We start from the raw sequence: 59,577 nt of genomic DNA, 5'->3' as shown, positions 1-59,577 counted from the left end.
TTCATTTCTTAAATAATTGAAATGCGCTAGATTTTAGTTTCTCAGCACACCGTTTTCTCCAATATTATTTACAATTTTCTTTTTTATTGTTTCGCTCAACATGAATGTGAATTAATTTCATTTGGTGCACCTGCCAGCAGTACTATCTATCCGGGCAAACTATTCATTTATTTATTTATTTTATTTATTTATTTATTTAAGTGCAGCACGATTGATCGTTCCAGTCACGTAACAGCATAGTGGCTGTCATTGATCATTTTGGATGTTTTGGATGTGGACTCACGCTCTGTTGCTTACTAAGCTAGCGGCGGGGGACACGTTTGGACTACATTTCCCATCAGGTTTTGCGGCCTTTAGCAATCTTTTTTTTTTTTTTAGTGTGTGTGTGCGTGTGTTACGTGTACTACTTTCAACCAACGAAGAGGAGTTAGCTAGACTTGAGGACGGGCGGGCTCCGGGTTCATTAATAAAAAAAAAACTGGGTTGTCATGGCGGAGGCTGCAGCTTGTCCTGTTTTCCGTCTCGGAGGCTCACGCTATGACCAGGTAAGCCGTATATTTTTATCTTTCTTATCGGATTGTGACACTTGACTTCATCGTGAGGCAGAAAGAGGAGGAGGGGGTCTTCGGGTGGGCAAACAAGCATCTTCGTCTCACCCTCCCTTTCCCTCAGGATATGCTTCCCACTTTGCCCGCTTCTACATCTGTTGGCTTTTTCCCCCTCTCAAAACAATGTTGACACCCCCCCCCCCCGGCAGAAACACGCAATTGATTGGTAAATAATTACCCTTGTAATGCACATTGAACTTGTCACATTCATCGTGTGAAATGAAATGACTAAACTTCAGATGCAGTTCATTCACTGATTCTGTACCCAGCAATTTGTTGGGACGCCCAAAGCTGTCAAATCCTTAGATAAAGTAGGAGCTGGTGTCAAAGAAGTACATGTTGTCTTGACATGTGTTAAATATGTTTTGTGAACCAAAACACGCATGTCGCATATTATTTTCCCCCATCCAAATGAATGGAAATGCCATTAATCTGTTATAAACCCATGTTGTGCTCATTCTTGTGTGTCCGCCTTGGCCACCAAAAGACAATTTAAAATAAAAATGCCTGTACAAATGACGAGAAGTTGCTTAACTAAGTGACTAAATACGCAGCAGGTATATTAGTCTTATAAGAGAAGATAAAGAACATATTCTTCTAAGGGACAAACTGAAAGAAAAAGAAGAAAATGTTAAGTGGTTTCTCTTCATGTGTTATTGCACCTTTTTGTGGTCAAATATCTGTTTGGCTGTCTATGGCTTTTTGCATTAGGAGGTAGCATAGATGATGATGGCGACATACACATCAGGTATTTGTTTTATGTTTGGTTTGTAAACATGGTAAACTAGTAAACTGAGAGTGGCATTAAACAGCTTGATGCCTCGTTTGGAAAAAATCTTCACTATCTGTCGAAATGCAGCTCGTTGTTGAGTGAGTTAGGTTTGTTGAGTTAGACCTCATTTCTGAAAAATGTGCTCAAGTCTAAGCTAAAATAAATAAATAAGTGAAAATAAATGAATCCTAGCAATTGCTCGTAGCTTTAAAAAAAAAAAAGTCGAGTCACAAAATTGATGCGACATGACTTCTAAGTCCACATGTACAGTACATGTACTGTATGTTGATAAAGTGACCAGGGCATCAGGGAGGATGAGATGTTTACAGGACACATTCAAATTGGTGGACCCACTGGCATTTCCCTGTCAATGACCAACGCTCATGCGTGAACTCATAGAAAATGTTTTCCGCTCTGCTAAAGTGAGCACTGTGCACTCAGAGCACAGTGCGAGAATCTGACTGAATTTCTGAAAGTACCAAAAAAAAAAGTAGCCTTGACTGTGCTAACTGTCAGTTGTGAACTGAAAAGTCAAGCGAGATAAAAGGGATTACAAATGTTTTTCTTCATACAACTCCACATAAAGTCATAAAGTCAACATTGATAAAATGAATTACACCATTGATTGGGTGGCAATCCCACGACCATAGTGAGGCTATGCAGTAGAGAAAAATGGATAAACGGTTATTTGGGCATAAATGTAGGAACGCAAACTGTCTTGTCAAAAGTTCAAATGAAAACTAATGCAACGTAGATCACGTTAATGAAAACTCACCAAAACGAATCTGAAAAATAGTCCTGTTGATGTCATTGCCTCCAATTCAGTAAGAGTTGCGTTTTTCTCATTTGGCCAACACGTTCACATTTTGCAGTCAGATTGGCGCTGACACAACCACAAATTCTTCGGCCATTTGACAATATAGCTTCTACAATTAGCAGTAACAGTGCATAATAATAAGTAGTCATGTGGCTGTACCTGGCTGTTTGTCATCCCTACAAACCTAAAACTGTAAAGTTTATACAAATAAGATGGTGCTCATGAAATTAGGCATATGTGCTGACTTGAAATAGATCCCGGAGGCTGGACGATGTTGCTGCACGGGCCACTTCTGGACAGCGGGCCAAGAGCTTGACGTGTGCATTAGATTGATGAGCAGTTCATTGAATGACATTGAATGAATCCCATTACTCGATTTTTCATGGTCTCAAACTGATTGAAGAGCAGAAACATTTGCATTGGTCAGCTTCTTGAACGTCACCTTCACGTGTTAAATTCTCGCTTTTTCGCTGATTCAGCAGGAGTCTGTGGGAATTATTTACCTTCTGCTCCACTGTGCAAAGTACAAAGAAGACACTTCATTTGTCTGGTCTTATTCAATCAACAGAGAACAGTGCAGGTTGATTCAATATTTGTTGTGTGCCGAACGATTATTATCCATCCATTTTCTTACGTACTTATTATGGATAATGGGTTGGTCAATTAGCTGATTGTTATTGCCTCTTTTTTTGACTTGATTAATCATTTTCAAGAAGATACTCGAACAAAATGGAGTGTGCTATTTGGCTTGCAACCAGCAGAGGCATTGAGGCACTCAACTAGTTTGCTGTCTAAAAAAGGGAGACAATAACATCATGGTGGGAAGTTGAGTTACACCGATGAGTGTTTTGCTCAATACATCACTGGGATGGAAGCATGAGTTAAGAATATTTCGAGGGATTGGGTTGTGCGAGAGCTGGAGCCAATTCAGGTCAACTTAGGCTAGAAATGGGGTAAACCCTGGTCTTTTCACCAATCACGGAGCACATATAGACCAACAATCACACTCAGTTACACCTACGACAAGAACCTAACGTGCATGTTTTTGGAATGTGCGAGGAAGCCAGAGTACCCCAAACCAGAAAACCAGGCAAGTGTGGGAAGAACATGCAAAACTCCACACAGAAAGTCGGGGCTGAGCTTTAAACCTGAACCTCTCACCTGTGAGACAGACTTGCTAATCATTACATGGATGAGAATTTTCCGCCGATCGGCGGATTTCCGACTTTTTCAGACCAAAATGACCATTCTCGACATAAGCGCAAATCCGTTGAGAAAATTTCAGTGGGGTAGGGTATTGTGCGCTTGCCTCTCGGTGGTGGGCTGCAAGTTCAGCTTAGTGCTAGCACAAGCACGACTATCATAGGCCGTTCTAACTTGCTCTGTAGTGTAAATATTTTCATTTTGCGACATAAACATTAAAACTTGTTTGCGGCAGATTACTCGATTGAACAACAGAGTTATACAGTATAATGATCCAATCGTGTTAGTGGTTAATCAAGTTTCACCAGTGCCATGTACATGTGTTCTCGGTTCTCAGAAATTGCAGTGTGGGACTTCGATAGCGCGAACTGAGCGACGATGTGTTCCAAGTTTTACGATGGCGAAAGTGTTGGAAAAAAGGATGAAGATCGAGCGAGGGCAATTAACAAGGATGCTGGAATCAAAAACTGTTTTAGATGGGCATGGGTGGAAAATATCAGTGACATATGTAAATAATTGTATATAAACTATTCATTGAAATACTAAAAACTTTGAATTGATTAAATTGATAAAGCAGCCTACAGCACATATGTGGTAAGGTAATTTTTACTCATATTGTTCTAAAAACCTGTGCTTCATCTCTACACTATACTAATTCTATGAATAACTGACTGCATATCAAAAAGAAAATATAATGGTGTATCCATATTAAACAGTGAAAGAGATTGAAAATTCATTCTGAAGTTTGGCAAATGGTGAAACTTTTATATGTAATGTGCTTCAAATAAGTACAATAATTCACACATTGAAGAAATAAAACTTATATTTCAATTTTTGCTGTACTGGTAGAGCACCAAACAAGGGACATTTTTTTCCACAAATACATTTAAATTCAGTGTTGAAATTAATGGTTTTGGGGCTAACAAATTGCTAAAATCGCTGAGCTTCCGGGGGCTTCACTCCCTTGGTCCACGACAGGGCGCTGCCCCTGCACTCCGCTGAGGGCCTTCGGCCCCCACACCCCCAGCTACTTTTCAGACTTTTTTCTCATTTGGCATTCTCATCCCTGTCATTAGCAAGCCTTACTGCAAGAGATTCTATTGCATTTCTCACAAATATAAATATTGTGAAAAAAGTTTTGATGCGATCTTTTTCAGGCAAGACCTTATTTATCTTTCATTCACTTGTGTAATGTTATCATGTACAATGTACTTTGTATGTACAGTCCTGCTCAAACAACAATGAAGAGCTAAGGTAGCATTTTTTTTTTTAACATTCGTACATTCAAGTTTCTTTGTACGCATCAGGCACATTTTTTTACTTTCTCTCATGTCGCTGCTAAAAATGAGGCCACTCTTTGAATCAGCACGAGGTTTGTGTGCGCAGTGTGTTGCGCTACATCTGTGGAAGCCTTGTTGTGTTTGCCCCTGAGAGCTGGAACTCATGCATAATTAAAGTCGGCCACTCGGATGGAGCCCATCTCCTGCAACAGCAACATGGGAGGGCGAGACAGTGAAGGCATCATAGAGTGTTTAACTACACTTGAGGAGCATCCATGAAGGTCGTTGACCGTCATTTGCAGGAATGGTCATTAAAATGGTATAAAATAAGGTTTTTTACGCCCTACTTGCAGTGATGGATATCTTCCACGCCGTCTAATTGAAGCTTCCGTGTTTTTGTCCATCTGGTTTGCCAAACGGGCTCTTGGTGTGATTATAGCGCCTGTTCAGACTGCTGGCACTCACGCTTTGCAGTTGGCAAGAGCTGACTAGCTGACTGGGGACAGTGAAGGCACCACACACACAAAAAAAAAGGGGGGGGGGGGGCGGCGGGTGAAAGAAAATGGAGGTTCTAGCTCCCTTTTAAAAGCCCCCCATCTGCATGCAAATGCTGAGCTTAAGAAGCATATTTGTTTTCCAGTAATGTTTGGTAGAATTTGGAATTCTAAAGCTGTACAGAGTTTAGATGTCATGGCCCGTCGGAACGGGAGTAGGACCCAAATGCAGGACTCGGACGATGCAAGGTAGTGCGGGGAGATACGTTTATTATTCCGTCTAGGATCGAGCAGGCAGTCAGGTGCAGCAGCGGTAGTTGGGACGTCGGGCGAAGAGAGCAGGTGAGCGGACAGGCAGGAGTCAGTACACAGGAGAACAATCAAAGCAGGCAGAAGTAACGAAGGAGTCAGGCTTACAAGGTTGGTCGGCGAACAGGCGAAGGTCGGTACATACGGGTTGTCGATCAGGGATACTGGAGCACTCGAACGGTGTCACGATGCGGGGCTCAAGGATGGACCCAAATGCACGACTCCAGACAGTACAGAGGAAACCTTTATTCGGTCCGAGGTCTGAGATCAGGTAGACAGTCCAAACAATCCGTAGTACCAGTGCGAATGGGCTTACGAGGGTGGTCAATGAACAGGCGTGGGTCGGTGCATGGAGGTCAGAAGTCGAGAAAGCAGGAGTGCGGGAACGAGGCATGAAGAGCAACAATCTAGCAGAGTATTAGTCGTCCCCCGGGTCCTATATGTACTGGGTCTAACCAGTGTTCATGAGGGGCAGGTGTGCACCCTCAGATTAGACGGCCACGCCCAGCCCTGGCTGGAATCCAGGAGCATGACAGTACCCCCCCCTCAACGGCCGGCTCTGGACGGCCCAGGAGCATCAGGGTGAGCCGCATGAAAGTCCCTGATGAGGGAGCGGCCCACGACGAAGCGGGAGGGGATCCAAGAGCGCTCCTCTGGGCCATATCCCTCCCAATCCACCAGGTACTGGACCCCCCTTCCTCTGCGGCGGGAAGACAGCAACCGGCGCACCGTATACACCAACCCACCGTCGACCATGCGGGGGGGGGGCGGGGGGGACTTAAGCGGAGGAGCCAGCGACGACGTGCGATTCGGGCGAAGTCTGCTGACGTGGAACGTAGGGTGCACCCTCATCGACCTGGGCAGTTTCAACGAGACGGCGACCGGGTTAATAACCTTGGAAACCGGGAATGGGCCAATGAACCTGGGAGCAAGTTTGCGGGATTCCGTCCGCAGCGGGAGATCTTTGGTGGAGAGCCACACTCGCTGTCCCACTCTGAGCTCTGGTGCGGCCCTTCTCTTGCGGTCTGCTGCGGCCTTGTAGGCGCTGCTCATGCGCAGCAGTGTCCTCCGAGCTGCTTCCCAGGTCCGTTTGCAGCGTTGCACCACGGCCAGGGCTGACGGAACTGCGGAGTCTGTGACCAGTGGAGGAAACAGGGACGGAGGGTAGCCATGCACGACATGGAGTGGAGCCATACCTGTTGAAGCGGAGGGTAGAGAATTGTGGGCATACTCCACCCACTTGATGTGCTGGCTCCACGTGCTCTGGTCCCTGGATGCCAGACATCGAAGACCGGTCTCTAATTCCTGGTTAATCCTCTCAGTCTGGCCATTAGACTCTGGGTGATGACCCGATGTCCGACTTGCTGAAGCGCCGATGAGGTTGCAGAACTCCTTCCAGAAACGGGCGCTGAATTGCGGACCCCTGTCCGAAACGATGTCCTGGGGTAGGCCGTGGTAACGGACGACCTCGTCTAATACCAACTGGGCTGTCTGCTTGGCCGACGGGATCTTCGGAAGCGGCACGAAGTGGACCATCTTGGAGAAACGGTCCACTACGGACAGCACCACTGTGTTCCCTTGTGAAGGCGGCAGGCCGGTGACGAAGTCCAGCGCGATGTGTGACCACGGACGAAAGGGGATGGACAGGGGTTGCAACTCACCAACAGGCCGTAGGCGGGAAGTCTTATTGGCAGCACACACCGGGCAGGCGTTGACGAACTCCCTTACGTCCTTGCTGAGGTTAGGCCACCAGAACCCTTGTTCGACCACTGAACGTGTCTTCGCCATACCCGGGTGGCAGACCGTCTTGTTGGTATGGGCCCAGTTGATGACGTCTCCCCGCAGAGATGGGATGACGAAAAGGCGGCCCGACGGACAATCCGCGGGTGGCGGTGTCTCTCCCAGGGCCTCCTTCACCCGCGACTCGATCGCCCAGGTGAAACCGGACACGAAGCACCCCGCTGGCAGGATAGTAGCGGCGTCTGAATCCGTGCGCCCTCCCTCGTGGATCCGCGAGAGTGCATCCGGCTTGCCGTTTTTGGAGCCTGGGCGGAAAAACACCTTAAAGTGGAAGCGGGTGAAAAATAGGGCCCACCTGGCCTGACGGGCGTTCAACCTCTTCGCAGACTTCAATTATTCAAGGTTCTTATGGTCCGTGAAGACAACGAACGGTACTTGCGAGCCCTCCAGCCAGTGCCGCCACTCCTCCAACGCGCTCTTGACCGCTAGCAGTTCCCTATCTCCCACGTCGTAGTTCCTCTCTGCCGGGGTCAACTTTCTAGACAGGAACGCGCACGGGTGGATCCTTCCATCCCTGGGACTCCTCTGCGACAAGACTGCTCCGATTCCTGAATTCGATGCATCCACCTCCACCACAAACTGGTTATCTGGGTCCGGAATAATGAGAACGGGCGCAGTAGTGAAACTTGCCTTGAGCGTGCTGAAGGCCTCCTGGCAGGTCCCGGACCAGTCGAAGGTGGTATGTGGCGAGGTGAGCGAATGCAGAGGAGCGGCCACGGAACTGAAGTTCCTTATGAATTTCCTATAGAAATTGGCAAATCCCAAAAACCTCTGCACGTCCCGCCTGTTGGTGGGGGTAGGCCACCGCAGCACCGCGTCGACCTTCCCGGGATCCATCCGTATCTCTCCCTCAGCCAGGACGAAGCCCAGGAAGGACACGGATGCCCGATGGAACTCACACTTATCCATATTCACGTATAATTGGTGCTGCTGCAGACGCCGGAGCACCTCTCTGACTTTTTGAATGTGAGAGGTTAGGTCTGCTGAAAAGATGAGAATGTCATCCAGGTAAACAAAGACAGATCTGTTCAGGAACTCCCGAAGCACGTCATTAATGAAGTTCTGAAAGACGGCCGGAGCGTTTGTCAGTCCAAAGGGCATCACAAGATACTCATAGTGCCCTGTAGGGGTGTTGAACGCCGTCTTCCACTCATCCCCTTCCCGAATCCGCACCAGATGGTAAGCGCTGCGCAAGTCGAGATTGGTGAAGATCCGGGCTCCCTGGAGGAGTTCGAATGCTGTAGAGATAAGCGGCAAAGGGTACCTGTTCTTGACTGTGATGTCGTTCAGTCCTCGGTAGTCGATGCAGGGTCGCAACGTGGAGTCCTTCTTCTTGACAAAAAAAAAAACCCGCACCGGCTGGTGAGGATGAGGGGCGAATGAGTCCGGCTGCCAGCGAGTCCTCGATGTAGTCCCTCATGGCTTGATGCTCTGGTCCTGTTAAAGAGAACAGTTTCCCTCTGGGAGGAGAGGTGCCTGGCAGGAGTTCAATCGCGCAGTCGTATGACCGATGTGGCGGCAGAGACTTTGCCTTAGATTCAGAGAAGACCTCCCGTAGGTCATGGTAGCAGGAGGGCACTGCGGTCAGGTCCGGGGCGGTACTAGGTTCTGTTAGCTGAACCGGCGCGACTTGAATACCCCTGTCTCTCCGGACAGCGAAACAGCGACTGAGACAGTCCTCTCCCCAAGTCTTGATCTGACCCGTGGTACAATCTATGTGCGGATTATGTTCTTTGAGCCACGGGCTGCCCAAGATGATGTCGCTACTACGTGCGTCGAAGACATGAAAGCTAATACGCTCCAAGTGAGCGTCCGGAAAGCTCATACGTAGCGTCTGAGTGCGATGTGTAACCCGACAAAGGAACTTGCCGTTGGCGGCATAGGCGTGACGAAACCGTTGCGTGGGGAAGGTTGCTGCCCCCAGCTCCCCGACCACGCGGGGATTTATCAGGTTTGCTTCCGACCCAGAATCTATGAAAGCCGTCACAGTGCATGAACGGGAGTCCGTTCCCAAGGTGAGGTGAAGAAGGGACCTCCCTGACCCCGCCGCGGTGTACCGCACACTCACCGGAGTAGAGATCCTGATGTCAGAGTGCCCTGGTCGAGTCGGGCAGCGGGCGATCAAGTGTCCCAAACGCCCGCAGTAAAAACAGTGTCCCTCTCGTCGCCGACGTAAGCGCTCCTCCGCTGAGCCGCCAAGCCCCTCCACTTGCATGGATTCCGATGAAGCTGACAACACGGGTGGCCGAAGCGGAAACAACCGGACTGCGACTCTCCCTCTCCTCCTCCCTCAGGCCCTCCATCTGTCTCTGCACGGTGAGGCGCTGGTCCACCTTGAGGGCCAATGCGATGAGGGAGTTAAACTAAGGCGGAAGATCCATGGCCACGGAACTCAATGGCGTAGTCGGACACGCGGCGACGTCCCTGGCGAATTGTCATGAGCAAGGACGCCGCCTGGCGTTCCGGAGCCGCGTACTGGAACACCTGGGTGAGCGCGCAGACGAAGCTCGCCCATGAGCGGCAGGTCTCCGAGTTACGGCTCCACTCGGCGGTGGCCCATGCCTCCGCCCTCCCTGTCATGTGGGAAATGACGAAGGCGATCCGGGAGCGGTCCGTGGGAAAAGCGGACGCTTGCAGCTCAAAGTGGAGATCGCACTGCGCCAGGAAGGGCTTGACGTTACCGGAGTCGCCTGAGAACCACTCTGGTCGAGAGAGTGGAGTGATGGTGGCACGGGGAGGCACAGGAGCGGCCGCGCTAGCTTGGGAGGCTAGCCACGGTTCCAGCTGGGTGCAGAGCTCCTGGATCTGGTGAGTCATACCCTGGAGAGCAGCCTCTTGCTCACCCAGGCCTTTGCCCTGCACTTGCAGCGGACGGCGAATGGCTTCAGAGTCGGCTGGGTCCATGTTCTTGGCTAGATCGTTCTGTCACGGACGAGACTCGGGGGTGGACCCAAATGCACGACTCCAGAGACAGCAGACAGTACAGAGGAAACCTTTATTCGGTCCGAGGTCTGAGATCAGGTAGACAGTCCAAACAATCCGTAGTACCAGTACGAATGGGCTTACGAGGGTGGTCAATGAACAGGCGTGGGTCGGTGCACGGAGGTCAGAAGTCGAGAAAGCAGGAGTGCGGGAACGAGGCATGAAGAGCAACGATCTAGCAGAGTATTAGTCGTCCCCCGGGTCCTATATGTACTGGGTCTAACCAGTGTTCATGAGGCGCAGGTGTGCACCCTCAGATTAGACGGCCACGCCCAGCCCTGGCTGGAATCCAGGAGCATGACAAACGGGACATGAAGCTCAACGAACTGGCGCGGACCAGTCGTCATCGGGGTCATATAAATACACAGGCGAATCAGGCCGCATGAGGCGCAGATGTGCGCCTCCCAATCTGCGCAACCGCACTGGCACCCGCACAGCCCGGGCTGGAGCGGCAGGATCATGACATTAGAGGCTTTTGATTAAGTATTTTATTTTTAAGTGTTGCTACTGGATGAGTTGAACTGTGTCTGTGTTTCAGGGTTCCTTTCTCGGCCGGTTGAGACATTTTGTCGACATCATCGACCCAAGCACACTCTTTGTATCTGAGGTAAAGCTACGTTTTTGTTTTAACAATATAAGCTACCATTATAAATCCTACATGCCCACAGTTATTTTTTTTTTCTTGAACTCATAAAAGGAACACTTTTTATTTATTTTTTTTTATTAGCCTCCTAAGAATGTAAATAAAATATAATTACATCATCCATATTTTACAAAGCAGTAAAGAGCATGTATTGTTCAAAATAGCTTGGAAAACACATTTTCAACAACTGCTCATTCTTGCTTGTTTATAGTAGGGCTGCAACTAACAACTATTTTCATAATTGATTTCTGTAATCAAATTTTAAAAAATTAGTAAAAAATCCATCCATCATTTCATTCATTTCCTGAGCTGCTTATCCTCACGAGAGTCGCAAGAGTGCTGGATCCTATTGCAGTTATTATCGGGCAGGAGGCGGGGTACACAGGGATAATGTGAAGCTAAAACTTCCCAATAAATCAACGTATTGTTGCACATTTGAACAAAGCACCTTCTCCTTGTCATTTTATTGAATGCAGAAACAACTCAAAGAGAGCATCCGACTCCTGGATGACTTTAAACACGGAACACTTCCACAAGGAATCTCCAATCTTCAGGTGAGTCTTCACCGTGCAGAAGTGACACATTGTGAGCTTTTCATTGAAATAATAATTGTTCCTGTTGTTTACCTGCTTTGTGAAGCTGTGGAAAGCCCAAAAGATAAAACAGGTACGTCCTAAGTGGCAAAGTCCCAGAGACATTAATGTTGATGATGTCATCCTGTCAAAATGTCATCTCAGGCTATCATTCATCCCGACACAGGCGACAAGATCTTCATGCCGTTCCGAATGTCAGGTACGAGAAAATGAAGATCTTTCCAGAAGTCGTTCATATTGTTTTCCCTTTGTCTGCTCAGTGTTGTTTATTTTCTGGCCTGCACAGGTTACGTACCGTTCGGAACGCCCATTGTAAGTCATGTGTTGCTCTTTCTTTCATCATGGTCTTGGGCTATTTACCGATGTCATTTTCATGCACATTTTTGGGGACTTGGGAAGATAAACTTTGGACTTAACTTTCTTTCAAAATAAGCTCTTATCAGACTTTTATCTGCTTTAGGTCATCGGCCTTCTTCTGCCAAATCAGACACTGGTGTCCACCATTTTCTGGCAGGTAAACAAATGTGAATATCCTAAACATTGCATCTATCCATCTATCCATCCATCTATCTATCTGCCCGCCCGCCCGCCCAACATTTTAATGGACTAAGCCCCACAACACACAGTCACAGGACAGGGATAATGGTTACTAGTCGGGGACCCGGTAACCTTAATGGATGGGTTGTGGGCTTTCACTTTTCTTGTGGTTGGACTTGGCTTCATTCTCAATAAACATTAAAACAATTAAAAGATAAACAAAGAGAGTATTTAAAACTCCCCTGTTGCACTGGAAAACTGCTCCAGCAACGAAGGCATACAGATCCAGGTTCAATCAAAAACAACAAAAGCATTTGATCACAAGTCCTTCCTTTCCTCTAGTGGCTGAACCAGAGTCACAATGCTTGTGTCAACTACGCCAACCGCAATGCCTCAAAGGTAAACAACACAGTTGTGGTTTTGCACTCATGATACTTTTAGCAGGGAAATCCACGTAGTTGTTGTTATCCTTTTCAGCCAACGCCAACATCCAGATTCCTACAAGGTTATTTTGGAGCTGTAACCAGTGCTGTGTCTATTGCTGTGAGTCTCTGTTTTAGCATTAAAACCTTCATCTTTACTATTTAAAGACTACTTCAAATACAGTTTGCTCTTGGCAAATTCACCTATGCATGTTTTTCTCTGGAACCTATCATCAGGTATTTGCTGAAAAACAAAACATCTATTTGAGGTTTTTGTGGATGTCTGCCTCATAGTTCTGAAGACCTGGGTTCAAATCTGGCCTCGCCTGTGTGGAGTTTGCATGTTCTCACTGTGCCTGTGTGGGTTTTCTCTGGGTACTCCGGTTTCCTGCTACATCCCAAAAAAATGCATTGTAGGTGGATAGATGAATCTGAATCACCCATAGGTGTGAATGTCAGTACGAATGATTGTGTGTTTATATGTGCCCGGTGATTGGCTGGTGACCAGTTCAGGGTGTACCCCACCTCTTGCACAGAGTCAGCTGGTATAGGCTGTAGCACGTTTGTGACCCTAGTGAGGATAAATACTACCGAAAATGGATGGATGGATGTTGTGAATTGATTTTGAAATTGTATTAAAGTAGTTTTTTGAGATAATAGTTCAGCGATGCCAAGTATTCCTTCTGTCCATCCATTTTCTGAGCCGCTTATCCTCACGATTGTCGTGGGAGTGCCGGAGCCAATCCCAGTTGTCATCTGGCGGTGTACCGGTACACCCTAAATTGGTTCCCAGCCAATTGCAGGGCAGGAAACCGGAGTGCCCGGAGAAAACCCACACAGCCGAGGCAGGATTTGAACCCCAGCCCACAGACATGTGAAGCCAGCGCTCTACAGCTGCGCCACCAGGCCGCCCCAAGTGTTCCTATTACTCCCAAGTCAAAAATGTTCTTGGAGAGGAAAATGTGCATGCTAAGTTCACTGTAGCCATTGTTAAACTCATGTTAGAATTTAGGTGAAGCATGAGCACACTTGGAATGGCAGCAGAGAAAACGGGTATCAGAGACTGTAGAAACAGAATTATGGAAACAATCCCAGTCATTTGTTTAAACACACGGACATATGTGGTGCGTGTAACATACCAGCCTCTCTTTTTGTACACACACCAGGCTTGCAAAGACTTTCTATTTGGGTGACAAGAGTCAAAAAGAAAGAATTAGATGGACTCTAAGACAAAACACGTGTAATCATATGTAACCTACAGTTCATATTCGTAAGAGTTGTGGCTTTAGTTGGGGACGTGAGAGCAGAGAGGGGGAGTGCTAAAGTAAGGCTACATTTAAATCTTACTTGCAGTTTGTAAATTGCATACTCTACCCTGAAGGTAGGTCACTGATTGTGTAGTGGTACACACATCTGCCTTTGGTGCGGACAGCGTGGGATTGCTTCCCGCTTAGTGATGGTGTCCATATCTGCCCTGCGACTGACTGGCGACTAGTTCAGGGTGTGGTCCGCCTTTCGCCCAAAGCTAGCTGAGATCGGCTCCAGCTTTCCTACAACCCTTGTGAGGATAAGCGGCTTGGATAATGACATGACATGACCTTAAAGGTATTATTCGATATTTGGACCTTCACCTAAATCACGAAAATCATTTGTAATTGCCTATCGATGCCACAAACTGTGAGCAAAGAATTTTTTTCTCAGACAACTCTATGGTCTAAATAAATGTCTCCCATCAGTTCAATATAGGTGCTTTGCGCCAATGTGTCACCAGATTGCCCAAAACAATATTTTTATGTGGGACATGCCCATGGTCTCAACACAAAAACAGCAAATAAAATTGTGTTTCAGCAAACAATGGAGAATATGTTCCCCGTCCAAAAAATGCATCTGTGAAAAGATACATTTCCAAATGCCAAAGTATTCACAATATATATACTATGTATGCAATGTTGAGTGTCATGTGTATGAACAGTATTTGTTAATGTGTGGTAGGTGGGACTGAATGTGCTTCTTCAGAAGGCTAATAAACTGAGTCCTGCCACCAGGATGATAATACAGAGATTTGTCCCTTTTCCAGCAGTTGGTATGTTCTTAAAGCATCCGAATTAGTGTCAGTCACAGTAACAGTTGTCTTTTGCCCTGCGCAGTAGGTTACCCCTACATTTAGGACTTTATTCATTTGCATTATAGGTCACGTAACTCTATCATTTTCCAAATTGTATGCTCAGCCAGTGCAAACATTTGCAACGTGGTCCTGATGAGACACAACGAGCTCTCCGAAGGCATTGACGTACTTGACGCCAACGGGAACGTGGTGGGCTCCTCCAAAATTGCTGCCGCGCACGTGAGTGCCAATTTCAAACATTGCCAATGAAATGAATTATTTCCCGCTCATGTCACTCAGCTGCCATCTGCTCTCCTGACAGAGGGAATTAAAAGTGCGTATGAAACGAAGCGTGTGCACAATGCTGTCGTCCCGCAGGCCATCGCAGAGACGGCGTTCACACGTGTAGTCCTCCCCATGCCCATCTTTGTGCTGCCCCCAATCATAATGTCCTATCTAGAGAGGTTGGTATTGAAATAACTTCATTTTTCTTTTTAAATTACAACACAACATCCATCCATCCATTATCTACTGCTTTTCCGGGTCGAATCGCGGGAGAAGTATTTCAGCAGGGACACCCAGACTTCCTTTTCCCCAGCAACTTCTTCTAGCTCTTCCTGAGGAATCCTGAGGTGTTCCCAAGCCAGCCGAGAGACATAGTCTCTCCAGCGTGTTCTGGGTCGTCCTCGGGGTCTCTTTCCGATGGGACATGCCCAGAACACCTCACCAGCGAGGCGTCCAAGGAGGCATCCAAATCAGATGCCCCAGCCAACCTCATCTGGCTCCTCTCAATGCGGAGGAGTAGCGTTCGACACTGAGCCCCTCCCGGATGACCGAGCTTCTTACCCTATCTCCAAGAGAGAGCTCGGACACCGTGCGGAGGAAACTTATTTCGGCCGCTTGTATCCGGGATCTTGTTCTTTTGGTCACAACCCACAGCTCATGACCATAGGTGAGGGTAGTATCATAGATAGACAGGAAAATTGAGAGTTTCGCCTTTCGACTTAACTCCCTCTTTACCACAACGGACCGATACAAAGTCCACATCACTGCAGACGCTGCACCGATCCGTCTGTGGATCTCCCGCTCCATTTTTCCCTCACTCGTGAACAAGACCCCAAGATACTTGAACTCCTCCACTTGGGGGAGGATCTCATCCCCGACCTGGAGAGGGCACGCCACGCTTTTCCAACGTACAGGCCCCGAGCTGGGGGGCAATAAGTATACCCACACTTGCTCGGCGTCCCTCACCGCGGGCAACTCCAGAGTGGAATAGAGTCCAACCCCTCTAAAGAGGAGTTGTGCCAGAGCCCAAGCGGTGCGTAGAGGTGAGTCCGACTATATCTAGTCGAAACTTCTCAACCTCACGCACCAACTCGACATTCCATGTCCCTAGAGCTAGGTCCCCGCCTTTGGTCACCGCCCAGCTCACATTGCATCCGACCCCTATGGCCCCTCTCACAGGTGGTCAGCCCATGGGAAGGGGGACCCATGTTACCCTTTCGGGCTGCGCCCAGCCGAGCCCCATGGGTGCAGGCCTGGCCACCAGGCGCTCGCCTTCGAGCCCCACCTCCAGGCCTGGCTCCAGGGGGGCCCCGGTGGCCCGCGTCCAGGCAAGGGAGACCAAGATTCAATTTTTGTAGTCATCATAGGGGTTTTCGAGTCGTACTTTGTCTGGTCCTCACCACAACAGAACAAATAAAATAAAAATCACTAAATAATATGAATGAGAAAATCCCAACCTGAAAACTGTCACTTGTAATCTAAAAGATAATAAATAGCATATTTACAAAATATCAAACAATACATTAACTCTTTATAAAATGACAAATTAAGGCAAAATCGGCTTTTGGAAATCGTCTTATATACTGGATGTAAAAAGTCTACATTCGTGGTCAAATACCAGCATTTTTGTGATATAAAAGATCAGACCAAGATTAATCATCTAAAATGTTTTTTCCAGCATTATTTTGATCTAGAAGTTGTTCGACTAGATTGCTTTTTTTTTTTTTTTTTTCCAAAATATTTTAGATGAGGGAGCGGTACGGTGGATCAGATGGAAAGCATTGGCCTCACAATTCTGAGGTCCCGAGTTCAATTGACCCCTCCGTGGATATTGCGCAATCCGCGTCACTGACCAATCAGAGGCCAGAGATCTGCATAAACCAAAGCCCGTTTTTGCTCCCGCCATTTTCTCAGGCAATATTGCATGGTCCAGTATAGGTTTAGTTAGCGCTTTATCGCGTATTTGGGTTATTTAACAAAAAATATGGTTAAGAGGTGTAGTCACGGACTTTGTAATAGTGACGACAGGTATCCTGAAAGGCTAGTTGGTGGAGTTCGATTCGTACCCTTTCCAAAACCGAAGACCCAGTACGAAAAATGCCTTCGATGGATCAAACTTTGTGGAAGACCGCATCATCAACTAAATCCATTTAATATCAACCGGAACACATATGTTTGCACGAAGGTATGCCCTATATTTGATTTTCAATACATGTCTCGTATAAATGAATTCGAAGTCTTCGCTAGCATAACACTGCTGCGTGTGAACGATTGACACACTTATTCTTTGTTGAGCGATATTTAGCGATGATCGGACTGCACAAACGTATTGATTTCTTGCTGGCTCGCGGCCGAAGCTTAAGCAGACTGTGTTTGCACGAGGATATGCCATAAATTTGATTTTTAATACACGTCTCGTATAAATGAATGAGACGTTCTCCGCTAGCATAACACCGCTACGTGTGAACGATTGACACACTTACTCTTTGTTGAGCGATATTTAGCGATGATCGGACTGCACAAGCGTATGGATTTCTTGCTGGCTCGCAGCCGAAGCTTAACCAGACTGTGTTTGCACGAAGATATGCCCTAAATTTGATTTTTAATACACGTCGCGTATAAATTAATGAGACGTTCTCCGCTAGCATAACATTGCTACGTGTGAATGATTGAATGAAATCAGAAGCATGGCGTCTCTCTCAGTTCAGAATGTATTGTATTGTATTTGCCATCTTTACTGTTTGTCTTACGTCAGCGCACGTGGCGTGACATCACTTCAGGAGGCGTGGTTAAGTGCCCTGAACGGAGGGGTCAATTCTGGACCCGCCTATGTGCAGTTTTCATGTTCTCCCTGTGCCTGCGTGGGTATGCTCCGGGCGCTCCCGTTTCCTCCCAGATCCCAAAAACATGCAATATTAATTGGTCACGCTAAATTGCCCCTAGGTGTGATTCTGAGTCCAACCACTTCAGGGTGCACCCTACCTCCTGCCCTTTGATGGCTGAGATAGGCTCCAGCACTCCCGTGACCCTTGTGAGGATAAGCGGCTAAGAAAATGGATGGATGGATTTTAGAGGAGAGGTAAAAGTAAATAGTGTTTGCACAACAGTGTACACCCATTCCATTGTGAGCCGCTTATCCTCACTAGGGTCACAGGTGAGCTGACATCAGGCAGGAGGCAGGGTACACCCTGAATTGGTCTACAAAATTTGAATCTGAATTTGGTCTACAAATACACAACCAGGCATTCGCGTTCACGTTCACGCCTACAGATGGTGCACACCCTCTAACAGAAAAATTAATTGGATTAAAGGCAAATAGTCAAACTACTTGAAAATCAAAAGAATAATTGAATACATTGCTGATAAACATTTTTAAATTCATATTGAAACAAAACTGTACAAATACTATAATTTTAAAATGTTAGTTATAGTTATAGTAATAATAATAGCAAAGAAAGATAATCCATAATCCAACATTTTGAAAAAGTCACAAAATTGTGTACAAATGTAAGATTGAAAATGTTTTTTCATAAAAGAAAAATAAAAAAAAATGCCCTGTGTGGTAATGGTATTATAAATATAAATGAATTTCCACACTTCCATCATTGTTGTTGATGAATACCAAAATCATATGGCCTCTTCTAGGCAAATCCTTGGACACTCTACTAAATGGGTCCAAATTAGTTACACATTGCTTGTCATGTTGCAAAGATACGAAATGTATATGGGGATGAAAACCAGCATCTCTATCTCAACATGCCAGAACCTAACAAGGCATGTTTTAATGAGATGCTCAGTGGGAGCAGCAGCCTGAGGCCAACTACGAAATGTTCAAACTTGAAAATCTGGAATAGCAGCATATACTGTATGACAGCTGTGCACACAAAATACATGAGTGGATGGTAATTTTGTTTTTTTTTTCCTTATTTACACAAATAGCAGTGGTTCTCAAACTTTTAAAACCAAGTAACCCTTGAGTGTGGTAGAGGGTTCTTTCTTTCTTTTTTCTGATTTTCCATACATCCACTTCCTTCTACTTATCCCAGGTCGGGTTGTCGGGGCAGCCACTTCATCCAGCTGTTCTGAGATGGGGGTTGGGGGGGTGCCCGAGGTTTTTCCTGCACAGCTGGGAGATTTAGTCTCTTCAGCGTGTCCAGGGTCATCCCCAGGGCTTTCTCCCAGTATACGTGCCCTCTGAGCATCCTGACCAGATGCACAGGCCACCTCATCTGGCTCCTTTCAATGCAGAGGAGCAGCGGCTCAACTCTGAGGTCTTCCGGAATGACTGAGCTTCTCAACCTATCTCTAACGGAGACACATAGAGAAGGAATGGGCCACTTCTTTCGGTGAAAACCCACACGTCATGACCATAAATGTCCATGGGTAGAAACGTAGATTTAGCGTAAATAGCCTTTTGGTTCAGCGCTTTCTTAACCATAACGGATCGATTCAGAGTACGCATCAATGCACCAATCCATCTGTCGATTCCCAACGCCATTAATCCATCACTCGTGGATAAGAGCTTGAGATACTTGAACTTCTCCACTTGGAGCAGGATCTCGTCCCAAATCTGGAGAGAGCACGCCACCATTTTCCGACTGAGGACCATGCCTTGAGATTTGGAGGAAATTTAAAATCTCTTCATCTGAGTATCCAAGACATGTGGCCAAAGTTCTGTTGACACAACCACAAAGTTGATCATCAATCTGTGACCAAGGGTGTGCTGGTGCCAAGTCTTACACTCTTATGTGTGTAGATGATTATGGGCAATCTGTTACAAGCACAGAAGTCTAATAACTGAACACCACTGGTGGGGGGGGTCTTCCTAATCATGTCCTCCAGGTCTCAATGTCATTGCCCACATGAGTATTGAAGTACACCAGCAGAGCCAGTTATCCCTAGCAAATACTCCCAGAAGGGTTGGTATGCCCAGCTGCTGTTTTTGGACAGGCACAGATAACAGTCAGGCCCTGACAACCCTCCTGAAGGTGGAGGGAGCTCCACCATCTTGTCCACTGGTCTGAATCCCAACATGTAGGCACCTAGATTTGGGTCAATCATTATTCCTACTTCTGCTTGTCTCCTCACACTGGGGGCAACTCCAGAGTGGAAAAGCCCAACCTCTTTGAAGAAGACTTGTATCAGAGCCCAAGCTATGTGTCAAGGTGGGTTGGTAATTTCTCAACCTTGCACACCAGCTCAAGTTATTATCCTGACAGAGAGGTGACCATTCACATCCCGAGACCCAATTTCTGTCATTGGGGGTAAGATCGCCCATGTACCCGATTTTAGCTGCCACTCAGGCCACATTGCACCCATCTACCCCAGGCCCTCCCACAGATAATGTGCCCTTGGAAAGGGCCTCACCAAAGGGAATTTCAGGCTGTGACCAGCCAGGCATTATGAGTCCAGGCCCAGCCACCAGGTGCTCGTCATCTTGCCCCATATCTGGGACTGTCTCCAGATAAGCGCCTCGGTGATCTACGTACTGGCGCTGGAAAATTAGGTCTTTTGGTCGTTTTAAAAATTAACTCAATGTAATATTTTATTGGCACATAAACAATGACTAGAACTAATTTTTACCTTTCACTGTCCTACTAAGGTCTGTTATGAATGCCCTATGTCTGGAAATAGTGGACATTTATTTACTCAACTAAGAAATGGTGAGGGTTGGCTGCAATCATTATTGCATTATTGGTATATATTACATTTTTGGTCAACCTAAAGTTGTTCCATCGTTCACGGAGAAAGACACTGAACCCTGGTACAAATAGTAAAAAGCGGTGAGTAAGTAACTCCTTCCAAAAACATTTACGATTGCCTGCCGATGCCGCAAGATAGCATTGAAGCGCTACATAATAGTTTCTTGGCAAATGTTGGCTGGCGATGAATCCGACTAATACTTCGCAGTTTTGCTGCAAATGCTGGGTATAAATGAGCACAACAAATACACTTAGGGAAAGTAAACTGTTTATTGTGTTGGCTAGCCCGCAAGCTAATGCGCCAGTGAGGCAATGAGATAAAGACCTAAAAAGTGACTTAACACTGAAGGCAATGTCAACTTTTTACTAAACATTATACATTGATTACAATCGACTCATAGCACATAAAAATGCTCAATATAAACCTTATTCCTTCATCTGAATAAACAGGCCCAATCCAAATGGAATGTCATTTGGATTGACCAGGATGGACTAGTCCCATTACCACACTGATCAAAAGTAATTTTTTTCATGTAAACAGTGAATCAGAATGGTGCAAGCTGCACTCTGCCTCTGCATGCTTTGTCTTTACATCAATGCGGGGTGACATAATTTACACCAAACTATGACAGCTTCTAAATAGATTTCGTATGCTACAGAGATCTTGTTTTTAACAACTTTTACCTTGTTTTTGTCAAAGTGTATAAACAATCGCAACTAACTGAGCCTTCCACTGCTTTGTCAATAGATATTTATAAAATAAAACCTTTTTTGACTTTAGAAAATGTTTCAATGTCTTTGTGTCAATTAAAGGCCCAGAAATAGGGTATTAAAGTGTACATAATCTCCCAGATTTTAATACTACACTGACTTGGATTAAAATATATATGGTTCCTCATAAAGCCCTGCAATGAGCTGTGTTAATGAATAATACAACATTGTGAAGAATTGCACCTTGAGGTGGTTTCACACAAGAAGATGAAGCTGAGTACTTTGCAGCCCCCCCCACAGATCCCAAAATAACTGCAAGCTTCTGAAGGATCGATGTGCGCACGCAGACTCACTCACTGCCGTTTTCTATTTAAAAAAAATAAAAGTGTCTGCCTGTACGTTGCAGGCTGCGCTTCCTGCAGAAGAACCGCAGACTGATGCTGTCCATACACAGCCTTGTGTGTCTGTTTACGTTTGGCCTGTCGTTGCCTGTGGCCATCAGTCTCTTCCCCCAGATGTCACAGGTACATTCCGGGTGCTTTCATGATTCAAACTTGCAGGGCTTGAACTTCCAAGTCAAATGCACATCTGTCAAGAGCCCTCTAAGTTAATATAATGTCTCTTGCCCCCCCACCACCGCCACTCTGCTTGTAATTTGGATCTCACCTTCAAATTCTTTTTTTCCTCCTTCCTCGCAGATTGCGGTGTCTCGCTTGGAGCCTGAAATCGCCATGTCAACAGATTGCAACGTGGTGACCTACAACAAGGGTTTATGATGGAACATTAACTTAGAACATATGCATTGTTGAAAATAGGGCAGAAAAACAGTCTGTCAAGCCTATTAATACTTTAAACATGCAATAACAGTGTCTGCCACAAGAGAGCACTAAAAAAACCTAAAATTCTATTGGGGAAGATTTTTTTTTTAAAATTACGTTTCATTATGTGTGTATTATTTAATTTAATTAACGTTTTAATGTTTTCATAATTAAATACGTTACATCAGTATAAATTATGCAATTTTATCTAAATCATATTTAATGGAATTGCCATATGCAGTATGTGCAGGCAAAGCAGTTGTCATAATTTTTTAACTGGCTCTAAAGCAGCTAGAGCGTTTCGACCCTTTGAGTCAATTGATAATATTCCATCCATCCATTTTCCGTACCACTTATCCTTACTAGGCTCGTGGGTGTGCTGGAGCCTATCTGAAGCGGGGTACCCCCTGAACTGCCTGCCAGCCAATCACAGGGCACATATAAACAAAGATTCTTCAATTAACCTACCGTGGATGTTTCTGTGATGTGGGAGGAACCGTAGTGCCCGGAGAAGACCCACGCAGGCCAAAGGAGAACATGCAAACTCCACACAGGCGAGGCCGTATTTGAAACTGGATCCTCAGAACTGTTAGGCAGGTGTTAACCAGTCCGGGTATGCCGATTTCCTCCCAAACCCACAAAACATGCATGCTAGGTTAATTAACAGATTCTAAATTGCCTCTCGCCCAGACTCAGCTGATAAAGTCTCACGTGCGCCAGTGACCCTAGTGAGGATAAGTGGTACAGAAAAAAATGGATAGATGGATTTGCTAGGTTGTCTATCAATGGATGTATATTATCTTTGCAACATGAATTAATGTTTTTTGTATAGTATTATTGCAACGTAATATTGCTCTTTAGCTGTGAGAAGCACTGCAATAAATCATGTTGATCCACTGAAAATGTTCTTGACTATTTTGGATTAAAAAATATGTACATGATTTCCATCCACACACTTTATGAGCCGCTTACCCTCACAAGGCTCTAAATAAGAATATAGCACTCATTATAGTTCTTGAAATGCTGTCATTATTTTATTATTTCCATCCATTTTCTTTCGTCACTGACTTTAGCTACCCTTGACTGGATGACAGGTTTGGGTGCATATAGGCAAACATAGACAACCACTCATTCCTACTCATAGTCAAACTTAAGGAGCATTTATTATGTTCAAATTGTTTAACCTGCAACCTGGTGTAAACCTTCACAAGCACAAGTAGAACATACAAACACAACATAGGCTGACTGGGCCCATGATTCAACACCCTAACTTCTAAACTGTGAGGCAGATGTGCTAATCATTCATTAGTAGTAGTCGTAGTAGTGGTAATAGTTGTTGTTGAAATGCAGGTTAATATGTTGCTATATATGCTGACTATTCTTCCTTTTGTATTTTAATTATTACTAGTGCTCGTCTCATAAATATAAATATTGCTACTATTGGTACTGTTGTGGTTTGGATGATCAGTAGTTCTTGATGTTATGGGTATTGTATTAGAGGAATTATTTGTATGTATATAAAGTTGAATCTCGACAGAACCGACAAATCGGAGGTGCGATATTGCCAATTGTCCGTAACAGTGAAGCAGTTTTATTTGAGGCCATATGCTATATTATATTATTTTCTATTCATCCATTTCCTTAGCCGCTTATCCTCACGAGGGTCGCAGGGAGTGCTGGAGCCTGGACCAGCTTTCAACGGGCAGGAGGGTGGGGGTACACCCTGAACTAGTTCCCAGCCAATCGCAGGGCACATGGACACAAACAGTCACAATCACAACTAGGGGCAATTTAGATTGTCCAATTAATATTGAATGTTTTGGGAATGTGGGAGGAAACCGGAGTGCCCGGAGAAAACCCACGCAGGCACGGGGAGAACATGCATACTCCACACAGGCGGGAATTGAACCCAGGACCTCAGAACTGTGAGGCCAACGCTTTCCAGCTGCCCCACCATCCCACTCCTATATTATTATACAGTACAAGATCATTATTTTGTCAATACAGTACAAATTTACAATACTTTTTAAAAAAAATTTTTTATCGAGGTTCCGTCGTGTGTGTGTGTGTGTGTGTGTGTGTGTGTGTGTGGGTGTGTGTGTAAGTCGAAAACGAAACGCATTTTAGGGAACTTTTCTTCAAAAATTCAACCAATATTAAATTATATATATATATATATATATATTAATGTTACAACATTGTTTTAATTCCTATTTATAGTTATTATTGGCACTGTCAGTTGTACTATTTTTAAAATTAATTTATCTACACTCTTCAGTTGGTTTTTGTGACCTTTAGAGGGCGCAGCAGACTATGGGCATGCGTGTAGACGGGAGGTTAAAGTTCGTTGCCAAGATGGCGGCCCCCGCAGATGACATGTTTTGCTCCTGCCTAGATCCTCACAAAGTTGCCAGCGGCGTGGAAGTGCGATTTATCGACAACGTCAAGGTTGGTTAAGCTATGTTAAGATTTGGGATCTTTTTTTGTGGCTGAATATTTGGAGGAACGTGGTTGTCAGTCGAGAGAAAGAGTGCGAGGCATCATTTACAGCGTCCGTCCATCCATTGCCTCACGTTGTTCATCAGTTTGCCTGTTCTGTATTTTTGGGCTAACATAATCCTAAACATTTGTCAGGCCAAATGCAGAGTATCATTGCAAACGCATAAAAAAAATTTTATTTTAGTGGTAGGTGTTTGACACGTATTTAAAGTGTGCCACATCAGCAATCCTTAAAAATTCAATTTTACTGTTTTTATATCCAATAACCTCAGAAAAAAAGGCGCGCGGTTAAAGCGGATACTTCATGAAACATTTTGAGTGTGACGTAATTGTGCCGCATACTTTGGCAGAAAAGATTACCACTCCCATGTAATATTGGCACCGAAACCTAGACCTCTTAGCTTTTAATTGCAGAATGTTTTTGCCAGCAAAGCTTCTGTGCAGTGGCAATCAGTATTTTTGCCTTAAATACGATGTTCCGGACAAATCGGTCCCTAATCTGTCCGCCTGATTTGAGGGGATACTATAGATTCGATTGACAAAATTTATTATGAGCCTACTCACAACATTTAATGAAAACCTCCAAATTTCAAGAGGCATACAAGTAAGTGTTAATCATTCAGTTGTTGATTGGAAAACGTTCAGATGAGGGTGTCCCGATCTGATATTTGAAATCAGATATCAGGAAAAAACAAACAAAGAAAAACTAATAGCGGATTATATTGGACTGGATCTAAGATCACTGATATTTTCATATGTATACATAAATGGAGGCAGATGCACACTGAATATTTTACAAGCTCACAGATTTTGTGTGCCAGTGTGCTTTTGCATACCAAGCATTTTGGATTTTGTGGGGGGAACGATCTGTAAGGGTGTTGTTCATAAATGAATGAAACACTTTTTTTTTTAAATGAAGTTAAGAATGAAAAATACAACAACAACAAACGAATTGTACATTGCAAAAAAAAAAAAAACGCTACCAAGTCAGCACAGTTTAAAGTAAATGATTGGAGTGGATGATTATAGTAATGGTCCCTTGTTGCCAACTCCCTGGGTGGGACTTCTAATTGGAAAATTTGAAAGCTTTTGCATGGTTAGGTTATATACGTTTATACTGTATTTATCTGACACATTTGTGTAATGTTCCATGTCGTGTTCAACTCTTGACATAAAATAAATATTTAAATCAAAAGATTAAATCTAACAGGGAACATCTATCTATCCATCCACTTTCCTTGCTGCTTAACCTCACGAGGGTCACGGGGAGTGCCGCAGCCTATCCCAGCTGTCAACGAGCAGGAGGCAGCACACACCGTGAACTGGTTGCCTGCCAATCGCAGGGCACATGGAGACAAACACCAGTCGCACTCACAATCACACCAAGGGGCCATTTAGAGTCTCCAATTAATGTTGCATGTTTTTCGGATAAGGGAGGAAACCCACGCAAGCACGGGAGAACATGCAAACTCCACACAGGTGGGTCCGGAATTGAACCTGGGACCTCAGAACTGTGAGGCCAATGCTTTTCCAGCTGATCCATCGTGCAGCCAACAGGGAACATCTGTCCTCAGAAACATTTATGGCTTTACTGAGTCTAAAAGTTGTGCTTTAACATGTTTTTAAAGGGGAAAGGTCTGTTTGCCAAGAGAAGCATCAAGAAGGGGGAGGTCATTTTCATTGAACGCCCGCTTGTCTCTGCCCAGTTCCTGTGGAATGCTTTGTATCAATATAAAGGTAAGTCTCAATATGCATGGGTTTAAACATTTTGATGTCTCACTATTGGCCTTTGAATTGTGCTTTTTTAACAGCATGCGAGTATTGCTTACGAGCTCTGGAGACAGCGGAGGAAAATGCCCAGAGACTCGCAGGCAATCCAGCCTTCAGCCTTCCCTATCCGGAACTTTGTCCTGTCCGACCACAACTCCACCAAGTTTGCCCTCAGTGTCAGGTCAGTCCAGGAAGGAAGCCTTTGTAATTGTTTAAATTAAAAAAAAAAAAAAAAAAAAGGAGGAAATCATCGTAATGTTTGGTTTGGTTATCAATGCCTTGCATTGTTAGGTTGGGCCCCACAGCTTGTTGGTGGCTTCTGGAATCTAAGTGAGTCATGTCAGGAGCGGGCATGTCATCTTTACATGACAAACAAACAAAAAGTAGTAGTAGTAGTTTTGTCACTCCTCAAAGTTGGGTATTTCAACCCATTTCTAACTTCAGAAAACAGGTAGTCTGGTAATTTGGAGATGTTTTTCCTGTTGTTTTAGACATGGCAACATTAGCACTGTTGTATGGTCACAGGTAACTATAAAACATGCATTTTCAGGTATAACTTCAGTTTTTGCTCTCTCTCTCACTCTTTCTTTCTTTCTCTCACACACATGCCCACACACACACACACACACACACACACACACACACACACACACACACACACACACACACACAAACCTTTTTTCTATGTGTGATCAGCAAACATCTTCCTCATTCAGTCATTTGAATGGATTTTGGAGAGAATTTAAGACTTCTAAATGCACCTTAAGATTGTGAAAATACAGTACATTATGGAAGGGAAAAAAAACTTTGAGAGCAAAATCTGTGAATATGCGGGGCCACAAATGGGGAACCGTGAATGGGCGAGGGCACACTGTATACCTCATTCGCTAAACCCAGGCATGACTATATAACAGGAAGATTTGACCTCTAGGGTTTAGCTCCCCTTTATTGTAGATATCCAGTAGGGATGGCTCTTCTGAAAAGTATGTTCTTATATGTTTATGAATCTGTATAATATGATAGTATGGATCTTCCTTTCCCCCACTCTCTCCCACAACTGCAGGTGACGTACTGCAGTGCTGAGTGTCGCCAAGCTGCGGCAGATCAGTACCACCGAGCTCTCTGTCTTGGGCCGTCCCATGAAGACCCACACCACCCCATCAACAAACTAAAAGATGCATGGAGGTGATTATGATGTTTCCCATTCATATTTTAAAGACTAAATTGTGGATTCTATAATTATCATTCTGCTCTCCACAGGAGCATGCACTATCCTCCAGAGTCTTCCAGCATCATGCTTATGGCCAGAATGGTTGCTACTGTTAAACAAGTGAGTTGAATTTTATCTTTTTAGTTGTAATGTTGTCGCCACGTGCTTCTATGATGGAGTATCTTGCCTCTTTTACACAGAGATCTACATAACCCATTGAATGTTTCTTTGTGCTCCTCCACATGGTGGAACGGGATCCTTCTGTCAGATAATAACATGACATTAGAGCTAGCATCATGTATGATATATAAAATAGTGATCAGTGCTTTCTAAACGTCAGTGTGGGATAAGTACTGTAATTTCCCGTATAATACCCTGTGAAATATCAATGAATGAATATCCCGAAATCAACTCCAAAAAATGGGAAAACTTTTCTCCCCGTTTATAATCCACAGTACCAGTTTGCTGCTAGAGGCCCCATAGCTCGGTGGTTGGAGCATTGGTTTGGTAAAACCAGGGGTTCTTATTGTATCTCACTTGGGGCCTCTACTCCCTAAGAGGGGTTGGGTCAGGAAGGGCATCCGGCATAAAAACTGTGCCAAACAAATATGAGCATTCATTTGAGATCTTACGCTGTGGTGATCCCTAACTGGACAAGCTGAAAGAAACTTACTTTTACCAGTTTGCTGCAACCCATGCTCAATACATGAAGTATTATCCCAATATTAGATTTTTTAGAACTCTTCTCTTTCATATGTATGCTCTGACATAATTTAGATTAGGGTTTTGACACCTTTTCACTACTTATACTAGTGTTCTCATATTAGCATAGAACAAAAATGGCAATTGACTAAAATTGATACTTGAGGATAACGTGAGTATAACATTGAAATAGTACTGTTGAAAATTGTATAGTCTTACTGGATATGCTGCAACTGGGCGCCAGGTCCGCCCTGTCCTGCGATGAGATACAAAGGAGTTGCCTTGTAATCATGGTTGACAAGACGAATAGTGGCTTTGTAGTTGTGGTGCTTGTTTCCGATGAGGGTGTTCCCCACAGAATCTACAGCGTTGCATGAATCAAGTCGTTAGTTAATAGTTGGTCTATCGTCCACCCAAGCGTTTTTTTTTGTTTTTTTTTTGCCGGCCATTGTTGTGCTGCAAGTCTGGACATGCTAATAGCTACAGCAGGTCGCTAGGTTCTGAAGCAACACAGAGTAGCATGGAGGAGAGAGTTCTGTGTGAAACGTCTTAATTGTAGGCAACCCAGGGCTCTACAGTAATTTCTGCACTTATAGCATTGGTCCAACTAACTTTTTCAGTTGGTTGCACTTGCACATAATTTGGTAGCACCATTTTGTGAGGAGGTATAGCCTGAGCAGGGCATACCATATTTTCATATGAAGTAAAGGTTGGTAGTGACTTGAGATGTATTTGCAAAATATGTTTCTGTGAGCAAGTTGGTCAGTAACAAGCAGTAGCAGACACAACAGTCAAGTAAACTTAAAAAAAAAAAATCACAGAAACAATACTATTTTGGAATTATTTGTTCAACTCATGGGAGCAAGTATTTCTAGTGAGGGATCGTAAAAAAAAAAAAAAAAATTGAGTGCATATGCCACAAATTGGGTTGTAGTCTCAAGCCCTGCAATTGCAGAAGTGTTGCAGTGGAAATAAGTGGTAATTCACTAGATAAATAGTAAAGGATAACAGTAGTGGTGTTTTGCTGACGTAGCATACACAAAACCCAGAATTCCATCTGGAGAGATTATTGTTACAGATTATTGATCGTGATATGGTGGTCCCCGCTAGGACATCAGGCTTCTCGAGTGAGCAATAACAATTTACAGTATATCTGGTCTCTCTTGACTCTGACAATTGGCTGCCACAAAAATTCCCCCAGTCCCCAAGATTGAGAGCCCCTGCTTTCTGCTAACAAGTTGCGTTTTTTTCTTTGCGGTCTAGGCCAAAGACAAAGCACACTGGCGGAAGCTCTTCTCCCACTTCTGTAGTCGCACAGCCAACGAGGAAGATGAGCTGGCACACAAGCTCCTTGGGGAGAAGTTCAGGGTAAATATTACACATCTGGGGAAAAGGGAAAATGTGGAAATATCCAGCATCAAACACCTAACTAATTCTTTACCAATATAATTATCTATATGCATTTTTTTTTAGAATCAGCTGACGGTACTACAGAGTCTTTTCAAAGAGGCGCTGTATGATGATCAGCTGAGTCAGGTAATCTCAAATATTTACATTTGAATGTCATTATAAAGATCAAAATGCTTGTTTTGAGACCAAAGTCCAGTCTCAATATGTTCAGTTTTATTTTTCATATGTTTCATTAACATAGTTCTGTGTTTAATGAGCAGATTTCTGACCCTCTATGTAACTTAATAGTCCCTCCCAAAATAATAAAAAAAAATGTTCCTATTTGAGCTGGAGTCAGGATCCACTCGATATTCCATCAACCATCCATCCATTTTCTGAGCCGTTTATCCTCACAAGGGTAACAGGAGTGCTGGAGCCTATCCTAGCTGTCTTCAGGCATGAGGCAGGGTACACCCTCAACTCATTGCCACCCAATACTCTTTTTTGCAATGGGAAGAAAAAGTATGTAAAATCTTTGGAGTTTCTTAGATTTCTGGTTAGTCATTAAATGCAGTCTAATATTATAAATAATGTAAACATTCACATAATGGAGGAAAAACCAAGTGGACACTGTTGATTTAATAAATGCTCCTTTGGCAGCAATAACCTCAACCAAGTTTCCTGTAGTTGCAAATCAGACGTGCACTACACTTGGATTCATTTTGAATCATTCCTCTTTCGAAACTGTTGCGTTTCTTGGCAGCAGCAAGCAAGCATAAGTTTGATAGGTAGTGAAAAATTCTACTTGTCACTCCAAAAATGTAAAATTTAATATCAGACTAAACATTAAACAAACAAATTAAAGAACGCATTAAGTTATGTTATTTGACCTAAAGTGCCTTGAAAAAATGTTTTGGCTTCCTTCAGGTCAAAGGTATAGTTTATTGGGTGCTTTTGTCCCTCGAAATCCTCATCCTCCACATATTCCAACAGGTAGCTCGTCATTGTCGAAACTGTAGCACGCTGTGTTTGGCAATTCCAACATCACTGATGGTAGCCCTTGCTTTTAGATGAAATAACCACACGCTGGTTTCTTGAGTTTCACGTATGTTCTTGAGCTTCAGATGTGTTTGGGGAGGACTCACTATGGATCATAAGAACTTCACTTTTAGCCAAACTATGATTTGAAAACTTGTTGGAAGGTTAGTACATCTATTATACAAGGTACAAACAATGCAACGAGTCACAATGCCCAACTGGTTAGAGCGTCTGCCTCACAGTTTTGAGGACAGGGGTTCAAATCCCAGCCCTAACTGTGTGGAGTTTGCATGTTCTCCCCGTAGGTCTGAATGTGAGTGTGAATGTTTGTGTCTGTGTGCTCTGTAATTGTCTGGCAACCACTTCAGGGTGTTCCCCGTCTTCTGTCCGTAGATAGCTGGGATAGGATCCAGCACTCCTTCAACCCTTGTGAGAAAAAGCTGCTCAGAAAATGGATGGATGGAAGAAGATTAGACTTTGTTTTTAGTCAGCACTGGTTTTTGCATTGGAATTCTGCCATGGATTCCCTTTTCCTTAGTTTCTTTCTTACTTTTGTCATGAACACTGACATTAACTGAGGCAAGGGTGGCCTGCATTTCTTTAGAGATTGTCCTGAGTTCCTTTGTGGTTTCCTGGATGAATCATTGCTGTTCTCTTGGGGTAATTGTTGTAGGGGAGCCACGCCTGGGAAAGTTCACCGGTTTTTCATCTATGTGTTCTGGCCATGGTTTGCTTAAATACTAAAGCTTTAGAAATTGCTTTTGTATAACTTTTCAGACTTACAAGCCAATAATGTTATTTGCCGACTGTTCTGGAATTTCTTTGGATTGTGTCATTTTGTTGCAGCTTTTTTATATTTTGTCTGACTAGATTTTGTAGAGACAGTCTTTATCAGTGATTTTTTTTTTTATTTTTTTTTTTTAATTTTTAAATTAAATGGGTCAGGCGGTAATCAGGTTTGGATGTGATGAGTGAAAAATACCAATTGTGATTAGCCACAATGAAATCATGATATAACAAGGGTGGTAATTACTTTTCCACACAACAGCAGATAATTGAATAGTGGTTTTTACTGAATACATGAAATTATCATTTCAAAACATCATTTTAAGTTCCCTTGGTTGTATTTGTCTTATATTTACATTTGTTTGATGAGCTTATAAAAAAATATAAAAATTGGAGAAGGGGTCAATTTTTCACGTCATTGTAAGTGTCCTACAGAAGTCAGCTAGCATCATGCAAAGTTGCGGACGCATATTACGAGTTTCAAAAGACTAACTGATGAAACCAGCATTCATATTGCAGTGGTTATGAAACCTTTAAACAACTTATTTTAACGTAATTTTTCTATACAATATAACAATTCTTGGGTTGCAATCACATGATAATTGATGCCATTACACGACAGACAAGCTAGGTATTGCAAACGACATAACCATGGCAACGTCCACAGACCCATGTGTAAGCGGCAAGTGACGGATGTTTTCTGCCTACTTTAATTCACACGATGATGTCGCCAATGCTAGATATGTTTAGGAGATCAAACTCTGTGAAGATATCGATCCGTATGCTCTCCACAACGACGTACTTTCAAAGGATCTGAAATAGTTCCCTGAAGTAGAATATCCGGACACTAGAAATACACATGCTTACTGCTTACAAAATGATCGCAGCAGACTTTCAAATAACCATTTGTCTTGTGTACTTGACCTTCGTTCAGATCTGCACTTCTTATATTTGCAAGCCACTTTTGTTGCCGTTTTTTTTGATAACTCCATTGTATCTTATCCTTCATGCAATCTAATCTTTGGAACACGGAAAAATCGCTCCCTAATGTCTCTGTTTCTGCGATTTCAACATCCGTAGATGCAACAAAAATCTGGCATGATGACGATGGACACTTTAAAGGTCAAGTGTCGTCAGATGATTTTTGGTATATTATTAATGAAAAACCCACAGCCAATATGGTCCCATGTGTTTTTTCACCACAAAACATGATTTTGACGTATACAGCTTTTTGTAACTCCCGCCATGAAAATCCTCTCAGGGATTTGTTTTCGAGAAGAAGCAGGAAGTGACGTAAAGGACAGCGGCGCTCCCTCTTGGACTTGTTTTTTTCCATTTTTTTTTTTTTACCTCCGGGAAGGTAGCTCATTGTTCCTGCGTGTTAGCCAAAATGCCGGCTCATTGCATTGCTGGACATTGCTTGAACACTTGGGAGAATGGAATTACCCTTCAAAAGTTTGAAAGAGACCCTGTTCGTTGTGAAAAATGGATTGGATGGGTGCAGAGGACGAGAGTTCCAAATAACGAGTAGGTGTGTATACAGCTACTAAAAAAAAAATAATAGTTTGGGGCAAACCACGTAATCGGTCTCTCTCATAACGTAGCAAAAGATCCGCGTATGAAATGTGTTGATGTGTGCATACAGCTACTAAAACAAAAATTGTTTGGGGCGGACCATGTAATTGGTCTCTCTCATAACATAACAAAAGATCCGCAGATGAAATGTGTCGATGTGCGCGTCGCCCAGCCAACAATGTCTCACTCAGCCTCGTCTCGAAAGTGTTCTTCGCGTACTGCGGCGACTTTGAATATACCCCTAAAAGCAGCATAGCTCGGCTCCACCTCCTCCTTATATGCCACCACGGGCGCCGAAACTCAGCCACACCGGCTGAGGTGCTGCGTTCGGCGGTCACAGCTTCTGCGAGGGCTGCACATCGGGCTTTGTGAAGGGAGCGGCTCTGAAGAACCCAGCCGAGAATGCGTTACTCAGTCGCGTGCGCACATAAAGCGCCCCGGCTCGACTGTGAACACCCCCCTAAAGCAGCACCGCTCAGCTCTGTCATAAGCCACGCCGGCTGGCTGAGATGAGACGCGATGGCTCATCTCCGCCGCGGAAGTGGATCGGACGGGACGCGGTTTGGCCATGATCGGATATCATCTGAATATGGCTCGAAACAATAGTGTAATATTGCCCCGGTAACTTCACTCAGTTGTGTGGTGTTGTCTTTTGTCGAAAAGAGGTTCGGTGTCAAAAGGGGTGTCGGAAAAATCCGAATATCTCTGTTGTTCGGCTTCCATAGTTGCAGGCACTGCGCTTTTTCAACGGCGGAAGTGACGATGATGTCAAGGACAGATGACGCGACCACTTGGATGTCGAGGGACACTCAATTGCGCAACTTTGTGCATGGATGACGCGTTCTCCGCTCACATTTTTTTTTCGTATAGACATTGAAGTGAATACTGTTATGTATTTTTCATTACAATATCTATTTTAGAATGTTTATTGGGATGACAGTCCCACTTCAAAGGTCCACCTCTACTCCATGTATTATCCTAAATCAGATGCACCTGTGTGAGGTCGTTAGCTTCATAAAGACACCTGTCCACCCCATACGCTCAGTAAGACTCAAAGTTGTAACATAGCCAAGACCAAAGAGGTGTCCAAAGACACAAGAAGACAAAATTGTACAACTGCTCCAAAGGGCTACGGAGAAATTCCCAAGCAGCTTGGTGAAAAAAGGTCCACTGCTGGCACAATCATTAGAAAATAGAAGAAACTAAGCATGACGGTCAATCTCAATCGGAGTGGACCCCCATGCAAGATATCACCTCGTGGGGTCTCAATGACCCTTAGAAAGGTGAGAAATCAGCCCAGGACTACATGACAGGACTTGGTCAATGACCTGAAAAGAGCTTGGACCACCGTTTCCAAGGTAACTGTTGGTAATGCACAATCATGCATGGCATGGAAGTTTCTCTTGCATAAACCAGCACATGTTAAGGCCTGTCTTAAGTTTGCCAATGACCATTTGGATGCTACAAAGGAATCATGGGAGAAAGTTTTGTGGTCATTTGAGACCAAAATGGAACTTTTTGGTCATAATTCCACTAACCGTATTTGGAGGAAGAAGAATGATGAGTTCCATCCCAAGAACACCATCCCTACTGTGAAGCATGGGCGTGGTAGCATCATGCTTTGTTTTTTTTTTTTTTTTTTTTTTCTGCTCATGGGAAAAGATGACTGCGACCATGTGCAATTTTGGGGAACAACCTCTTTCCCTCAGTCAGAGCATTGAAGAGGGTTTGTGGCTGGGTCTTTCAACATGACAATGACCCGAAGCACTCAGCCAGGAAAGCCAAGGAGTGGTTCCCTGAGAAGCATGGCCTAGCCAGTCTCCAGACCTAAACCCGACAGAAAATCTTTGGAGGGAGCTGAAACTTCGTGTTTCTCAGCGACAGCCAAGAACCCTGTCTGATCTAGAGATCTGTGTGGAGGAGTGGGCCAAAATCCCTCCTGCAGTGAGTGCAAACCTGGTGAACAACTACAGGAAATGTTTGACCGCTGTAATTGCAAACAAAGGCTCCTGTACCAAATATTAAAATTGGTTTTCTCAGGTGTTCAAATACTTATTTGCAGCTGTATCACACAAATAAATTCACACATTGTGGTTTCTGGATTTTTCTTTTTAGATTATCTATTTCACAGTGGACATGCACCTACGATGAAAATTTCAGAACATTCCATGATTTCCAAGTGGGAAAACTAGCAATATAGCAGGGTGTTCAAATACTTATTTTCTTCAAAATCTGTAAATGTTGTGTGACTTTAATGATTGCTCTTCCTGACTGACTGGGAGCATTTCCTCCTGGCCCGCTGCCTAGACGGATGTGACTGAAGGACTACATGCAGACCTTAAAGGGGGAAGGGTGTGCGTGAAAAGGACACTAAAGGTGCACGTATGTGCATTGTGCAAAACATTGGTTGGGGTAAGGACCCCCTAAAATAGCACCTGTGAAGAAACATGCTTACGAACCACAGTTAAACTGCAAGCCATCAGTTACGCCAAGAACCATGGGATTCGAGCAGATGTGAGAGAATTCAAGATTTAGTTAAGCGACCTTCGCCGAGTCAAGAAGACGAAGTTGAGTTTCCCTGGAAACAAGGCGAGGTGCCCCAAGTTGAAAGACCAACTTGAGCAATGGATTAATGATCGAAGAACAGCCTGGAGATGTGTCAGGGAACTTGGCGTGTTTGATGGGGAACTTGCTCAGTTTTTCATTTCACATACAGAAGATGAGGACTTTAATAGATTTTGTGGATGATGGTTGATAAGAAAATGTGAGTGCAGTGTTAAATATTTCAATGGAGTACAACAGTACTTACAGTTTGCATTGTTAAATGCTTCAATAAAGTCCAACTGAACTCAGTTTTGCTCCAGCTGCCTTTTTAAATAGTGTGCACACATGCTGCTGTATGTTTTCCGCAAGCATATTGTACAGTCACTGGGAGGCTGGAGGTGATCCCAGCATGCTTTGCAGGACTAAACATGTAAATACCGTTTGAAGTGCACGTTTTGTGTTAATTATTTCTTTATCTTTTCTTGCTGGTAGTGCTTTTTGCTGTTTGCTTTGGTGTGATGATTGGTTTGGTGTGACACTGTGATTGTGCCTGGGATTTTGACTGGTCACTTGCCTGCAGCTGTTGACGTGTGAAGAAAGGGTAAGCTTGTTCTTCTGCGTACAAAAATAAAAGTGCAATTTCTTCTCACTGCCTCGTGAGTCCCACAATATATTTTAATATAGCTTATGTTTCACCATGCCTGGTCCCAATAATAGAAATCGCACCTGTAACTGAGACTTCATCTATTAATATTATTTGCCTTATGGCTGTAAAAATACAGTAATGTCGGCCCTGCCGCGCGCACACACACACTCACCCCCCCGTTAAATCGAAATCACTGTGACAATAAATTCACATATTTGGGAAAAGTGAGTTCAATTTCACAAGCCACACCCAAACCTGATTACCACCATACTTGTTGAATCAGGAAATCACTTAAATAGAATCTGTCAGCGAAAGTGAATTAAGATACAAGAACCAATGCATCATGCCACGATCCAAAGAAATTCAACAAGAAATTCGGAAAAAAAGTGAAATCCATCAGTCTGGAAAAGGTTACAAAGCCATTTCCAAGGATGTTGATCTCCAGTGAAGCACTGTCGGAACCATTATCCACAGTTGGAGAAAACTGGGAAGAGTGGCAAACCTTCCCATGAGTGGATGACCAACTAAAATTACTCCAAGAGCGTGATGATGATTCATCCAGGAAGTTGCCAAAGAACCTCAAACATCATCTAAAGACCTGCAGGCCTCGCTGGCCTCAGTTAAAGGAGGACTTTGTCCAAAATTCATATGTACAATAAACCCTCCAATCTGAAGTAATATTATTATTACATATATTATTATTATATATTTGGACATTAATTGAAAATAAAGAATATTTTTTAAATCCACGCATTATCTGGATATGTGGTGCCAGTGTGATGGTCTGGAGATGCTTGACGCCCTCAGGACCAGTACTACTTGCTGTGATTGATGGACCAATGAATTCTGCTGTGTACCAGAAAATCAAGGAAGGAAGAACGTCCGGTCATCAGTTCGTGCCCCCACAATGATACGAAACACTAGTAAAGTCCACATCTGAATGGCTAATTAAAAACTAAGGTTTTGGAGTGGCCAAGTCAAAATCCATATTTAAATCCAATAGAGATGCTGTGGTGTGACCTTAAACGGGCAGTTCATGCTCAAAAACCCTCCAGTAAGGTGGGGTTGAAACAATTCTACAAAGAAGAGTGCGCCAAATTTCTTCCAGAGTGATGTGAAAGACTGATTTCACTTATTGCTGCCAAAGATGGCACAACCTGTGATTAGGTTGAAGGCGTAAATACATTTTCACAGAGGGTTAGAAAGGTTTTGACTTTTTTTTTTGTGCCTTAATAAATTGAATTATTATTTGAAAACTGCATCTTGTATTTTCTTGGGTTGTCTCTGAGTGATATTAAAATTGGTTTTAGGATTTGAAACCTTTGTCTGTGAAATCAGGAATAGGGGAAATACTTTTCACAGCACTGTACATAGTGAGGATTAGCGGTCCAGAGAATCGATGGATTATTTCCTTTCTTTTAGTGTCAAAGTCGTTTTGTGCCAAATTGACCTTTTGCTGTGTTACAATATCAACAGATGGAAATGTTTAGACTTCAATTTTCATGAATGCACAATCTTTTATAATACTGTGCAGTTCTAAACCACTGCACACTACAAGCCTTAACAATATTGAATATGAATTCCTCCCTACCCTCCCCACCCATGGCAGATCGTTTGCTGCAGATCTTGTATTGGCTTTGTACCTAATGAAGTGGACACTCAGTGCTCAAAGACAATAAAATGTAAGGTACACAAATACTTGATTGTTTTTTTTTGTTTTTTTATGTGTGTGGTGCAGTGGTTTCTTCCCGAGGGCTTCCGCTCGCTTTTTGCTTTGGTCGGAACAAATGGACAAGGCATCGGCACAAGGTCAGCTGGGCTTTATTTTGTATTTGCTTTTAAGGACACGTCTCACCTTGTTCCCTGACATGATGTATTTAGCTGTATGGTCTCTATTTTGTCAGCTCTCTCAGTCAGTGGGTTCACGCCTGCGATGCATTGGTGCTTCCCGCCCAGCAGAGAGCACAGTTGGACTCCTTTATCGACCAACTATACAAAGACATAGAGAGAGGTGATACTTTCACCTATTACGCTGGATGTACACGGGATGATCCAAGTGACACAATCTCCATGTTTTGCATGGAAGTGGCCAAGTTAGGAAATGCATCACGGCAGCGTAATTAGAAAAAATGGCATGGAATCAGATATCTTAAGAGTGAAATCAGTTCTCAAATGCTGTATGAATTGGACTTCTGCTAATGTGAGTGTAACTTCAAATTAAGCACAAATCAAAATATACCCCGTCAGGTGTTGTCAGTTGTCAAATGTTTTTGCATTTTATTAGGGTTCTCCACCAGTTTTATTATTTATATATTATGGTTTACTTCAGTGTTTTCACTGCCTGCTGTTGGGCCATATTTTTACACCATTTCAATTGTCTAAAGGTCGCTTGCTACTTATGTTGATCAATTATTGCTTATTTCTCAACTATTTCGTGCGCAACACTTCAACTTTCGCATTGGGCGCTGTTTGCGCCAATACAGTTTAAGTCTAGGTCACCGATATAAGAAAGGCACATGACCTCACACGACATCTTCTATTGGGCTTCGTGGGCATAGGTATTAACACTGGAAAATCTTTCCCGACTGATTGTCGAGCTTACGTGGCGATCATGTTGGGAATTCCCAATTCTTTACTGAGAATGCAACAGCATGCAACTTTTGCTTACAGTCAGACAACAAAAACAACAGCTTTCATGTATTTGTCTGGCACCATCAGCTCAAATGTGGATATTTCAGCCCACTTATAACTTCAGAAAACACCTTGCAGTCAAAACATTTTATTGATGTTCATTCTGTGGTTACAAAAAAAAATATGAAGTTGCGAATTACTCTGTACTTGCAATTATTTTACTGTGTACTTTTTACTCATACACAAGTCATTTTTTTGGAGGCCTACTTTTTACTTTTACTACACATTATCATCAAGTAACAGACTCTTACTTGAGCACAATATTTGATTATCCACTTATGGAACTACTCTTTTGTTGAAGCAAATTTTTTCCTCAGCGGTTCAGCCAGTGTTGTATTTGTTGCACTGGTCCTTGGTATTTTTGTGTTGAGGTTGCCATCCAAGCAGAACTGTGAAACACATAATAACATCAGCAACAAGAACTGATCCACTACTATGTTTTATATTAATTAGGACAGGTGCCTGTAATGATCTAATTCCTGGTAGTTTATGGATGTTAATATTAAATGTATTGAGTGACAGAGCAACGTTAAAGGTCAAGTGTCGTCAAACGGAGGATTTTTGGTATATTATAATGAAAAACCCACAGCCAATATGGTCCCATGTGTTTTTTCACCACAAAACATTATTTTGACGTATACAGCTTTTTGTAACTCCCGCCATGAAAATCCTCTCGAGTGATTTGTTTTCGAGAAGAAGCAGGAAGTGACGTACAGGACAGAGGCGCTCCCTTGTGGACTCGTTTGTTTCCATTAGTTTTACCTCCGGGAAGGTAGCTCGTTGTTCCTTCTTGTTAGCCAAAATGCCGGCTTATTGCATTGCTGGACATTGCTTGAACACTCAGGAGAATGGAATTACCCTTCAAAAGTTTGAAAGAGACCATGTTCGTTGTGAAAAATTGATTGCACTGGTGCAGACGACGAGAGCTTCGTGGGTTACAAATAACAGGTAGGTGTGTATACAGCTCCAAAAAAAAAAAAATTGTTTGGGGCGGACCACGTAATCTGTCTCTCTCATAACGCAACAAAAGATCCGCGTATGAAATGTGTCGATGTGCGCGTCGCCCAGCCAACAATGTCTCACTCAGGCTCGTCTCGATAGTGTTCATCGACTACTGCGGCGACTTTGAACATACCCCTAAAAGCAACATAGCTAGGCTCCACCTCCTCCTTATATGCCACCACGGGCTCCGAAACTCAGCCACACCGGCTGAGGCGCAGCTTTCGGCGGTCACAGCTTCTGCGAAGGCTGCGACGGGGGCGGCTCTGAAGAACCCAGCCGAAAATGCGTTACTCAGTCGCGTGCGCACATAAAGCGTCCCGGCTCGACTGTGACTAAAGCAGCACCGCTCGGCTCTGTCATAAGTCACACCGCGATGGCTCATCTCCGCCGCAGGAGTGGATCGGATGGGATGTGGTTTGGCCATGATCGGATATCATCTGAATATGGCTCGAAACAATAATGTAATATTGCCCTGAGGGCTCGAAACAATAGTGCAGTATTGCCCCGGTAACTTCACTCGGTTGTGTGGTGTTGTCTTTTTCGAAAAGAACTTCAGTGTCAGAAGGGGCGTCGGAAAAATCAGAATATCTCTGTTGTTCGGCTTGTGTAGTAGCAGGCACTACGCGTTTTCAACGGTGGAAGTGACGATGAGGTCAAGGACAGATGACGCGACGAATATGGCAACCACTTGGATGTCGAGGGACACTGAATTGTGCAATTTTGTGCATGGATGACGCGTTCTCCGCTCACTTTTTTTTTTTTTTTCGTATAGACATTGAAGTGAATACTGTTATGTATTTTTTGTTCCAATATCTATTTTAGAATGTTTATAGAGATGACACCCGGGCTTTAAAGGTTATCTCACAACACAGAATGAACTAACTTCAAATTAAAAAATAGCATAAAACAAAGAAGGCTTAATATTTTCCACGAAGATGTATTGAGATTAGCCTTTGTAGTTGATCATAGTGACAAATGAAGTGAAACATAATGATTTCAGTAAACTGTTTTTCTGAATGAAAGTGCTTAAAGAGAAGGATGCTATTCACGTGGCACAGCTTGAAGCCGGCATCAAGTGCAGGTGGAAATGGGTGTGGCTCAAGATGGACCCCAAACAAAAAATATATATATATTTATTATTATAAAAAATCATCTGAAATGTATTTCACAACATCACACTACATTTAGACAATACTTTAAAAGCCATATTGCCCAACCATAGTTGACATTAAATGGGGACTGAGATCTTGGAACCACAGTCTCAATCTTTCTGTTCAAACTTACAAAAGGTGCTTTGTGTGTTTGGCCTCAAATTGATGCTTCCTGTTGTTTCTGTGGTTTCTCTTTAGAAACAGGAGACTTTCTAAACAGCGAAGGCTCAGGACTCTTTTTACTCCAAAGCTCGTGTAAGTTAACGTGACTTTGAAGATTCTCAAGGTAAAACACACAAGCAAGTTATTTTATGAGTTGTTTTACTTCACTTCAGGCAATCACAGCTGCATCCCCAATGCCGAGGTTTCCTTCCCTGACAACAACTTCCTGCTTCACCTCAGTGCCCTCAACGACATCGATCCAGGCCAGGTCATCTGACGCATGGGGCAGGGGTCAAGGGGCAGGGGTCATACTCACAGTGTGATAAGGCAGACCATTTGTCAAGCACTCTTTCAAACCTTGTCGCAAAGCCTTCACACCTCATGACTTGTACTTTATTTAAATTTAGGATATTTTGTCCCAAAATTCAATTAGTCTATTCCAGGGTCAGACTGGCACCATTAAAACTTTAACTGTATACTGAGTGACATTTAATTATTCTAAATTGTCTGACAAGTGTTTACCACTGTAAAACATAGACAATAAGTCATATGATCTTAACATTTATGACAATTGATGAAGTGTATGGTGACAATGAGGTCTAGGCAGGAAAAAAAAGTTAATTTTAAAATATGCTTTTATCAGGGTTTTAAAATATATATTGCCAACCTATTATGTATTACTTACATTTTTTTTTAGCTTTTTAATAATGATAATAGTTATTATTAATTTTATTCACAGGTGCCTTTCAGGAAGACACTCAAGGTCATTGTTAATTTTTAATCCTCCAGGCCAATTGTTTATTAAAGAGTGTGTAGAACAGGTTTTTAGGTTTTGGTCTTAGGAATGGAATTTTGTGTGTTGTATCCATTTTTATCAAATGTGACCGGACCTGTCACATACACACCAACAAGTAATGACTTGATACATCCCATTTATTCTAAACTGCCATTCTTGTGCATGTTTGGCATCATTTGCAATGGGACACACCTCCGATTGACCATATATGGCAGGAAAAATCTCTTGGACTTGCTTCAAAATTATTGCCTGGAAGGTGGTGAAAATGCATATCGCGAAGACTGACATTGATAGGTACATGTCTGGGAAGTGTAAGCAAACCATAAAATAGTAATTGGAACAATTAATGCAGGGGTTACCAACAAAAGCAAAATGAGGTGGGGGGATTTAACCACTGCTGTTAACTATGTTGGGTCAGAGAGAAAAGAGCTGTCTCAGAAATAAAAACTAGTTTGACATTTATCTCAATGCCCAAAAATGTCACGCCACACAGATGAAAATAGTTTTTAAATAGAGTACAACCAAGTCATATGCATGCATACATTTATATTGCAAGCATAATTGGTGACACGTCACTCGTGTCCTTGGAGGATTGCTAGCTGCTCCACATATATGCGTCACTTAATGCCTGGAAGCTGCTGTCAGTCACCAATATTTATCTATCTCTACTTACGCTCACTTCAGCTTCTCAAAAATCAGAATGATGGCCCAGATATTTTGGATTTAATGAACATTCAGCGTTTACCTCTCCACAGAGGTGGTCACGATACATAAAAAGTTTAACATTGCTTAATTAGGAAACCGCAATGCTCATAAAAGGACAAATATTGAACTATATATCTCAAGTACAGTGAATTTTTTTTTCTTGTCAAGCCATTTGCCCTTGGCAGTGTATTTGGAAATAAGAAGCACACTAAGTCATTGCAGCTAATGAAAGCAACTTGCTGGATTTTAAAGCTTCTCATGCTTTTCCACTCAATAAACTACAGAAGAAAGTTGTTGCTTTTGAATTCTTTGTTCTCAATTGTATTCTGTGTTTTCTAGGAGATCTGTATCAGTTATTTGGACTGCTGTCAACGGGATAGAAGCCGTCATAGCAGACACAAAATTCTGAGGTAAGCGATTTTAATCCCTTCCTTCCCCTCATGAATCTATTGAATGCCTGAAAAAGCCACGAGGATCGATGAGAAGTCTGCCAGCCAAATAATGGGTGGTTTCATGGCAGACATGTGGTTTCAATGGTCGCCCCGACTCCCCAAGCTTAGCTTTTTTTTTTTTTTTTTTTTTTTTTTTTTTTTTTTTTTTATTGCTCTACATGCTACTTTCTCTGCCTTTGAATTGCATCTCCATGTTCTGGTGGGGGAATTTTGGTGAGAATGATGCTGTGGTTTACGTTCTGTGCTCATTCTCACATTTCACAAAGTGTTGATAAAAAGCGCATCCGGAAAGTATTCACAGTAGCTAGCGGTGGAGCAATTAATTGATTACTTAAAAATTAATAAATTATCAAATTAATGGACAACTATTTTGATAATTTATTTTTTCAACACCTTGTTTAACTTTAACTCCTTGGAATTTCAGCCTCGCAACACTATATATTCTCAGTTTTCTGTCCATGAAAGCTGACTACTTTTTAGAGGAATGATTGCTTTTCTTTTAATTAAACATGTAGACATGACAGATGACATTACAACATAAAAGAACATAATTGTTTTCAAAGAAAAGAATATCAGTTAGTGTCATCGTTAAGGACAGTTTACTTTTAAAAGGAATGTGAAAAAAGTGGGAAAAAAATGCTCATCCTATCGCTGAGGCTTCACATAATATATCCCATAGAAAAAGTCACAGACCCCTCTTAACCCAATAGCAGATAACTGTGGTTGAGCTCAACATTAGAACTTTGACATATACTATCAACAAATCCTATAAACCTACGCGTGTAAATGCAACTATTTGCATGACACACACACAAACTGCATACTACGTATATACACTCCTAATGTTTGTAAATCATCATACCCTAGTACTCACATGTACACATATCTATAAATATGCATGCAAACAGGGAGTTCTTGGTTTACAACGTCCTCGACCCCAAAGATTTTTTTACGAGGCCTATCCGCCATTTTGTCTAGCTAATGTGCATAGTGCTCGTCTGTTTGCGCCAAGAATATCTTCACATTTTTCACCCTCCTTTTTAGAGATTATGGCCCTGAAGAAGAAAGCTGTCTTTTAGCAATGCTTCTGCAGTCAAAAGAAAATCCATTACTATGGAAATTAAGATAAAGATCAGAGAAAGTAGACACACCAATGAACATCGCTAAAGAGCCAGGCTTCAGTTGGTCAACCATGGTGACAATTATTAAAGACAAAACCCGTATTTTAGCGCTTATGAAAGGTTACGTTCCTTCATTGGATCTAGTGATCACAAAACAACGTTCTTTGATATTAGTCGAAATGGAGAGGCTACTTACGTTATAGATTGAGTACCAGAATTGAGATTGGGTTTCTCTATCCTAATGCTAATTCAAGAAAAGACATGGTGTATTTTCCAAATACTGAAAGAGCAGAAAGGCAAGGACACTGAGAAAGAACATATATACTTCAAGTAAAGGGTGGTTTGTGAGATTCAAATTCTGTGCCAATCTTCATAATCTACGAGTTCAAGGGGAAGCTCCATCCGCAAATAAAACAGCTGTGAACGTTTTTCCGGGTCATCTAGCCAAGATAATCCAGGAGGGTGGGTATCTTGCGGAACAAGTTTTCAATGTGGACGAAACCGGACTGTTCTGGAAGCGCCTGCCTAAACAGACCTACACTTCAAAAGAGTAGAAGGTGGCACCAGGCCATAAAGTTGGGAAGGAGAGGCTTACTTTGCTGCTTGGGGGTAACACTGCTGGGGACTTCAAGCGGAAACCTTTGCTCATCTATCTTTCTGAAAACCCCAGGCTACTAAAGGGATATAGAAGAGCATCCTACCAGTCATCTGGAAGTCAAGTAGGAAGGCATGGGTGACACTTGCTATTTTTGAGGAGTGGTTCACCAACCATTTTGTCCCTGCAGTGGAGCAGTACCCTGCGCCCCAGCGCATCCCCTTCAAGGTCTTACTTTTGCTCGACAATGCTCCTGGCCATCCTCCTACTTTGGGTGATTTCCACCCCAGTGTTGCCACCTGGTTTACCTCCCACCCAACACGACATTCCTCCTGCAACCCATGGATCAAGGCGTCATCTCTTCGTTCAAGGCATACTACCTTAGAAGGACAATGGCTCTGGCATTGGAGAGGATGGAAAATCAAGAGGGATTAAACCTTAAGGACTTCTGGAGGGGGTTTAACATGATGCCATTAAGAACATCGTTGATGCGTGGAATGAGGTGAAGCAGAGCAACATGAATGGTGCGTGGAAGAACGTGTGTCCCCAATTTGTGAGCAACTTCCCCAACTTTGAGGAGACTCATGAGTTGATAATAGCTTCAATTGTCGAAATCAGTCAACATGGGATCTGGAGTTGGACAAGGATGACATCACGGAACTTCTGGATTCCCAAGGAGAAGAGCTATCAGGAGGAAGACATGATTGAATTGGAGAAGCAGATGATCCAAGAAGACGAATCCCCAGAAGAAAGGAAATTTACCTCCAAAGGCTTAAGTGAGGCTTTTTCACTCCTGGAACAAACTATGGCGGGATTCGAGGCAGAGGATCCCAATATGGACTGATTTTCAAAAGATTCAAGGGGAGTGATGGACAGTGTATGGTGCTATCATGAGATCTGGGAGGAAAAGAGGAAGCTTTCCTACCACATGGAAATCAGGAAGTACTTCACCAAGGTGGGGGGAATAATACAACCTTCACATGCTTCCTCAGCAACAGCTCTCACAGCCTCCCCCTTCTTCTTCTCTATTCACCTCTGAGCACTAATGGTGAGTATGGGATCTCATTTTTTTTTAAATTCAGTGTATGTTTTTTTTTTAATGCAAAGTATTATGACGTAAATTCTGACTTTAATGGTGGAATCAGACTTACAACGAGATTCAAGTTCGTAACCCAAGGACTCTTGTGTATAGATCTGTGTGTTTGTGCCAGTTTCACCTAGTTATTCTGAAGTATATAATTTCGTAATTCCCTGGTTTTAAACCTCTTTTTGAACACAGCAAATACTTGGCACCTTTCCAGTTCACATTTCATAATTGTTCCCTAACTTGATGATTTGTAGCAGGGACACAATTCTGCTTTATATTTGTGTGTTGGCTTTTTTTTTTCATACGCTTGTAACACTTAACTTATAAATTCTTTCTGTGATTTCAAACAGGTTCTGAATACTGTGGCATAGTAGGTTATTTTGTACTTTGCACAATATTTGTGCTATTTTGAATGCAAGTAGGTTGTAGAATTAGAAATGAATGTCTGGGGTTCTATACAGTTTGACAGATTGATAATCATTATAGTGCTGTTTTTTTTTTGTACTGTAAAATAAAGTGAATATTTGTTTTGTCTTACCCTGTATCGCTACACAATAGTTCAGGTAAAGCACTGAATACTGTACCATGTTCAATGGTATTAAAAGCTTTGTTTTAGGTCAAAGCAGATCTCAACATAAAATTCTTTGTCTATACTTGTAGCTATTTATCCCACAATTTCCATGACTCCCATTAAGGTGGACCTTTTTGCTGTGTCAGTTTTAAGTCAAGAGATTGTTTGTCAACAAAGTTGGCAGGTGTATGTGCAATTTATTTATTTTTTTTTAATAATTGTTGAAAATTGTAGTAACAGTAAGTAAGTTTCTTTCGGCTTGTCACTTTCGGGGTCGCCACAGCGTGTCATCTCAGATGAACGCACATATGTTTGGTATAATTTTTATGCCCTTCCTGACACAACCCTTCTCAGGGAGTGGAGGCCCCAGTGGGATACGAACCCACAACCCCTGGTTTACCAATCCAGTGCTCTAACCACTGAGCTACGGGGCCTCTGAAAATTGTAGTAACAGTATCGGTCTGAAATTAGAAAATAAATGCTCCTCTCTCCAAATTTAGAAATAGGAATAACTTTTGCCGTTTTCTTTTTCTGATAGGCAAAAATCAGTTTTGAATGTGAGGTTACAGATTTATGGTTGCTTTACATGATTTTTGTTTGACATTTTGTTTTTCTTAGTTTTCAACATTTAATACTTCTCTATCATTCAGTGCACTAAGGAAGACAGAATATTATTTTTTAAAATACATTTATTTTACATTTGTTTCTTAGCTAAGGAGCTTCATTTGCAAAGTCACTACAGAGATTGACAAAAATGTTACATTAATTTCCTTTGGCTTTGTAGTTGTATGATTAACAATATATTTTTAGCTTTTATACAATGATCTACATAGTTTACATTTTTTTCAACTGTTTGAATATTTTCCACATTCCTTGTTGTTTCTTTTCTGCTCTAGTAATATATATATATATATAATATATATATATATATATATAAGGACCCCTCTTATTGGTAATTTTACTTTCATATTTACAGTATACTTCACTTCAGCATCTCTGTATTTAATCAACTACACGTAAATGTGGACATGACAAAAAATAACTCATATGGGTACAACAAAAATGTAGGTCTATTTCCATTTTAACATCAGAAACAACATACAGTACTTGAACTCATGTGAAACTCAGGTTAATGCTCATGAGACTTCCAAGGCAACAGAAGCACAGTTGAAGAGATTACATAATTTGTGTGGCAGCCATGTTCTCGAGAGAAAATTGAGTCTGCATCTTTCTGAGTCCATGGTTGAGTTGCAGCGCTTGCTGATGCTGGCGGGTCTCCCGTGTTACTCCGTTGCTGGAACAGCGCCTGGGCCAAGATTAGGGAAGTCCTGCTGTGCCCAGTCGTCAGGTCAGCCCTCACAGCCTTGCTGGCAGAGATTGGCGGACAGACGAGCCAATATTGCCGGCGTCAGTGCGGCTACAGGATTTGTCGGAAGGTGTTGCCGTGCTTGACCAACTCCCTCCTGTTTTTCTTTTTCTGTCTGGGTTAGCTCCCATAGCCTTTGCTTCTCCCGAAGGAACCGCAATGCAATGGTGAGGGGGGGATTCGAACCGATCGATAATCGTTTGGTCACTGGACAATCCACTGTACCAAATGAGTCACAGGCCGCCACGATTAAATTAGGATTTCTAAAATCATCATAATATCATGGGAAAGGCCTTGCCTGAGGGCTACAACAGTTTGAGTCACTGCAATCACCGTTCTTCTCATGGACAATGGTGTGCATTTTAATGCTGCTTTTTACATTTACAGTCCCCAATCCAGCCCCTTTTTTTTTATTTTGCGACCACAGTGCACAAGTTTTGCAAGCCTGTGATGCCTCAGGGAGTGTTCTCCAAAATGGCTGCAATCCAGCATGGATATCAATCCATCCTCAGTCTGAGGAATTAAGGAACGAAGGCAAGGTGGGGGTGTTTTCCAGTGATCTTAACCTCTCCTTGAAAAGATGTTTTCTGGATTTCTCATCTTAGCATGCAGTTGTTCAGTCATGAATGAGCACACCAAAACGTTTGTGGAAAGCTGACATTTTTTATCCTAGGTCGTCTTGTTACCACAACCACAAAATGAAGATGATGTGGGACAGCCAGTAAAAGAATGAAATGCCAGCAGTGCAGAACTTTTGGAGGGGCCCTGTGCAGCACCCACATTGTGAATGTGAATATCCTACTGGAAGTCCTACTAGCTCCAAAAGTAGTCCACATTTCTTCCAGACTGACTTAATTGAAGACGTCCGCTGTCAAGATGACCAAGTCCAACACCTTCTTGGTTCCTTTGTTGGCTGTGTCTGCCACATGAAGATACAGTCAAGTATCAGCTTCCTTATGAGTTTATGGATACAGGAGGATCGCATGACAAACTCCAGTCGAACAGAGGACAGTGTTAATGCGTATGGCATAAACTTTATCAGGATTCAAAGGTATAATACAGACAATGAAGTAGTCACCATTGTTTTCCTTCACATACAGGAAGTCTTTCCAGTTCTTTGGCATTGAAGTGTGTGGTTCAACGCTTGTCCAGGTTCCCTTTTGTGTCTTGTCCTGGCGTTCATGCTACAGTGAATAAAATAATTATTTGAACACCCTGCTATATTGCAAGTTCTCCCACTTAGAAATGATGGAGGGGTCCAAAATTTTCATTGGAGGTGCATGTCCATTGTGAGAGAGATAATCTATAAAGAGAAATCCAGAACTCACAGTGAATGGTTTTTTTTAGGATTTATTTGTGTGATACAGCTACAAATAAGCATTTGAACACCTGTCTTATCAGCTCGAATTCTGACCCTCAAAGACCTCTTAGTCTGCCTTTAAAAGTCCACCTCCACTCCATGTATTATCCTGAATCAGATGCACCTGTGTGAGGTTGTTAGCTGCATAAAGACACCTGTCCACTCCATACAATCAGTAACACTCAAACTTGTAAAATGGCCAAGACCAAATAACTGTCCAAAGATCCCGGAGACAAAATTGAACTCCACACGGCTGGAAAGTGCTACGGAGAAATTAAGCAGCTTGGTGAAAAAAGGTCCACTGTTGGAGCAATCATTAGAAAATGGAGGAAGCTAAGCATGACGATCAACATCAATCGGAGTGGAGCCCCATGCAAGATATCACCTTGTGGAGTCTCAATGACCTGTAGAAAGGTGAGGAATCAGCCCAGGACGACACGGTGGAATGAAAGGTTCCCCTGCTTAAACCAGCACATGTCAAGGCCCGTCTTAAGTTTGCCAATGACCATTTGAATGATAAAGAAGAGTCATGTCACAAAGGTTTGTGGTCAGATGAGACCAAAATTTAACTTTTTGATCATAATTCCACTAGCCGTGTTTGGAGGAAGACGAATGATGAGTTCCATCCCAAGAACACCATCCCTACTGTGAAGCATGGGGGTGGTAGCATCATGCTTTGGGGGTGTTTTTCTGCACATGGGACAGGACGCCTGCACTGTATTAAGGAAACGATGACTGCAGCCATGTATTGTGAGATTTGTGGGAACAACCTCTTTCCCTCAGTCAGAGCATTGAGGATGGGTCATGGCTGGGTCTTTCAACATGACAATGACCTGAAGCACACTGTCAGGAAAACCAAGGAGTGGGTCCATAAGAAGCATATCAAGGTTCTGGCGTGGCCTAGCCAGTCTCCAGACTTAAACCCAATAGAAAATATTTGGAGGGAGCTGAAACTCAGCCACAGCCCAGAAACCTGTTTGATCAAGAGAAGATCTGTGTGGAGGAGGGGGCCAAAATCCCTCCTGCAGTGTGTACCAACCTGGTGAACAAGTACAGGAAACATTTGACCTCTGTAATTGAAAACAAAGGCTACTGTACCAAATATTAACATTGGTTTTATCAGGTTTTCAAATACTTATTTACAGCTGTAGCACACAAATAAATTGTTTAAAAAAAAAAAAAAATTCACACATTGTGGTTTCTGGATTTTTCTTTTTAGATTATCTATTTCACAGTGGACATGCACCTACGATGAAAATTTCAGAACATTCCATGATTTCCAAGTGGGAAAACTAGCAATATAGCAGGGTGTTCAAATACTTATTTTCTTCAAAATCTGTAAATGTTGTGTGACTTTAATGATTGCTCTTCCTGACTGACTGGGAGCATTTCCTCCTGGCCCGCTGCTTAGACGGACGTGACTGAAGGACCACATGCAGACCTTAAAGGGGGAAGGGTGTGCGTGAAAAGGACACTGAAGGTGCACGTATGTGCATTGTGCAAAACATCGGTTTGGGTAAGGACCCCCTAAAATAGCACCTGTGAAGAAACATGCAATCTGGCATTGTGATTTTTGGATTTTTCTTTTTAGATTCTCTCTCTCTCACAGTGGACATGCACCTACGATGAAAATTTCAGAGCCCTCCATGATTTCTTAGTGGGAGAACTTGCAATATAGCAAGGTGTTCAAATACTTATTTTCTTCACAGTATTTGTTTGGTAAACATCCCAAATAACCATGCGATTTGTCTTAAGACAACTGTAATGCCATAGGGTATAAAAACAGTGTCGGCATAATTTTGAAATATTTTAACAGTACCTAGCTGGTTTCAGCATACGCACAGCTGCAGCACCGGCAATTGATACGTTTTTGATATAACCAACAGTATGGTTTTGGACAAGCCACAGTCCATTCAGATAAGAATAATTTTGTTCATCATCATTAATAATGTGACCGTACCGCTGTATTTATTGTGTGTTTGTGACCTCTTTTCCATGCCTCGCTCTGTGCATAGAGGTGCTTTTAAGATAGTTCATCGGATAAAATACGACATGTAACCTTTAGAAAATTTATCATTTTAATCTATACTTATTTTATGATGTATTTTAATAATGAAGGTCACGCGGAAACGGAGCACAACAGGATAAAACTAGGAAATGAAAACAAAAGAGTACCTCATTTGCCAATACTAATGAGGGGAAATGAGACCCAAATGGTCCCCACACAAGGGGGTAACGTTTTCTTTTTGGCTCTGTATCGCAATGGCTTAAAGGGAAGAATTGTGCTTCATAGATCTGTGATTCTGTAGGCAAAGTCGCATCCCGTTGAAATATACACTTTCTTATAAACACTTCGGCGAGGCATCACCCAGTGACAGATACGAGCGATACAGCAGCTATATCTGTCGTGTGACTTTTTCTTTAAGCGAGACGTGTACCAGTGCAACGTTTCAAGCTTGACACGTGCGCCAACATATAGGTCTGGCCTGACCTCCTCTCCCCAAACCATTAAGTGTTTTTAAGAGTTTGATTGAATACCTGGCTAACAGATTGGCATTGGGATTTGCCTTCAGGGAGAACTACATGTTCATCTGCTCGTGTGTCAAGTGCGTCTTGCAGACGGACGAGCCAGATATGACGTCAGAGGAGGAAGAGGACGATGAAGAAGAAGCAGAGGCCGACAGTGAAACTGAGGGAGACAACATGGAAGATGAGATGACTGACGTGTGATTTAAAAAGAAACGAAAAAATAAATGGCCACATTTTGGTCAGCCTTTTGACATTAACCTCAACCATCCTTGAGCATGATGTGCACAACAATAAAAACAACTTTCCATAGTCCATAAGACAAAACTTTTAATTAGTTTTCCCTTTGTGGAATAAAATGTTTGCTCAGTGCAGATCAGCGGTTGTGCCATTCATTACTGGCTGAAGGTCCACGTATTTGTAGATCATCATTGCGAGGCTACAAAGTACAATGAGGGCCACACTAGGATGAAAAAGAAAATGCTCTCACAATACATTTCTAATTGATGCTAATAAATTTGTTTCAGAGTTTGCACAAAATGTGTAAAACTTCCCCCACAATATGGTGTTGCAAGAAATGGAGTGGAAGAAAATCCTAGTTTGAGATAAAATCCTAATATAAGAACCAAGAAAGGTTTAGTTAAATATTTTTGTATTTTTTAGAAATGTTGCTATTAAAATAAAAGTCCTGGGAGAAGTTTAAGCTTAATTAAAGCAAAAATCTACATTAAAAAAATACATTTTAATATTATATATTACCAACATGTTTTCATATTTGGCCTATTGTGTAGAATTTTGGGGATCTACATGCAAAACATCCGTCTTCTCTCTCTTTCCATCTGTCCATTTTCTGTACCGCTTCTCTCTATGGTTGTAGGGGCGGTGCAGCTTATCCCACCTATCTTCAGACGAGGGACAAGGGACACCCTGAACCGGTCAACAGCCAATCACAGCGCACATAGAAACAAAAAAACCTTTTGCACACACATGAACTCCTTCAGGCAATTTAGAGTTTTTAAATTAACATACCATGCGAGGTCTTAGGATGTGGAGAGGAAACCGGAGTGCTTGGAGAAAACCCACACGGCTTCTAAATTTAAAATCACTGGCATTGTGATGATGTTTTAATATGCATGTAGGTCCCCATTTCGTGGTTGGTAGCCACCCACTTGACTCAGCTGAAAGCCATTTCCGAGATTTAAGCGAGCAAGACTTAGCCCCTGACAAAGCATACAAATCGTCAATACAATAGCTGTCCTATCTTTTCCAACAATACTTAGTGAGATATGTAATTTGTCAGTGAACAGGATGAGCCTAATTTTGTACAATCCCCATCTCTTTAAAATTTTCACCCAAGTTACATTTGAGTTCAAGTTCCCTAATAGTAGGTCAACAATCCAACACTTTGTGAATTGTGCTTCACAATCATCGTAAGACATTTCACACACGATGTCGATGCGAACGCTCGGCCACCACAAGCAAGTAGATGATATGATATTGGCAAGGAACACTGAGCAAAGCTGTTTTTCATGTTTACAAATTGCAGCGATCCAATCAGAGTGGCTTATTTATATTCCTACGTACGATTGAACAGTCTCAATTGCCAAGTGTTAATGTGTAAAACTATAATTGCTAGATGAAAGGCATCCTGGACATTTTTAGCCCAAATTATCTTGCAAAACCAATAAAAGGACATCAAAGACTGGGGGGGATGGGCCGGGACCTACAATATAATAACCTAACACATGAAAGCGTATTCACAAATATGACATTCATACTTGGTCATTTGTAAATATTGTCTTCAGTTGAGGTTTATTTTCATGAAGGGTTAAGTTCAACATTTTCCACCATAGCAAACGCTAAAAAGTAGTGGAAATGTTGTCTAGTGACATAACACTGCTACGAATGAGACCTCGCAGCAATTTGGGCAGAAATTCAAAGCTGGCTGACTTCTCCAGAAGGTCACGTTGCAAATACCATGTGACTCATGACTCAAATGAGGCGTCGGAAGGAAACACTTTGACTATTCATCTTCAATCTCGCATCTCATCTCTCCAAGGACCTTCTCCACATCGTTGTTGGATGAGACAGTGAGACAACGAGGATGTGAAGCTTTTTTGTCCACTCTGACGACACGTTCGTGCTCGTGCTTGCTCGCCAGATATCCGGATAGTTGGCCTGATTACCATCTCGAGCAGTGTGGAGCAATTCAATCCATTTCAGGAGGCATTTTTTTCTTCTTCTTATCAATTCTATGAACATCATTCATAGGTTTAGGAATCCAAATAAATGATTATCGTTTCAAATTTTATTCAAGAACTTTGTTTTTCATCTGAAATTTATGGATTACAGTCTGTTCAATAGAATCTACATACAGGTGAAAAATTACATAGATATACATATGCCAATTGAATAAAGCGCTGTGTATATTTAATGTATTTAATGATAGAAAATATGCGGTAATTATGCTACACAACTAGTCTTTTTACCCTCAACCCATTTGACTTTTTTTTTTGGGGGGGGGGGGATCTTAAATGCTCTAAAATTACAGTAAATTCTTTAATTACATTTTGTTTTCATATTTATTTTATTCTAAACGTTTTGATATTTTTTGTTGTAGAGCATTTTAAAGATGTTTTATAATAATTCTTTTTATTTATAGGGCACTCAAGGTTACTGTATAATCACAGTTTAAAGAAAAAAAATGGATTACAATAAAAATAACATAAAAGGGGGGTTGGAGCAGGGAAGAATGGATGACAAAGATCTAAGAAAGTGGGAGGGTATGGATGGCAACTTCAATTAGAACTTGTGACCTGTAGGGGAGACCAAGGTTTTATTTTGTTATATTATTTAAATTACATATTGTATCCTTCAAATTAATATTTTTTTACAATATCATGTCTATATTTTTAGTTTTCTGTATTTAAGATTGAAAATAATTTGTTCTGTTCTTAAATATCCTACCCTTGTTTAAAACCTATTTCATAATAGTTTTATAAAATGTTTTGTAATTATTTTTTGTTTTTTTTTATTCATTGAATGTTACATTTTCTTTTCAAATTTTAGGACTTTTTTGTGGTTCAAATTTTGAAATATGTATTTATATGGTCCAAAATGCTGCAATAGCGAGATTTAAAAAAAAAAAAATCCATTATCACAGTTTTCGAGCCAATAAAAACAAACAATACATTCAAATTAAGCACTATTATGTTGTTTTTGTGACATTTTCTTTCCATACTGTTTCCAGTATTTACGGTGTACACGTGATACTGTTGGCTTTCAACATTTTGTCACTGCCGTTACTCACAAAAAAGCCCACCAGTGATTCTTTCTCGACTGCTTTTATGAAGTAAGGTAAAGCATATGATCCTTCCGCCTGCATTAATGAAAAGAACCCTGAGTGTAAAAAGAAGCCCACCACCCCTACCGTCATCCCCATTTCCCTTCAGGGCACTTTGACCCGCTCAGGAGCCCCTAACACACCACGTTGTGCCATTATTCAAGGTCCTCCACCATTTCCAATGATCACACATAAATAAGAACCTCCGCTGGGTCATTACTTTACTCTTAAATTATTTGTTGTTGTTTTTTTTTTTCCTCAAAACTATCTACAGTATATGAATGTATGCTACCAGATTCTTCTTAAAGCCCCAATGATGCGAAAAGCATGATTTTTAGTATGTTTTTAATTAAAAAAAAAAAAAAAGGTAGTCGGAATGGATCCATCCGTTTTTCCAACACACAACATGATTTTGATGGTTTGACTGTTCAAATACTTATTTGCAGCTGTATCACATAAATAAATCATTAAAATAATCATACATTGTGACTTTTGGATTTTTTTTTAGATTATCTCTCTCACCGTGGACATTCACCTATGATGAAAATTTCAGAGCATTCCATGATTTCTAAGTGGGAGAACTTGCAATATAGCAGCGTGTTCACCTACTTATTTTCTTCACTGTAAGAGGAAACTGGAGTGTCTAAATTGCACAATGTAAAAGTTGGAAAGTTATGAGAAAACTGTCATAACACAGGAATAGTTGTTTTATTTCCTAGAAAAAAATTATCATGAGAAAAATGAAAGAAAAAGAAAAATTTTATGAACAAAGATCTCGCCCTCAAAATTTAATGTCACAGGAAAAATGTCACAATATTATAAAGTTTGAAAGTTACGAGAAAAAAATCATATTGCAAGAATTAAGTTTTTTTCTATAAAAATACTTGTCTCACAAGGTAAATGTCTTGGTAATATTTTCAGTTCATATTATTCATATTTTAAATTGTATGTAATATGACAATAGTTTAGTTTTGTAATAATATAAAAAAGAATAATATTGTGAGGAAAACAGCAGGCTAATCCAAGAATGAATTTGTAGGGTCATACTGGAAGAAACCTCATATTATTACACCAACACAAGTCTATTATTTTCTATAAAAAGCCATAATACTGTGAACAAAAATTTGTGAATGTCAAGTGTTAGAATTCATTTGTACTGAATTTTTCAGAAGAAAAAATTCTCCTAAGATTAGAATTTCATTCTAGTAGTACAGGTTGTTTCCAAACACATGTAGAATCAAAATCTAAACACAACCGTTGACTTGGGCGAGCCATCATAACGCATTGTGCATACTCCGGACTCTGGTCCAGGAAAGCACTCAATTATGCATGCAGAAACAGGAAATTCCTCCCCTGGCCCCCTGTCACGGGGGGACGGGGGGTGGGGCGACCTTGCACTAAATCAATTAGCAACACTGGAGGCAATCAGAGGAGCTCCCTGGGGAGGCATCGTTACCTGGAGTGAAGTGTGCACCTCCTTCTGCACTCTTTTCATGGCAAACTGGAGAACCAAAGAACAGCGGGGGAGGGGGGGAGGGAGGGAGGGAGGTATAAAGGGGCTGGTGGAATTACAAGATGAATGGGCGTACTCCAATGAATGTCACGCCATCTGTCCTTTCTCTCGTCTGAAAAGAATTATGTGGAGGTAGAATTTATTTAAAGTGCCTCGTTATTTTTGGGAATAAAATTCTTTGGGTTAGTTCCATTGATCGGAATATAAATAATGACCCAAGGTGTCATTATTATTTAAAAAAAAAAGTCCTTTGATCACGTTTGTAAAGTAATTCTCTAAAAAGTCATTTTCAAGCTATTCTACTGGATTTCTTTACACCGTACAGTCGGCTGTCTCATTAATATCCATCCATTATCTGAGCCGCTTATCCTCACAACCGTCACGGGGGCGCTGGAGTCCATCCCAGCTTTCTCTGGGCAGGAGGCAGGGTATATGCTGAACTGGTTGCCAGTCAATCGCGGGGCATGATGGAGTCTGGTGAAGCAGAATTCACAAAGCATTTCATTGTTCACGATCCCATGCGAGCGGACGTGTCAAGTGGGTGAAGTCTAAGAGAAGAAGCTACCGCATTTTCATAGATGGTCTCATTCAATCATTTACGTGGTGTAGTTACTGTACTCCACTTGCAGGCACATCCAGCAGGGAGCAAGTTATTTTACGGAAGCATCTTCTACCATAATGGCCCGGGTGCATCACAATTCAGGTTCCGAAAAGCTCAGGAGTGTATCCCCCCCGCCAAACCGGAAGTCATTTATTCTGAGTTTCACACGTGACACAAAGTTGACGCTTAGCACAAGACGTAGCCACGTTGTCACTCGACCATTTTCTCCAAGTGAGTGGGCGTTGACCCACCATAAAGTTGGAGGTACTTGAATATCAATTCACATTATTGCCAATTTCAAATCCCGTCATTTACAAGTGGTTTTGGTGTTCAAAGGCTTTTGCATTCAATAGAAAGAAACGCATTATCAAATTTAAACCATTTCACAGACAATTTTTTTCCCCTAATGTTTTGCTAAAGCACAATACAGCAGAAAATTTATATGGTAAAGTGACCTTTTTTTTTCCCCCAACCTATCCTCCATGATTTGATGAAAATAGTTTCATAGTATTTATTCCTCTGCATTTGAAATGTCCTGTTTTGTTTGCAGTTCTTGAAACTCAAAGTCAACATAAGTTTGTGCTTCTCTCTCGATGCAGCTACTAAGAGCCACTATAGTCCTATTTGCTGTTGCAATTTGCCTCCATACACAAACATTAATTGTGTGTGAATACCAAAAGTGAAGCGTTTGTGTAATGTGTTAATACGCTAATTTGATTGGTCATTAAATCGATCGATACAAAGATGATAGTATTTATTGTAACAATTTGCAACTGATACTCTTTGCTCGTCAGTTTTTTTTTTTTATACCAAAAGCACCTCGCGTTATAATGCAATACTGTGCATTAATGATGATAAACATCTCTCTGACAGTGTCAATAAAAACAGTTTTATCTATGTACAGGGAAGGGCATGCCCACACACACATGCACATGTGTCTCATGTTTATCATGTCAGCACTGATCATATTACAACAAGAGGGATTATGTCCATTATTGACACCCCATATCAGATGTTATTGTGGCCTTAAGAATGTGCTGGTATTTCGTTTAGGGCTTGAATTAGTAGTTTGGAGCCATTTGTTGTTTTTCAGCATGATGAGTGGAGGAGCCGTCCCCTACCCTGACTCCCAAGACCAAGAGAGATACTGTATAATCCTCTTTTATCTGGGCCATTCCGGAATCTTTACCGTTGGCTCCCCTGAGGACATGTGGGCCACATTTTTACCACAGACCTGAGCGACTTCACAATGTGCACAATGCATGCACGGGAAGTAACACGCCTCATGTAGCACATAGCTCACATGACCTGGCTGCATCGTGCCGATGGAATGGATGCATTCGCACAGTTTACATTTTGCGGAGGAGAAAAAAAAAGAAATTGGTTGGAGGTGTTGATTTCCCCTCGGCTGTTAATCTGTGACAACATTGCCAATCGGAAATGAGCAAATCATGCAGAATTCAGCAAAATGGAGAAGCCTTCTGGGAAATCAACCAAGTATCTATGTTTTAATTTGATGCATCAAATCATATAAATGATTACAAGCTGTGGAGTAAATGTATCTTAATGAAACAATCTGCCGATGTACTGTATGCTAACATACAGCAACATACACTTCATGCAGAGATCCCACGTAGTACGCTTTGGAAGTATTTCGTCATTGAAAGTTGTCATGCGTTCCGCCGTTATGAAGAAGTCGGAAATGTTCTGACAAGCCTTGAAGTACCGGAGCAAGTGATTGGCTGACATAAGATTTGGACCAACCAATTGTGGTAACGTTTTTTGATGACATTGCATTTTCCTCAGTATAAAAAAATGAGCTTCCAGACAGTCTGACTGTGATGCAGGCAGCTAGTGTGGTAGCACGCTGTTCCTGTAAGGGTCACCCATCATTGCCTCCATGGAGGCAAATATGCCAGAATTATCATGGAAGGAGAACGAGGAGTAAGTTGACACAAGACCGCAAAGCCCTGCTAAACTGGCGCTAAGCTATTGCTAAATGTTGTCACAAAACACTAGAATAAGTGACTAATGCTACAGTGCAATTTTCACTGACGTCTCGTTGGAACCCCATTGGTTACAGCGGAGAGAAACAAACTTTTAAGAGCAAATTAATAAGTGTATTTCGAGACAGAAACAATATACAGCCACATAAAGTCACAAGACAAACTGCCAACCGAAAATGAATTAATAGTAGTAAGTTAACATATTGCTAGCCAGGAGGAGGGCCTCTAAGATTAAAAGGCCACATAGCACACGTGGTAGTCAGGATCTGGCACCCAGCCCATCATCAGTT

General features: G+C 42.3%; 2 protein-coding genes across 5 annotated transcripts; both read left to right on the top strand.

Moving 5' to 3' along the window:
• The first annotated feature begins 290 nt into the window (after positions 1 to 290).
• Positions 291 to 22,968, top strand: sfxn5b (sideroflexin 5b). 3 transcript variants are annotated; one of them, XM_061834809.1, is made up of 14 exons: positions 296 to 545; positions 10,804 to 10,872; positions 11,385 to 11,462; positions 11,548 to 11,574; positions 11,646 to 11,700; positions 11,788 to 11,813; positions 11,962 to 12,015; positions 12,381 to 12,437; positions 12,516 to 12,581; positions 14,453 to 14,543; positions 14,689 to 14,804; positions 14,943 to 15,028; positions 21,669 to 21,786; positions 21,961 to 22,968. In XM_061834809.1, the coding sequence occupies exons 1-14, from the start codon at positions 489 to 491 to the stop codon at positions 22,036 to 22,038; spliced, it is 978 nt and encodes a 325-aa protein (XP_061690793.1). In that variant the 5' UTR covers positions 296 to 488; the 3' UTR covers positions 22,039 to 22,968. The 3 variants fall into 3 exon arrangements, 2 of the variants coding, with proteins under 2 accessions (XP_061690793.1, XP_061690794.1); XR_009797098.1 differs by lacking the exon at positions 21,961 to 22,968 and having other exon boundaries at positions 291 to 545; positions 14,887 to 15,028; XM_061834810.1 differs by lacking the exons at positions 296 to 545; positions 10,804 to 10,872 and having other exon boundaries at positions 11,424 to 11,462; positions 11,668 to 11,700.
• Positions 22,969 to 24,390: 1,422 nt separating this feature from the next.
• Positions 24,391 to 52,198, top strand: smyd5 (SMYD family member 5). Of its 2 annotated transcripts, none has more exons than XM_061835674.1 (13): positions 24,391 to 24,528; positions 26,208 to 26,316; positions 26,391 to 26,530; positions 27,413 to 27,534; positions 27,610 to 27,679; positions 29,525 to 29,629; positions 29,735 to 29,797; positions 37,978 to 38,048; positions 38,144 to 38,250; positions 41,282 to 41,338; positions 41,419 to 41,513; positions 43,086 to 43,156; positions 51,872 to 52,198. In XM_061835674.1, the coding sequence occupies exons 1-13, from the start codon at positions 24,394 to 24,396 to the stop codon at positions 52,026 to 52,028; spliced, it is 1,302 nt and encodes a 433-aa protein (XP_061691658.1). In that variant the 5' UTR covers positions 24,391 to 24,393; the 3' UTR covers positions 52,029 to 52,198. The 2 variants fall into 2 exon arrangements, with proteins under 2 accessions (XP_061691658.1, XP_061691659.1); XM_061835675.1 differs by lacking the exon at positions 51,872 to 52,198 and adding an exon at positions 50,710 to 50,804.
• The last annotated feature ends 7,379 nt before the right edge of the window (positions 52,199 to 59,577 follow it).

The sequence above is a fragment of the Syngnathoides biaculeatus genome, chromosome 11, assembly GCF_019802595.1.
Source record: "Syngnathoides biaculeatus isolate LvHL_M chromosome 11, ASM1980259v1, whole genome shotgun sequence".
Classification (NCBI taxonomy): Eukaryota; Metazoa; Chordata; class Actinopteri; order Syngnathiformes; family Syngnathidae; genus Syngnathoides; species Syngnathoides biaculeatus.
Note: the sequence above shows the minus strand (reverse complement) of the source record. Positions and strands in the feature narration are given on the sequence as shown.

Excerpts from the sequence above, each read along its gene's own strand:
- sfxn5b (XM_061834809.1), top strand. The coding sequence starts at position 489 with ATGGCGGAGGCTGCAGCTTGTCCTGTTTTCCGTCTCGGAGGCTCACGC. Across the intron at positions 10,873-11,384 it reads GCACACTCTTTGTATCTGAG|AAACAACTCAAAGAGAGCAT; the intron begins GTAAAGCTACGT and ends TATTGAATGCAG. Across the intron at positions 15,029-21,668 it reads ATAATGTCCTATCTAGAGAG|GCTGCGCTTCCTGCAGAAGA; the intron begins GTTGGTATTGAA and ends TGTACGTTGCAG.
- smyd5 (XM_061835674.1), top strand. The coding sequence starts at position 24,394 with ATGGGCATGCGTGTAGACGGGAGGTTAAAGTTCGTTGCCAAGATGGCG. Across the intron at positions 38,049-38,143 it reads GGACAAGGCATCGGCACAAG|CTCTCTCAGTCAGTGGGTTC; the intron begins GTCAGCTGGGCT and ends CTATTTTGTCAG. Across the intron at positions 43,157-51,871 it reads AGCAGACACAAAATTCTGAG|GGAGAACTACATGTTCATCT; the intron begins GTAAGCGATTTT and ends ATTTGCCTTCAG.